The 72,089-nt window shown below is 30.3% G+C and overlaps 3 protein-coding genes and 1 long non-coding RNA gene across 9 annotated transcripts; 2 read left to right on the forward strand and 2 right to left on the reverse strand.

The window, feature by feature from the left end:
- Positions 1 to 5,077: 5,077 nt before the first annotated feature.
- Positions 5,078 to 10,732, reverse strand: LOC111276816 (uncharacterized). 3 transcript variants are annotated; one of them, XR_016343502.1, is made up of 7 exons: positions 10,404 to 10,732; positions 8,284 to 8,478; positions 7,715 to 7,831; positions 7,378 to 7,527; positions 6,975 to 7,099; positions 6,296 to 6,354; positions 5,375 to 5,436 (listed from the first exon to the last, which is right to left on the reverse strand). XR_016343502.1 is itself a non-coding variant. In XM_022862693.2 (6 exons), exons 1-6 carry the CDS (start codon positions 10,578 to 10,580, stop codon positions 5,301 to 5,303), a joined length of 834 nt encoding a protein of 277 aa, XP_022718428.1. In that variant the 5' UTR covers positions 10,581 to 10,719; the 3' UTR covers positions 5,078 to 5,300. The 3 variants fall into 3 exon arrangements, 2 of the variants coding, with proteins under 2 accessions (XP_022718428.1, XP_022718429.1); XM_022862693.2 differs by lacking the exon at positions 6,975 to 7,099 and having other exon boundaries at positions 5,078 to 5,436; positions 10,404 to 10,719; XM_022862694.2 differs by lacking the exons at positions 5,375 to 5,436; positions 6,296 to 6,354 and having other exon boundaries at positions 6,827 to 7,099; positions 10,404 to 10,727.
- A 1,134-nt stretch (positions 10,733 to 11,866) lies between these two features.
- On the reverse strand, positions 11,867 to 14,681 carry LOC149518019 (uncharacterized). Its single transcript, XR_016343503.1, has 3 exons — positions 14,416 to 14,681; positions 12,711 to 12,996; positions 11,867 to 12,033 (listed from the first exon to the last, which is right to left on the reverse strand). It is a non-coding gene; the product is annotated as an uncharacterized LOC149518019 (long non-coding RNA).
- A 22,154-nt stretch (positions 14,682 to 36,835) lies between these two features.
- On the forward strand, positions 36,836 to 45,712 carry LOC111276818 (NAD(P)-binding Rossmann-fold superfamily protein). Of its 2 annotated transcripts, none has more exons than XM_022862701.2 (12): positions 36,836 to 36,936; positions 37,053 to 37,108; positions 37,202 to 37,235; positions 38,577 to 38,675; positions 38,791 to 38,939; positions 40,852 to 40,890; positions 41,103 to 41,195; positions 41,596 to 41,694; positions 43,398 to 43,499; positions 43,875 to 43,958; positions 45,152 to 45,217; positions 45,367 to 45,712. In XM_022862701.2, the coding sequence occupies exons 1-12, from the start codon at positions 36,861 to 36,863 to the stop codon at positions 45,451 to 45,453; spliced, it is 984 nt and encodes a 327-aa protein (XP_022718436.2). In that variant the 5' UTR covers positions 36,836 to 36,860; the 3' UTR covers positions 45,454 to 45,712. The 2 variants fall into 2 exon arrangements, with proteins under 2 accessions (XP_022718436.2, XP_089619737.1); XM_089763611.1 differs by having other exon boundaries at positions 43,878 to 43,958.
- Positions 45,713 to 53,480: 7,768 nt separating this feature from the next.
- NAC070 (NAC domain containing protein 70) lies at positions 53,481 to 56,074 on the forward strand. 3 transcript variants are annotated; one of them, XM_089763613.1, is made up of 4 exons: positions 53,481 to 53,735; positions 54,954 to 55,231; positions 55,310 to 55,550; positions 55,635 to 56,074. In XM_089763613.1, the coding sequence occupies exons 1-4, from the start codon at positions 53,573 to 53,575 to the stop codon at positions 55,976 to 55,978; spliced, it is 1,026 nt and encodes a 341-aa protein (XP_089619739.1). In that variant the 5' UTR covers positions 53,481 to 53,572; the 3' UTR covers positions 55,979 to 56,074. The 3 variants fall into 3 exon arrangements, with proteins under 3 accessions (XP_089619739.1, XP_022719841.2, XP_089619738.1); XM_022864106.2 differs by having other exon boundaries at positions 55,310 to 56,074; XM_089763612.1 differs by having other exon boundaries at positions 54,954 to 55,229; positions 55,314 to 56,074.
- The last annotated feature ends 16,015 nt before the right edge of the window (positions 56,075 to 72,089 follow it).

Raw genomic sequence — 72,089 nt, forward strand, 5'->3', positions numbered from 1 at the left:
GCTAACTTTATAATATGCTTGTATTGGGTTACAAATGCCATAACTAGTTCTTTCCATGACATGATGTGAGTTGGATCACTAGGCATTTCACCTAGCAGTAGATCCTGTAAGACTACCTTGGAATACATGAATCAAAAGCTTGTCATTCAAGAATGAGCAACCATCTTTTTGTAATACATGGTAATATAGGTCACTAGGCATTTGGCTTTATCATACTTCTCAAATTCTGGGACTTTGAACTTAGGTGAAACAATCAGATTTAGCACCAAGTAAAACTTCGATGCATCCATAAAGCTAAAAAAATCTATTCCCTCAATAACTCAAAGTTTATCCTCTATGAAATCTATCTTCTTTTGGGCGTTTAAATTGTCTATTGCTTCAAATGAACTTTTTTTTAATTTTTTAGCTTTGCAAGATTGTTAGAGACTTGGATTCGATTATATTTATCTTCGCTCAAAATAAGAATAGTGTATAATTGGGATTGTCTTATGCAACTAGTGAAAGTATTTTAGGATGAGAATATGTCCCTTAAAGTAAGGCTTGTTGTGATTGTGCTCTTTGGGATTTTTGGACTTAATGTGAACCAAACCTAATAGGGTATGGGAAATCTTTAATTCTTCAAACGTAGGTTTCCTTCACTTTTTCATTCAAATTTTTCAGCATTTTCATTATCTGTGCCAAATCTCCTTTCATTTTATCTTAAGTTTTCTCAACTTTTTCAATTCAACTATTTTTTTCTTGCTCCATTGGTGTTAGATAAATAATAATTAGATTTCTTTGAAACTTTTAATGATCAAGCCCTTGAACCTTTATTACCATAATTAAAAATTAAGATGATTGCTAGCTATAAATTTATGCAAATAGAAATGATTTATATGAATGAATGGATAAATGCATTGAGTGCTATAATAAATAAAGAAAAAATCTTTAATTAAAAATTAAAAATTGTTTTGACAAAAAATCTCCAAAAACCTGATCCTATATTTCAGCTTCAAGACTTAGTGCTGCTATGGATAAGTTCTTTAGCCATTATGACTACGCAATGACCTCTTAACAATCTTAGGCTTTCCTTTATCCTTAAAACTCAATATGCTATTTTAATTAAACCTTGCATCTTATGTTTAAAGGCAAAGTAGTTTTCAGTCGAATGGCTCATATTTTTGAAGTGATAATCACACTTAGCATTAGTATCAAAGCATTTAGGATAAAGAGGTTTTAGTGGCTCTAAAGGAACTAGTGCGATCAAATAATTTTTTAAGAGTTATGAGAATCGTTTAGTATAAGTCATAAGGATTGGATCAATGATGCCTTTCTCTTTCTTTTTACTTAATGATCTTTTAGGTTGAGCAATTGTTAAGCTTACAAGTGTGGGTTTTGGAGTAGAATTGGGTGTATATGCTCGAGGGTTTATTGACAAACGTGATTGCTGGTTAGGCTGATAGCCAGGGTTTTAGAAAGCATTATTCATAACTAGGAAATAGTATGGACTTAAGCCAATCTATAAGGGTCGAATGAAGGTAGGTTTTGTTTGGGATACCAAAAAAGGTTATTGAGGAATGATTGGTTAAGGATAAGGATTTAGATATAAGCTAATTCAGGGAGTTCGCGTGAAGTTAAAAAGCCCTATTTTTCTGCTTCCTTTTTTATTTAGTCTTTTTTTGGGCCATCAGACGCATTAGTATGACTTAGACAGGCATTAATACGAATTAAAAGTGATGAGGACTTTTGAGAACGACCTGTTTCAAGATTTTTCACCAGCTTGGTAAGTTGCATTTTTATTTCTTATAAGCTATGTGAAAATTCTTCTTGGTTGAGTTCCAATGCTTGAATTTGTGCTTCTAATTGATCACCCATATCTTCTAAATTGTTGCCACAAATAAAGCAAAAAATTTTTAAATTATACAATGATATGATGAATGCATTACATGAATGATAATGATCTATGAATAAGTGAGATGAATAAAAATAATTGCAATCCTATTAATGTTAACATGATTCGTGCAAAAAAAAAAAAAAAGAATAGAGTTAGCATCCAATATAAAGAAAATAAAAGAAACAACAAACTATTGCACAATTCACATATAACGAAAGGTATGTGACCTAAATTTAGGTTATTTCTACAAAAAAAAAAAGACATAACTCTACCAATGGATTAAGTCCATTACAGCTCACTATATGAATGTTTTGGATTCGCAATCTAAATGTTCTAAAATTGTTCCTTACCTTATTATCCATGACAAACTAGTAAGACACTTCAATCCTTACTCTTCACAAGCTGCAACAAAAAAGATTCAATTTGAATGAAAATATTTCAATAGCCATTGAAGAGATTATCATCCATGATAGCATAGGTTTTTACTCATTCTTAAAAGCGATAAAGCTCAGGTATAGAGCTCATGTAATGTAAATGAATGTGTATGTGAAGGAACATATACACTTTTCAACCCCAATTTTTCATAAATCAAACAAAAGACAAAAAAACAAAAGAAAAAGTGATGGCAAACAAATAGCAAAATAATTACATTTTAGGACCATTAACCAAAGAATAGGATAAATTTAAAATTTTATGGCAAAACTCTCTATGATATTGCCAACGCAGTTGTCAAGTTGTTATAATGTATAGATTCATAAACTTATTGCTAGACATAAACTTAAAAAATTACCACCAATCTTTTTTGTTTAGATGCGATTGACTACCTAATTGCATCTGTCTTATTTTAAAAAAAATATCTCAAGTTTGACTCAGGTATCTTAAAAAATATATTTTAATCCATGAAATCAAATCTAAGTCCAAGAGTATGACTACATGTGAAAAAAGTTATAACATCCTCACAATGCCTATCAAAAAGATGGTATCAATTTGATTTTGTGTTATTCAAGCCTTAAAATATATTAGTAGTTTACCAAGTAATTTAATTATTAAAAATTGATCTTAAAGTTACTCCAATCATTTTGTAACAATTTAAGATAATTTTTTCGCTATAAGAGTATTCATAGAGACTAGTATCTCATTCTGAAGAGACATCATCATCAGATTCATTAATATATTTTTCAAAAAAATTATATATTTAAAAATAATAAATAAAATCCTCTAATAATTAGGTAAGATTTTATTTTAATGCATATTTCCTAATAGTTTGGTGCGACTTTTTATTTAAAAATCTTTTCGTAAAATTTTAAAAGAATCATTAAATCTTCTAATAATTTGATAAGATTTAATTCAAGATTTAAATCATCTAATCGCTTGATAGGATTAAAAAACTGTTTTTCACAAAAATTCATTAAGTCATTTAATAATTTGATAATACTTAATTCGATATTTAAGTCCTTCAATTATTTAGTATGATTAATTTAAAAACATTTTTAATTTAATTTCTTATCAAATCATTTTTTTAATGTTTATATTGGTATACCTAATAGTTACAAAATTTTCGTAAAATGATGTACGAAATAGAATAGATAAATGAAAAAAAAAGCTAAATGAAAAACAAATGATAAAGAAAAGAAAAATACCAAACTTCGTATCACACAGCTCAACTTGAATCCATATGGGATGGATATCGGACTTCATAAATCCAAAGCTTGGGCCTAAGTAAATTGTGAAATGAACCTCGCCCAAGTCTCAGTCAAATGCCAACCCCTTTTTCTTTTATTGTTTTGTTGGGCTTGCGGTCTCCAGTTTCTTTTTGTCCTCTTTCTAGTCTCTATTCTATATAAACTTAAGCTTATTTGTTTATAAAACATAGTCAGTATTCTCAACGTTTAATCACCATACACGATTCCCTTTCTCTTTTCCTTTATTTATTAAGCAATTTCATTTGTTGTTTCACAAAACCAAAAAATTTTTCACCGTTGAGGTGTCACCAAGCCGTCAACTCTATTAACTCAACCACCTTACTTCTCTATTTTTTTTTTTTTATTATCCCTCTTTTTCTCCTTTTTTGAAAACTCAGAACAGATTGCCAAAGACAAAACCAAAAACACTGTCAACTCTATTAACTCAACCACCTTACTTCTCTTTTTTTTTTTTTTATTATCCCTTTTTTCCCTTTTTTTGAAAACTCAGAATAGATTGTCAAAGACAAAACAAAAAACCAATAACTCTGAAATCATAAAAGCAATCATATACATGTTTTTATCTTCCCTTGGGTTTTGTCCCCAAAAACTAATCCCCAAATTCTCTAAAGATCAAACCACTATAATTTCCATTCCTCTTTTTTTTTCTCCCCCCGTGTTTCTGTGTGATTTCTTATTCTCCTTGCTGGTTGTGATGATTGCAAGTCTTTTTTATAGGACAGATTAGGAGAATTTCAAATAAACACAAATTTAATTTAAAACTGAGATTATCACTTATTATTAAATTCCTATGTTATCAACAAGGTTTTTTAGTTTATTTATCCCTTTTTATTAGCAGATAATATAACTAATCAAAAACTAAATAAATAAAACTAAACATTTAACCTAATTTAAATAAATTAGATAAACAATTAAACAAATAAATTAATTAAAAAGATAAATCAACATGATAAAGTAGAAAATACAAATTAAAAAATATATTAATACAAATAATAAAAAAATAAAATAAAATTTCATAATTAAACTTAAATCTGTTCAGATCTAATTGATTTGAACCCCTGAACTAGATAATATATCTACATCTAATATTATTAATGATAATTTTGTGATGAAAAATTATACATAATATAACTTTAACTAATGTATTTAGTATTAATTTTGTTCTCATTACATCTCACCTCATGTTTCAAACTCCCAGTTTCACCTTTATACATAACTCATCTCACTCGCCCAAACTCTCAATTTCACCTCCATACATACATCTACCTCTGTGGAGGACAGACGATGCATTAATCTAAGATAACCGGTCACGTAAGACAGGTGAGCTTTTACATATAAGAAAAATAAAGGTTTTTTTTTTTTTTTTTCTCAAAAGCACATTATTTAATCACCGTTTATCGATTACAACAGATTTTGGTTAGTTAATCACCATACAACGGAATACAAGTCATTGGCATTTAATGGGAGATATAATTTCCAAAGATCCAACTTTGTCATACAATTAATGTAGAACATGCATATAAAAATTATTTCATTTCAGTGTTCAATGAACCAATAAGAATCCCGCTGGACTTGCAATAAAGAGAGCAAAATGGCTCCCATTATCATAGTTAACTCTACAAGAAAATGGTTAACCAATTGGTATAATTTACAGTCAAAAGCTCATTTTCTCTCTCTCTCTCTCTCTACCTCTAAATAATGTATAGACAAATAAAGACATTGTTTCAGTCCAGGTAAAAGAGAGTCACAATCTTCCGGAGATTCTTGGCTTCTTGGCATGTTTCCATAAGCAACTTACTGTCATGGAAGGCAAAGCAAATGACTTGTTGTACATGTGAAATGATGTCCCTATTGCACAGCCTGCAAATTTGACATTGACAGCATGTCAAATGAATTTTTGTTTAGCAAACTACACAGAAAATCAACAATCCAATAGCAACAAACTATTCATTCTCTAGGCCTACTGCATATATCATAATTGCCGCTCTAAGCCTCTCTTTCTACCCCTTTTCCAGCCAAAGTAGTCTCCCGATGCCTCTTTTCTCTCTCTCTACACCCCTCCATCCCATGGTACCAAACTGGTGTATAATAGCAATCTACGACCAAGAATAATAAGTTAGCACAGGCTAGCATTGCATTCTCCGATTCTTCCATGGTAGCCAATTAGGTTAGACAAATATTTCAGATGTGTTCATATACAGGCTTGACCAAAGTCAAACAGAATAGTGACTAAGCTATCTTGACTAAACCCAAAATGACTAGTGCCTCGCACTAAGCCAGCCTAGTACCTCATAGAATGAAGTTAAATTGGCAAATAATTACGAGTTTCCACTTGCTACCCAATGCTTTATCAAAGCAAACAAGCTCAGCTTAAGTGACAGAACACTAGTTGCCAGAACTGCTAAGTTTCAAAGAGAATTCCAAGATAGAGAATCTCCAACCATAAACCCTACTACTAAGTTTCACAAGCATGCAAATCGAGGAAATAGTAATAACACAATACTTTGTTCTGTAAAGCAACTGCCTTATCATTCGATAATGTAATAATAAGTAGCTCAAAATTCACTGCATTTATGTTAATAGACTTTCCAGTATCAGCTTCCCTTTGAGATCTTATCACAAGCTCATTATTTTTAGCTTGAAACCTAAAACTGACGACTGATTGTACTCTGCCGGTGTGCTGAAATGATAACTGGAAGAAAACAGAGTTATGACAAACCTGCTGGCTTCTATCAGAGGTAGATGATCATTATAAGGCTTCTCTATCACAGTCTTCACCTGAAAATTTGCGAGTAAAACATTAAGTTCACACCAAACAGAAAAATGTAATTTCAATTTCACCTTCCAAATTAATTTGAGATTTTCAGTAAAAGCAAGTTTAAAACATCAAATTTACAATGTTTAATTATCTGACTGCACCAGATGGCATCAAACTCTTCATTACTACCACTGGATCCCTGGACTTGGACCATGGTGGCAACCATCTTCTATAAAGCAATAAAATTCAAGCATAAAAAATTTGAAACTTGTGTTACATTTGAGCAAACACTAAGGATCTCTTAGATTATGCTTTTAAGCAAAACCACAACAATGAGAATGTGAAATAAAAACCGTAAAAAAATCACATTCTTACTGTATAATGCATAATGGAAATATAACACTGAATTTACCTTACTTGTGATAAAGTATATCCATTCATAATGTGTCTTGCAGAAGATTAGGGACCAAAAATGAAATTTTCCAATAAAAATTTCAAATGCCTATGAGCCTTAAGAACTAAATTTTCTCCTCACTATTGCATACAATAATAGTCTATTACATAGTGCTTAATACAAAAGAAATATCATAATTAAACTACTGCAAGCCTTGTACTGGTGTTAAAAGTTTCAACTAGATACTTGACAGGTCATCTTTGGGCACAAGCCACATTCCACGTCGGTAGTGCAACTGGTAAATCCTTGGTATATGACTGTTTCCAAATGATACCAAAAGCAACTCGAGCTAGAACTTCCAGTTGATGGGCCTGTGGTGTTGCATTGATAACAGTTTAACATAAGAAATGAACATGATATTGCCTGAGCAAACCGAGTTTAACAGCAGTCCTTCAGGTTTCCAGAACTGATTATGAATTTTCAATAGAATCTTCTTCTATGGATATTAAAGGCAACATGTTTACTCATTAAAGAAACAAATCTAACAGATGTAAGGAAATTAGCAATGTCAGATGAAGCCATAATAATAACTAATGGCACAGGCAAAAAGATTCCTGAGGATGAGTAAATGATATTACAACCTAATTACCTTTTCTAATAATTCCTGGCTCTCAGGTGGCTGTTTCTTCAAGCTCTGTGGCAATATTACTGTAAGTAACTCAGGTTTCTCTGCTCTTAAAGCACCTCTGATAACAGCTGCATTAGTACCTGATGCACCTGATGTATAAATATGGTTTTTCTGCAAGCAATGTTAGCAACAAGGTCAGAAACAAAACAATTTTTGGTGCAAACATATATAAATATATATATATATATATATTCATGGAGAATAAAGATAGTGAGACTCAGAAGATTTCAGCATGCAACAACAATCCATGGTGCCATATAGAGAAGGATAAATAAAACTTGAAGTCATTACATCTTACAGTTATAACTAATGCATAGCTAAGGATCTCAATAAGCTCTTGGTGCATGAACCCCATATTCCGTGTCCCAAAAAACCCAATAGCTCTAGGCCCTTGCTGCTGAATTGCTAATAACTCCTGCATAAATATATGACCATAGATAGAAGTTAGCAGTCAAAACAAATTCCAAAATACTAAAATCAGCAAATGTTTCAAGCTGCTGCAAAGAAGACCTTGGCTAAGACAAATTAAATACCATTTATGATTAAATGTTAATATGAGATGGCCAAAGGTCATCTTATCATCTAGTTATAATTAAACCAGGCACATTAAGTTAAAGAAAATAGTGGTGTTTCCAAACTTTTATTTTGCAAGCTACCTAAGGTTTTTGCAGAGCTGTATATCATGAAGCAAGGTTCTCGCAAAGAGACACATCTAAAGACATTTGCAAAAATCCATTATAACCAACAAACTACAGGCATGGTAGTGGCATCTATAGTAGGAGCTCAGCTCTTTACTATCATCCCCGTAAATCAAAACATACACAACTTCCAACTTAAATGATACTGTCCTATAGAAAAATTACATACCTGCAAATAATCTACATCAGGAAGAGGTTTCAACTCTGAAACCATAACTGCCCCTGATCCTTCCACAATAGATTGGGCTTGTGTTGGAATCTGTGTCCCAGTATCTTCATCAGAACTAAATAAGCAAATTGCATCCTCCTCTTCATATCTATAGCCATCCATCTCTTTATATCTTCTTGTATGTCCACAAAGCCACTATACCAGTACATAAAAACAGAGTCCCTGACAGTAAATCACTAGTGAAAACCAAGTGCCCACAAAAAGTGGTGATCAGCCAAGACCTCAGATTAATTTTGAGACATGTTGAAAGTCGAATATCCTTCAATCAATATAATAAAATATGAAATAGACACATTTACAAATGGCAGAACATCCAATTTAGAAATACATTCAACAACTTGGAAGGAATATCTGTTCATGCAAACTTAACATTAAAAGTTGTGAAAAAAATGTGATGTGGATTAGATTGGTGTCACCAAGTAATTCTAACATACATAATGGATACAAGAAGATTGATTCAAGAGACCCAAACTTTACAAGGTTAGAGAACCAATCGAATTCATTGGATAAACAATGCAAGCCTCTCATGCCCAAGCGACTTAAATAATCAATTTTAACAAGTAAGAAGCCCCATGGATCATTTGCAGAAACAAAATTGGACATAATTTTACTTTTCAACAAAATGTATTACAAGACCTTAATTAAATATAATATGCAAGATCTGATGCCCTTAATCCTTTTTCAGGCGAAGGAAAAAAAATCCTCACAATTTACACCCAAGATTACACACACTCTTTTACTATTAATACGGAGAACATGCAACTTCAAAGACAATAAACAGACAAGAAAGGAGTGCCAACAAAAAGATTTTACTAGCCTTTAATCAACCACAGCTTTGCTAACAGAAATCATTTTCTCTTATTTTTAACCAAAAAAAAAAAAAAAACAAAGCACCTCCCTGCGATATACCACAAGTGCAAACAACCTTATGTTATTACCTTCCATCAGCAACTAAAACATATGGAGTAGAATTGGAACCACTGTTACAGTGCTTGATAAAGATTTCAAAAGCCATAGAATCAATAGAAAATCATGCCTAATACCTCCCCCTCTTCAACCAAGTTTATAATTTATTGGGGATAAAATTTCTCCTATTCCCAATGGTGACCTGCAATCCCGACCTTGTTCCATTTGAGGATGATGGGACTGCAGATTATCATTTATCACCAGGCGTGTGCATGATTCTGTATCCAATATTAAAAAAAAAAAAATTTCTTCTTTTGACCAACATATTTTAGATATTATAACTTTTAAATGTCCCAAACCTGGCCCAATTCCATTCTTATCATTTACCATCTTAATATCTAAGTAGTGATACATCATATTTAGACATGCATGCAAAGGAGCCTACCATTCAATGAACACCATTTCCAATCTTACAATTTCCTATCCAACAAAAAATACGACTAAGCATACATCAGGAACAGAGATCTAAGCGAAATCAAATTCATTGACATTCGCTAGAGCTAGGTAACATAGATAGGTGTTGCGGTGACTAATAACCTAAGTGTTCAAAACATTTTTCTGACTAACATATTGCCAGATAGGCAATGAATAGGTTCATAATACTTGTCTCACCATTTTCAAAAAATTTACTTCCACGGAATCTTATGAACATATTTGATCCAAACGACGTTTCTTGATTCTTTTCTCTAAACATCAGCCATTACACAAATGACTCCATATACTCATAATTCAGCAAGTTTTAGTAAATTATGAGCCATGTCAATGCCAAAAACACTAAAACATGCAGAAGTAAACACATAACAGAAATTCAAAACTTCTACTCCTCATTTAAAGACATGAATGAACAACTTTATACAACAAAAAAAAAAAAGAATAAATTTTTTATCCCCTTATTCAAGGAAACAAAAAAACTATAGGATAGGCCAAACTCAGAGCTAGGCTACACAATCATGATTGAATAGATAAAAGAAGCTTCAATAGCTAATAATTTTAAGAAAGACCCAAGCAGAAACTGCAAGCCCCCTTCAAAAACAAGTTAATTTTTCCATAAAAACAAAAACAGAAAGAAGAGATTGAAACTTAAATTAGAATACCTTTTGCTTAGAGAAGGAATGTGGGCTTTTTCTGAAAGAACATGAGTGATGAGACTGAGAGGAGAGAGTGAAATTAGGGTTTGGAGAAAAGAGAAAAGAATAATAATAAGGAGGAGAAGGAGTTCTGGTGGGAGTGGTTAAAGGCAATAGCAGCCTCATTGGTAAAGATATGCTCATTTGCTTACTATTATGTTTTCCAACTGATTTTCCCTTTCTTTCTTTCTTTCTGGGTGGCTTTTCTCTTCACTTTGTCGTCTGCCTACCTTTAGCTGTAGAGTTAGTAGTGTAGTATAATCCTTGAAATTTTTTTATCCTTTTTCTTTTTCTCAAAAAAGTTAGTGAAAGTTGGGAAAAAGGGCGTTCGTTAAAAAAACGATGGAGAGATTTTTCTTTCGGAAAATTACAGCTTGTGGGTAGGAATGTAAACAGATTCATGCGTGGTGTAATATGTGTGACTTATATATTTTAAGTACAACTAAATAGAGGCCAGCAAATTTGATTAATTTGATTGTAGAAATCTAAAAATCGACTTAATCAATTTAAGTTATAAAAATATAAATTAATCGATTAATGGGATGAAAACCGAAATTTATCAAACCAACTTCGGGAGAAGAGGATTTAAGGAAAAAGAAAATTCTCTGGTTAAAAGACATAATTCAAAGACCACGAGAAGAAAATGAAGCAGCAAATGGAACAGAAATTTTGACTTCCTAAGACTGCTGTATCACTTTTGAAGCTGACATGCCCATTGTGGCAAAAAGGACAAGTAAATTTTCCAAATGAACATTGTTTAAGGGCGCGCATTTTAGCATTTATCATTATCAACGGTGAATCATTTAAGAACATCAATTTCGTACTTAGTGGGTGACATAGTGAGAGCTTGAGAAATCGACCGAGTCAGTGGCTGTGACTTGAAAATTTTTGAATGAGTGAGTGCTTGACAGCTTGAGTCAGCTTGAATGAGTGACAACGTGAGAGCTTGGGAGATCTCATATCAATGACTTGTTAGCACTATGAAGTGAGGAGAGCTGGAGTGGAGTTTGGTCTAGAGATATGCGGAGAAAAAAAATAGAATGGATGTAAGGATAGTGCAATTAATTGAATTCGAATTGATATAATATCAAGTTCAAACTTAATTTCAAATTCAAAATTTTAAATTTGATTTAAACTCGATCAAATTTTATTTTTTAACTTGAATTTGACTTGAAATAAAAATCGAACGATCTCGCTCGATTATACTCAATTAATATGTAAAAATAAACTCGATTTTTATGCTCGAATTGCACTTGAATTTAATATTTTTTACAACTATTTTTTTTATCAAACCTAATAAATATTATATTTTTAAAATAATAACAATAATAATGGCAACAATAATAATAATAAATTACCTAACAATCAAATCCAAGCAAATAACTATCGCATCAAATGATTCAAATACAACACACAAATAAAAAACATAATGAAACTTAGAAATTAAAGTCCTCATTGAAACAAATTAAATATCCAAGCAAAAAGTCCACACACAAATTACAAGAAATCAACAACAATATATATGCTTGTCATGGTGCCTTCATAACATTATATCTTCTTCAAATGAACATTTGGCCCATATTTTTTTCCAACAAACCTATATAAAAAAATAATTACAAAACAAATAAATTACAATTATCAATAAAAATAATAGTAACTTTAATCTTTAACTATCTTAAAATAAAGGGTTTCAAGAGTAACTTTTATAGAATTAAAGACTAAATATATAGTAAAAGCACCCATATAAAAAAAAAAAAAGATTGTGATATTAGTACAGTGATCAATAACTTTAAATTTTTAACATTAGCATAAATATAGACTTTATCTTCTCAATTGCCTTATAATCAAAACAGAAAAATATTAACAGTGTCTTGTCGATTATCATAACATAAATTTCTGTCATTGGTTAGCCTATGATTCGTAAACTGTAATGCAAAAAGCTCAAGTTAGCTTTAACAAAGTAAAAGACCAAGTTAACTTTAACAAAATAGACTATTACTACGTTTTTTAAGTTAAAAAATCTTTATTATTATATTTTTAATTGGAAGTTAATGAGATAATACATAAATAATTTCCTCCAAATGCTTAAAATTGACTGCTTAGACTGGAAAATATTCAAAATGAAAAGAATCTATAAGTGCGTATATTTGAAAAGAGAACTAGATTTTATGCCATGTCATAGTTCTTAAAGCAAGACAAGATTGAGATTCATAGGCTTTTCAGTTCAGACTTACATCAAATAAAATGTTTTAAACAAAAAGAAGGTGCTTGTACCTGAGTGGAAAAGGTCTCAAATAGTTAACTGCTGACTAAGAGAAAAGAATTTATGTGTGGTCTTTGCATTTTAGCATCCACTAATTTGCCATCCTGTCTCTCAGTGATGTTTACTTTGCCATTAGATTCATGCAAGTCATTCTCAAGATGTTGGGCACGTCAAAGGGCTTTTCCTTCTATTTGGGCTAGTCATGCTTCTGAGATAGGTTGGACTCTGAACAATAATGTGAACTCAGTTCCTAGGTTCAGTTGATTGTTCAGGTGCTCTTCCAGCCATTTTCTTTAACTGCCAAAGAACAGTATTAATCAACATCCATTGCTGTTATAATAGATGAACATAATGCCAAATCTTAAAAGAAAGCATCTCGATGATAATTGTATTTAATCATTCTGTTCTTAGCTCAAGTCATTTACACTGACAATCTAATGGAACCAATCTAATGGCATTTAAGAACCATTTAATAATAGTATCATTTTTACCATCACCAACAAGCACCGGATTGCGAAGGTTGAAGCCAGGACCTTAGCTTATGTGTAAATAAACCAGTTTGTATGCAAAAAAATTCAATAAAGCGCATAGGATATAAATCAGTGCCATCTAAACTTTTGCATTGGCTTATTCTGGTCGATCTGTACATACACACAAGCATCTCTTTATTCTATTGGTATTAGGTTTTATAAATTGAATAATAATATAAAATAAAGAAAGTTCATGGTAAAAGAGAAAATAAAGTGAAAAACATGAAAAGGAATCGAAGAAAGCACATTTCAAGCATATCATTTCTTAACCCATTTCAAGCATCTTATACTAAAAGGAAACAAACAGTAGCATAAAGCTTAAAACCACATCAATTAACCAACGTAGCAGATTTTCAAGCTTAATTCAAGTTGTAATTAAATCAGATATGACTAATTTCCATATGAAAATGACATATTAATTTCCTTCCACTAAAACATGCTGATAATTATTGAATTTCGTTGTGAAAGAGTCAAGTGATTGAGCTCATCCCATTATCACCACTATATCATTACAAATACGACAGTTCTTCTACAAAAAGTGTACCATTAAAAAATACCAAGCATCATTTAAAATGCAGAAACATTGGTATATATATCAGTTGAAATTATCATCTATGTTCTTTGATTTTGTTCAAATGAGATGTCAAAAAGATTTTTTAGAAGTTGAAAATGCGTAGGTTCATCGAAAAGATGAGGGCAGCATTGCTCCTAACAATATATATTTAAAAAAAAAAAAAAAAAAAACACATCTGATGATACGGATCATGCTGATTAACATGGATTATATCATGAAAATGAAAAATTGAGTTGCCAAATCAAATGGAAAAGCAAAGTCAAGTCGTTGATATAAAATTTAAAACTTATCTCAGTGAAAGAGACAGGAATCATATTAGACTGTTAGAAGAGAAAAGAGGTTTGGTTCATCCCCATACAATCAGCCCAAAAAGAGACATTAACGAGAGAAATTAAAATATTAGACGAGAGAATTGCAGGGTTTCTCTTTGCTCAATCCACTTTCTGCTGGAACCAACTACACAGTAAAAATTGGAGCTATGCTAGAAAAAAAAAAACGTTGAACAGCTTTACCTCAATGTAAGAAGCATCTCATAAACTGGCCGATAACAGATAAAGACAAACCCTGGCTCCTTAAAAAAAAAAAAAAAAAACACTCAAAGGAAAAACTTACAGATCCAAGCGTGGTTCACAAACCCAGACAACGCCACTGCCGCAGATATCGGCCAACAGAGAGAGGAAGTCAACCTGGGATTTTTTGGGGTTGGCAGAAAGAGGAAAGTAGGCGCCGTACACCGGAGTCGGGAGTCGGGGCTTTGGAATGAAATTGAGAAACAAAGAACAAACGAAAAATGGAGGGTTTTTTAGATTAATAGCATTAAAAAGGATTTGGTACAAGAGAGAATCCCAATATTTTTTCTCGAAATTTTATTATTGAATATTTGATTTCAATGTTTAATTTTAATATTTGATTCAAGATAATTTAATTATTAAAGAAAGTAATATATTGCCAACACTTTTTAAAATTTGCAAATAAAAAATTTACTTTTCGATGGTATTCCGAAAGAAAAATTTACGTTATTTTTAAATTTAATCTAAATAAAAAATTATGAAATTATTATTATTATTTTAAAAAATATATTTGAAAGTGATTACAAATCAATTATAAATTTTTACTGTTAACAATTTTTTTGTATATTGTAATTAATGACATTTAGCATTAAAAATGTCTTAAATAATTTTGTTTAATTTTTTTATGATTATTTAAAATGTTTTTGATCGAAAAACACCCTAAATAATTTTTTAAAAATATTGAATAAGACTATTTAAAGTTTTTTTTCATGTCAAACGCTTCAAATAATTTTATTTAATTTTTTTAAGATTATTTAAGATATTTTTCAACTAAAAAAAATTAAATAATCTAGTTCAATTTTTTTAAGATTATTTAAGATATTTTTTGTCAAAAAAATACTTTAAATAATCTTTTAAAAATTGAATAGAATTATTTAAAATATTTTCTAGCAAAAAAGGTATTAAATAATCTCCTAAAAAAATTAACAATTTTTTGCCAGAAACGTCTTAAATAATTTCAAAAAAAATAAGTAATCGTTAAAATAAAAGAAATGATTGAACCTACGACCTTATAATTAATAACCATATGCTCTAACCAACCGAGCTATTTCAATTTTTTTTTTTTTATCTTTTAAATCTTATAAGTAATGAAAAAAATTATTTAAAGTATTTTTAATAAAAAACACCTTAAATAATCATTTTAAAAAAACATTAAGGGTTGAACCTACAACATTATGATTAATAAACATATATTCTAATTAACTAAGTTACTTCATTTTTTTATATTTTAATTCTTAAATCTTATAACTAATGTAGGGATTATTTAAAACATTTTTAGTAAAAAATGCCTTAAATAATACGGTCCAAAAAAGTAAAAATTATTATTTAAGGTATTTTTTAACTTTAAAAAATTATAAATTATTTAAGATATTTTTTTACCAAAAATACCTAAAATAATATCCTTCAAAAAATTGAAAAGTATTATTTAAGGTACTTTTGAATCAAAATCGCCTTAAATAATCATTTCATATTTTTCAAATGGCATTTATTTAAGGGACTTTTGGACTAAAAAGGTCTAAAATAATCTATTTTTTTAAAAAATATTTAAGGCGTTTCTTAACTAGAAACGCCTTAAATAATCCCCAATATTTTTTTATTGACCATATTTTATAAATAAAAATAGCAATCAAATAAAAATTTTATCTTCTTTTGCTGTTAAAGATATCATTTGTCATTTGGTATTTATTATTAATAAAAACTAATAAAAAGTTGCTATCATATATGTTAAGAAAATTATGGTAATTATTCAAGAAAATATATGTAAATTTTTTTCAACCAAACGAGTGAATCTGAATACAGAATACCCTAAAAATAGAACAAAACCTTGGGTATTGTACTTTCTTGAGAATCACATTTTCTCTCGAAATCTAAAATTTCGCAAACTAAATGCTCCATAAAGGTAAAATAATATATTATTAACTAAAATAATAAGAATATATTAAAATATAAAAGTTCGATCATGCTACTCGAGTTGGGTATTAGAATGTTCAAACTAAGTTAGTTTGATAAGTCAAGCTATTCGAATTCAAACTTAACTCAATAATAACCGAGTTAATTTTAATTTTATTTGAGTCGAACTCGAGCAGCTCTCCTAGGTGTGAGTGAGGAGTGAGGGAAATGTCGAAATTAATTTTAGGGATAAGGATATGTAAATTAGATTTTCCAATTGGTTCTGATGTTAGAATAAAAATACTAAAAATTGATCATTTAAATTACAACATAAACTAAATTATATATTTAACTCAAACTAATCGACTTGATTTACCTTAAATCTTTAATTTTGATTAAACTTTTTGATTTAACATAAATTATGTTTAGCCCTATAATTATATTAGATATTTATTGTTTGGATAGAAAAAAAGAGTGTCCATATTTTGTTTTTTATATATGAGGTTGTAATCTTGGCAAGGAAAACTAAAAGCATAGTGTTTTGCCAATAGAACACAAAGTTGTATATAAAATGTCCCTGATTGTTTTGGGTTCAAGGTTGGAAAAAAAAAAAAACAAAGCTCTTGATTTGATATATGAAAAAAAATTAAATTTAGATCTATGTAAAATATGCATAATAATTAACACACATATTTTTTATAATAAAATTTGCATAATATTATAATTTGTATCTTTTCTTTTTTTTTTGTTAACTTTTTGTTAGCTTTATAGGTGAGATGGTGATCCAAGAGAGGAGTGAATTGGATTTCTCCAAATTCTTCTCAAACAAATGATTTCAATATAATTAAATGAAAATTAAAACAATAAGCACTTTTGATGAAAATATAATGCTAACAATAACAATTAATGAATCTAAAATCAAATATAAACAATAATAAATTGTAAGGAGATAAGGATAGAGAAATCAAACACAATGATTTATAGAGGTTCGGTTATTCTCCACAAGGCACCTACGTCCTCTCCCTTGGTTGTCCACACCAAGGCTTCAATCCACTAATTAAAAAAAAATTCTTACAAGATACAAGCCTATTTTGTACTAAATCTCTATTTTTTTTCTCTAGGCTTAGATAACAACCTCTATCCTTACAATATCAAGAGGATACCCCATCTCTTGTTCTCTTTCACCCTTGTATATCAAAGATAATTTTGCAAACAATTGAACAACTTCTCTAAGGCTAAGTGTTTCTAAGTTTAAGTATAAGAAAATGATAAATAAACAACAAATATAATTTAGATACAATAAATACAAAGATATGGACTTTGAAGCTCTAAAAACTCTTGATTCTTTGAGAGAATGAAAATATGGCTTATAGGCTCTTGCTCTCTTGATTCATCAATCTTCTTGATGTATTGGAGTGCCCAATTTATAGAAAAATTGAAGAAGTAGCCGTTGGGGAAGCTTGAGAAGTAAAAATAGCCGTTGAATGCATGAAAAAAATAGTCGTCGGTGTGATTCCACCCAGACCTAATCTATCTCTTCCTTGAAGGGTCGATTGGTTCAAGTTTTATGCCATTTCATGTTTAAGAAACACAACCCGATCAATCCCTTCCATGAGGGGATCAATCTTGTCAATGGCTGAGTGGTTGTCTCTTATTTTGCACTTAACTCACTAATTTGATCATATCTTGAGTTACATAAATTCAAATCACAAACTGTTTGAAGATTTAGAAACTAGACTTAAAGGGTTTTGTATCCATATAAAATTCATCATCTAATTCATTAAGTACAAATTATAATAAAATTTCAAAATTACCCCTTATGTAGTTTTTTTTACAACTATAGAGTGTTTAGTAAAAATTCAAAGTCTTTTCTTAGAAAATTTAGATTTAGATTTGTTTGACCCATTAGAAAGTAGACTCAAACAGCTTTCCAACCATATAAAATTCAAATAATAAAACTTTGTGAATTAATATAGAAAAATAAAATAAGTTCAATGTTGAAAAACTTTATTCTTGTAAAACAGCTTTCTTAAGTTAATCTTTTTCTCAAAACCAATATTATCAAAATTGTATTAAGTCCAAAATAAATAAATTTACTTTAAAAACAACAATTGAACTTTCATTTAAACTCAAATAAATAATCTTTAAAGATAGATTTGGTTTAAGAAATATGAAACTAAGAAAGGTTTGTTTAAACTTTGAAAATCATATTATTTATTTAGTGCCAAAATATAAAACTTAAAAATATGTACTAAATAAATCTTTTTCAAAATTTTGATCAAGTTTATTTGTCTTTAATGTTTTGTCATTTCAAAATAAGGATCAATTCAAGGCTAACAATCTCCCCATTTTTGATATGACAAAACTTAAAGATAAATTTGCTTGATGAAAAACTTTTTTTGAAACATTTAAAATTTTGAAAGACATTTTGGAAAACTCTTCCTTAAACAATGCATGGCAAAACTCTCCCTTAGTTTATGCATCTTAATCCAATACAACTCACCAAACATATGTTAGAGCATATGTATCAAATAAGCAAAATCAAACATATGCATGTCAAGCACAAGCAAATTTATCCATATGATATTTCTCCCCCTTTTTGTCATAGCAAAAAGGCATGAGCATATTAATGAGTAAATAAACACAAAAAAGCATCATTAACAAATATATTCATAAAACATTTCTCCTCCCTTTTGTTTATACTCTTTTATACCAAATGTTTAAGCTCCTATATCAATTGTAATAAGAAGAAATATCTCTAAACTCTCTCCTCATTTTTGTCATTTTAAAAGAAAGAGAGATCAATTCAAGGTATGGGACAAAATGCTTGATACCAATAATATCAAGAATATTTTGAATGCATGTAATCAAGTGTAATATGCACAATGAAGTTCACATACATGCATTCAAGCACAAAAGCATAAGTGTATCCAATTTTAGCATTTTAGCACAAGTCATCAAATTTACTACATAAAATTTATGAGCAAAGGATAATGAATGATATGCAATCCACTCATAAACCATGTTATCATAAGATGTGCTTAGAACTTAAAAGATCAATAGAAATTATGCATAAATTCAAGTACATGCATACAAGCTCATACTAATTGTTTAGGATACTAACTGTTAAAAGATATGTTATGATAGAGCATACCAATTGTTATCACAAAACAAATCAAGCAAAATTATATTCTAAGATTTCTCCTCTTTTCCAAATTAAGAAATAATCAATATAAGGCACACACAATTTTGCATGAGAGGTACAAGCTATATCAAGTATAAGCACATAAATAAGCATCTATGAAAGTTAAAAAAAAATATTTAACAATTTTGATATCAATTATTACCAATTGTTAGCAATTTTATTTAACAACTGTCATAGAACAAACATACTTCAAACATATGAAAGATTGATTTAATGCATGCATAAATTATAATAGTAATCTTTCATAAGCTATCCTATCCAAACAAAAGCCAAAAGCTCATATGCATATAATAAATCATAAGTACTAATGAGCTATGAGGTTCAATCATCATGTACTAACAAAGATTATATAAACATGATTTTCCAAACATGATGAACACATATGTTATAGCAAAGAAGTAATGAAAGCATAATCATTCAAATATAATCCAAATTATTTCAATGCATAGCAATGTACTTAACTCAAACATATGCAAGTATTCAATCATATATATTTCAATCAAAATCATACAAGCATATGCAAAATATATAGCAATATACCTAATTAAAAAAATATATATACAAGCATTTAGGCACAATTTGGTACATGCCATCTCAATGTCAATCATAGGCACAATTTGATACATGCCATCTCAATGTCAATCAACGAACATATATGTAAATTTCAAATTTATAATTCATAATCTATGAGTCAAATCAATTTAAAGATCAAGAAATCAGCATATCTAACTCATAGCTATGTTTAAAGATTCATTTTAAATAAATATTCATGCAATGAAAATTATTAATCAAAGCAATCAAGAACTAGGCATGAATATTAATGAAGTGGAGTTAATCAATCCAAGCTTTCAAAAATATTAGAACAATATTTATCAAGTGGCTTGGTGATTAATTTGTGCAATGTGTTCATAAATTCAAACATAATATCTCATTTTTGCACATATCAAAGCAAGCATTTATGAAATCATGCATTAAACATTATAAATCATAGGCACATAGCATAGATTCAATACAATTACCTTTATCCTTATCAAGCTATGTTGTTGTGCTCATTGTAGTTGAGTGAGATTTTGAATCTTCTATTCCATATCATTTGAGCTAGTCTTTTATGTACTTGGGCTTGATTGACATGCTTTGCTTCCTATACTTGAAATTTCAAAAATGTAGGCTCATTCATGCTCATTTCAAGTTCTCCTAGCATAGACTTAAAAAAAAATTCTTGACAAAGAATTTTCATTAGAAGTGTCAAGAAAATCAATTAATAAAAATTATACCAATTGTTAGAAAATAATTCCATATTCTAAGTCATTGTAGGCAAAAAAAAATTTATTCACTAAGCACAAGTTGCTAATTGCAAGGGAGATATATACTTAAGCTAGAGGCCATATATCAATTTAAACATCAAATAGCATAAGAATGGCACTAAAGCAAAAAGTTCTCATATAATGTGCAAAAATTAAACCTTTTAGATTATTCATGAACACATGATAGACATATTCAATATTCATATATATATATATATATTAATAAATCACCAAAGAATATGCCAAAATAAGTTTTAGGCCATGTAAAAACTAAAAACTCAAGGAAAAAATATTTATAAAAAAAAATATTTAAAAAAATTTTAGCATAGAAGCATAAATATGTCTACACAAATTATAGGTCATAATCAACAATGACTTAAGCTAAAAATAAGCATCATAAGAAATTCATTTACTTGAGTCATATTGCAACTATGTCAAGTCAAGAAAAATCACATTTATCATATATACACACACTTGACAAGAACAATAGATGAACCAATAACACATATCATTTACAAGCAAGTAGTTCATCATATTCAAAATCATAAATCAAGAGATATATCAATTAAGCACAAGATCCAAAATATTTCACAAAATTAATAAAATATTTAAGCACAAAAATAAGCATATTTCACAAAAGTATTTCATAAATTAAAAATAGACAATTTAAGCACTTTCAAATCATAAGTATTAAGGTCAAGTTGAACCAATCATCATATAAGCACATATTTTGACCAAAAACATATATGAACAAAGAATCAATATATATTACTTAAGTACATAAAGTTCGTCAATTCATCAACACAAGAGAATAAATAAATCTTGAATTAATAAGGATAATGAATTAAATCATACTTCAAGATTATTTCATAAGAAGTCAAAAGATGGAACAATCAAACATCAATATCTATTATTTAAGTACAAGATGATCATCAATTTCTAAAATCACAAATCAAGAGTTAAAACAATTTAAAATATAGTTTAAAAAAATTTTTCACACTATCCAAGCATTAACAACAAATTGAGTAATTTTAATCAACATGGTCATATAAGCATGTTCAACAATTACAAATCAATATGCATAAAAATAAAAAAAATCATTTTCATGATGCCGAAATCATTCAAACAAATATATTTATGCAAAATACAATAGGATAGTCCATTCAAAGCTTAATATGTCTAGGATTTTGATTTTTGCACTTTAAAACTCATTTTTGCTTGAAATATACCTTAATAAATCTCAAAACTAGTCAAGCTCATTTTTAACCAACTTGAACAATTTCAACAAGTTTCAAAGGACGAAACAAAGTTGTTCAAGTGGTCATTTGGCATTAGAAACAAGGAAATCAAAAAGTTAACTCATAATCCCCATATTCATCAACAAATTATGCTCAAGAAATTTAATACCATAAACAATTTCAACAAGCATCTCAAACATATCTAAGTGCAAAATAAATGCATATTCAATTCAAGCTCACATTTTCTCAATATTATGCAACATATGTCTTGCAATTAATGTCAACTAAATTTTGCATAATCAATCAAGCATTCACAAATTTCATCAAGAATAAGTAACCAAATTCAAATACTCATCAAATAAAATTTTAGAGGTTACCCTTCTCCATTATGTGTCTAGAGTATTCAATCTTCAATCTCACATTGTAGCTCCTTGCTCTAACACACCTACAAGAGACAATTTTATTTGATTTTTGGTATCAAAATTGCTTTGGGTCTTTGAAAGTTAGCCACCAAGTCTCTTGTTCCTTTTGGAACCCATACTTGCCTAATTCTAAATGAAACTTTTTTTCTAATAGGATAAGTATGTATAGTATGACAATGAAAATTACAAAAATTACATTTAATCATTTTACTACTTAAACTCTTATTTAAAAGCTCTTATTTTTCATTCATCAAAACTTCAAATTTCTTTCTCAATTTTAAATTCTCTTTTTGTTGCATTTCATTTCTCTTTTGACAAGCTTCAAATTTTATTTTCAATTTATCATTTTCCTTTTCCAAATTATTCTTTGAATTCATTAAAAATTCATTTTCAACTTTCAATTTGAAATCATTTTCTTATGTTTCAAATGCATATTTTCAAACTTAATTACTAAATCATTGTAAGCATCTTGTAACTCATCAAAAGTATAAGAGTTTGAATCATAAGAGTTAAAGGTTACCTTTGGTTCCTCAATAGCCATGAGACATGATGGACGTTGATTGAAAATTTATCTTTCATATAGCTCATCCAACTTTCTCCATATCTCATTTGAGGTTAAGCATTTTAAGATCAAGTTAAAGTTGTAATCATCTAAAGCTCCATAGAGAATGCACTTGGCCTTTGCATCATTTATTATTTGCTTCATATATTTTGCATCTTTAGAAAGAGCATTAAGCCATTTTTCCATCACATTCCATGCTCCAAAATCTTGAGCCATAATGAATATCCTCAACCTCTTTCTCTATTCACAATATTTAAATTTATTAAACATAAGAGCTTTGAGGACTTTCTCACCATCTTGAAATCAAAATTAAGTCACAGGATCTTTACTCAAGTTAGTTAAACCTACAAAAAGCGACCAAAGCTCTGATACCAATTATTAGCTTTATAGGTGAAACGGTGATCTAAGAGGAGGGTGAGTTGGATTTCTCCAAATTTTTTCCAAACAAATGATTTCAATATATTTGAATGAAAATTAAAACAATAAATACTTTTGATGAAAATATAATGCTAACAATAACAATTAATGAATCTAAAATCAAATATAAATAACAATAAATTGTAAAAAGATAGGCATAGAGAAATCAAACATAATGATTTATAGAGGTTCGATCATTCTCCATAAAGCACCTACGTCCTCACCCTTAGTTGTTCACACCAAGGCTTCAATCCACTAATTGAAGAAAAATTCTTACAAGATACAAGCCTATCTTGTACTAAATCTTTATTTTTTTTTAAAAGCTTAGATAACAACCTCTACTCTTACAATATCAAGAGGATACCTCACCTCTTGTTCTCTTCCACCTTTGTATATCAAAGGTAATTTTGCAAACAATTGAACAACCTCTCTAAGGTTAATTTTAAATACAAGAAAATGATGAATGAACAACAAATATAATTTGGATACAATAAATACAAAGATTTAGACTTTGAAGCTCTAAAAACTCTTGAATCTTTGAGAGAATGAAAATATGGCTTATTGGCTCTTACTCTCTCGATTCATCAATCCTCTTGGTGTGTTGGAGTGCTCAATTTATAGAGAAATTTAAGAAGTAGCTGTTGGGAAAACTTGGGAAGTAAAAATTGCCATCGAATGCATGAAAAAAATAGTCGTTGGTGTGATTCCGTCCAGACCCGATCAATCCCTTCCTTGAAGAGATCGATTGGTTCAAGTTTTATGCCATTTCATGCTTAAAAAATATAACCTGATTGATCCCTTCCATGAGGGGATCGATCTGTCAATGGCTGGGTGGTTGTCTCCTACTTTGCACTCTACTCACTAATTTGATCATATCTTGAGTTATATATATCCAAATCACAAACCGTTTGAAGATTTAGAAACTAGATTTAATTCTATCCATATAAAATTAATCACCTAATTCATTGAGTACAAATTATAGTAAATTTTCAAAATTATCCCTTATGCATTTTTTTAATAACTGCAGAGTGTCTAGTAAAAATTCAAAATCTTTTCTTAAAAAATTTGGATTTTGATTTTGTTTAATCCATTAGAAAGTAGACTCAGAGAGCTTTCCAACCATATAAAATTCAAATATTAAAACTTTGTGAATTAATACAAAAAAATAAAATAAATTTAATGTTAGAAAACTTTGTTATTGTAAAACAGCTTTCTTAAGTTAATCTTTTTCTCAAAACTAATATTATCAAAATTGTATTAAGTCCAAAATAAATAAATTCACTTTAAAAACAACAATTGGACTTTCATTTAAGTTTAAATAAATAATCTTTAAAAATAGATTTGGTTTGAGAAATATGAAATTAAGAAAGGTTTGTTTAAACTTTGAAAATCATATTATTTATTTAGTACCAAAATATAAAACTTAAGAACATGTACTAAATAAATCTTTTTCAAAATTTTAATCAAGTTTATTTGTCTTTAATGTTTTGTCATTTCAAAATAAGGATAAATTCAAGGCTAACACTTTTGATTACACATTTGATTATATTTGGGATTTATATTAATTTTGGTGAATTAAAATAATGACAGAAATGAAAATAGTTATTGTAGCATTGAAATTATTTAATATAACAATGAGATTAAAATTAAAATTTTTTTTCTCTAAGGTAACATTAAAGTTTTTATTTTTTAATAAGAATTATTTTAAATTTATTTTTCTAAATAAGATAGTCATAGCCACATCATTTTCATGTATTTTTATATAAATAAAATACAAAAACAAACTTCCAATACCAATAAAAAATCTCACACTTGGGAAAAAAAAAATACCTAACTCCTTTGTTTATTCTCACCATCCCTCTTTCCTAAGGCTTCAACCTCTCCAATCACTTTTAAGGGTCCATTTAGATGCGTAATGAGATTAGATCCAGTAAGATTAAAGATAACGATGGAGATAAAATTAGTTATTGTACTGGTGAAATTGATTTTTGTAACGGTGGGATTAAAACAAGTAATGAAATATGTGTTTAAATGTAAAAACAGTAGTAACAACGAGATCAATTATAAGGAAAAGAGAAAATGACCATTAAAGACATTAAATTAAAAATTTTATAAAATAAATTTTATAATATATTTAATATTTATAAATTTAACAAATAATTGAAAATTAATAAAAATGTTTTTATATCAAATAATATTTTTTAAAATTAATAATATATTTGCACATATTAAATTTAAGAAAATAATATTTTTTTCATTTAAACATTTAAGGTCTTGCTTTTTGTTTTATATATAATTAATTATGTATCTATTTTTTATTACATAATTATTTTATTTAATAAATAAATTGATTATATATTTATTATTTATATTTTCCCTTATGCAATCATTTTTATTTTAAAATAATAGTTTTTTAAATAATAATTATTGTTTTAAAAAATAATAATATATTCATTCCTGTTAAAATAAAAAATAAGATTTATTTATTTTATTATTTATATAATTATCTATTTTTTTTATCACTAATAATTTATTTGATTATAGAATTAATTATTTATTTACGTATTTATTACTTAATTTATTCATTAATTAATTTATTAAATAGTTATATAAATGATGTGGTATTTGATAATAATATTTAAAATTTTAAGTTGAGATATCATATATTTATATAATATATAAAAATAAAATTATTATATTAATATAAATATAATTTATTTATATATTAATTATATTTACATATAATAAACATGAATTTTTATTTACATTAGGTCAAAATTATGCCAAAACTACATAATTTTAACCTATTTCCATATAAACCAAAACTAAAAACCCTATCATCTTTTTCCCTTTCTTTTTCATCTCTTCCTCACACATAAATCGTTGCTTCTTCTATTTAATCCTTACCAGTTTACTTCATTTTACCTTTTTGTAGCATTAGATTTTCTTTTTCATCAACCTTACTTCAATTTCAACTTTTAACTCCTAAACCTATTACAATTTCAACTCTCAACTCTTCAACTCTCAACTCTGGCACCTATTGCAAAACTAGCAATTGTAGCTTTTCTTTTTCCTTGCTTATAAATCCAAATCCCTTGCTACTCCTATCAATCAAAATCCCTCACTACTTCATTCCTAATTTACCTCTCAAACCATAACTTGATCCATAAAAAACCCCCCCTTATGCTAAAAAATGTGATGTATGATCCTTGCATTTCCACACATCGACCTTATGTATGAACCTTGCATTCCCACCTATCGATCTTACCTCATGTTCAAAATACACTACATAGATAATGAACCTGATTGTTAGGCATAAGAGAAAAAAAGAGAAAGCGAGGACATGATTGGAAGAAAAAAATATGATGGGAAGAAGGGATTTTCACTAGACCTAAAATGTTCACTTGCTAAACTGAGGTATGATGCGCTAAAATTACTTTAGTCGTGTCGAACTATGGTATCGAAACGGATGTTTGATAGCTTTTTAGGTGACAATCGCATCTCATTATGGGTGTGATTACTTTTAAATGAAGCCTAAAACTTTGAACAAAACCTCATTTTTTCAATAAGAGCTTATTTTTAGAGATTTTTTTTTTTTTGGTTAAAGAATTAGTCAGAGTTAAAAGAAGAATCATTTAGTGGCAGCTTTTATTTATGAATCCTTATGCTAAATAAAACATAAAAATTGGTGTTAAAAAACAAGCTCTTTTTTTTTTCTTTTGAAAAAATCAAATTCTTCTAGTCCTCTATTACAGGCATATTCTTGTTTGGATACATTGTTGCATTTAGACCTAGTGTTTTACTTTTTGGGCTCATTACTTTACTTGGTTGTAAGGCTTGCTTGTTATTGAGGCCTTTATTTAAATTTATTTAGTTATTTTTTTAATAAGCTAGTAATGAAAGTCTCAGCTTGTTACTATCAATTGAGCATAAAATGGGAAAAAAAGAATTGTAAAGGCAATATGTTATGTAATGATACAACTTATTCTCTATTTAAATTTTTTTTTCTTTTTCTTCTTACTTTATGATTTTTTTTTGAAAATTACTTCAATTTTTTTAAAAAATTTTGACTTGTACCATTGGTATCAAAGTTCAATCTTGGCCATGGATGAAGGGATAAAGACTCTGTTACAAGAACTAATGGAGCATTTCTAGGTTGGAACAGTTGCGTGGAGATGTTTAGTCCAACCATAAAAGTATTAGTTCTTAACTTAACCAAATATCTGTTAGATTGGATGATATTATTGAAATGGTTAATAAGCATATGGAGGAGGTCTAACAAGTCAAAAAAAATATTTCTATGATAGTCTCTAGTAACCTTTTTCTTCCTTTGAATGCTTTTTCACAAAAACTCATATCTTTCATGCTAATATCGTAAATATTTCATGAATTTAAAATAGATGCTAAACATATTAAACCTTTTATTTTTGGTTTTTTTAAGATTAAAAATGTTCAACCTTTGGTTGAATGGAATAGATTTATGTTTATTGGGGTAGTATACAATGTAAACTTGGCTAAACCTTCTTTACTTAGGATTGTTGATATGAGCTTGAGGATTGAAAAGGCTTAAACAATGCTATTTATGGCTAAAAATAGGTTTGTCGATGTCTTTGATCCCTACAAATTTAGGTTGTAGATAATAGGACTAAGAAGTAATGGTGTTGTGGTAGTGTTTGTCATTAAGACATGCGTTCTTGGTTTGCTCAAAGTAATATATAAAAGAGAGTTGTATTCTAGTGAAGTTTTGGTTGTGGTTATAAGAAATGAGGTTCAACGCCTCAATAATATAATTTTGAGCATATCTATTTTTCTTTGCCTAGTTTAGCTATTTTTGGAAGGCTTATTTATGAGCCACGACATATTTTAAGGGAAACACTTGCCACAGATATTTCTGTTGATTGTGATTTTATGTTGGTTATGCAAGGTTTGGGGGTGGCGGTTACTTTTAGGAAGTGTAACACTACCTATCATATTCCAACTCCTACTAGTCCTTATGAGATGGTATATGACCAGCCACATTTTCAATCTCAACAATTTATGTTGGTTGATATTGGATTACTAATTAAAAATCTAACTATTATCCTAGAAAGAAGGATGAACAAAGATGATTATAGGGAAGAGATTTTGGCTAAATGAGTCAAGCTTAACACAGAAGTTTTATTTGACTTCACAAACCTAACTGAAGTATAGTTTACTCCCTATATAATTGTTGATGGAGTTTCAGAGGACTTTATTAAGAAGAAAAATATGTCATCACTTTTTGCATTTTATTATGGAGATTGTCTTCTTGAAAACTTTATGGTCTTTTTGCGATGCACGTTCTAAATTGATAGATGAAGAGCTCAGGAACATGGTTAATGTAATTTTAACTTGTAAAATAAATAAGAGGGAAAATTGTGAAAATAAGCAAAAGCAGTTCTTGAAGGGATGTTATTACAATTTAAGTATAATTTTAGGGAGCTAATAAAATAGTTAAAGCTATATCTAATAGAGGATCAGATATTCAGGATTGACCATTACTTGGACAAGGATCTTGTTACGAATCCCTTAGAGTTTTGTTTCTCAAATCTTTCTTTTGAACTTTTATGGTCAAGAAATTAACATGCAATAAATATTTTTTAAAAACTTTGGTGTTGAAAGACAAAAAGATTATAATGATAATTATGGAATCACACAAGATAAAATGCAAAATCATTTTTTACAAATTTTAGTAGTTTTTGTAATGAAACTTCCTACCAGCTTAGATGTAAAAGATATTAAGAATAAAAAGGTACAAGTTTTGAGCTCAATGAAACCGCTACAGCTTAAGAATATTATCGTTGGTCTGTATAAGGGCCACAACAGGAAAGAAAAATAGATTTTCAAAAAATTTTACTTGAAAAAAGCTGAGAATGAAAGATTTGAAGTAAATGTTGCCAAAATCAGTTTTAAGCCTAACACAGAGGCATTGGTAGAAAATGAAGGGAAGGGACTTACCATTTTTCAACTTGAGGTAGAACTTCATTGTTTGTGTTTTTGTTGTGTTTTATATTTTTCTACATAAAAAAATTATACCAAAGCTCTCAATGGATTTTTTTTTTTTAAGTTTGTTAAATCAAGAGGTATTGTTTGCATGTATAACAAGGCAACTGTTGGTGATGTCATGAAGAAGCTTGGTTGGTGGGATTTATTTAACCATGGGCTACCTCTTCATGTAGTCATGATTGGAATACTAACTGGAGCTTAATGGTGTATTTATAATGCTTTCAAAGTGTTTTGGGACAACCAACCACTAATAATGTTGTTTCTACTGCTAATATTGATGGTCTTCAAAAGAGTATCATCACTACTTTGCAAGCCAGTTATGTGCTTGTTGATGACATGACAAAGCTAACCCTTACACCATCTATTACTCAATTTAAGGCCACAACTGTATTGTTAAGGCAGATTTCTTGTATTCAAGGTTTTTCACAATACAAAAACTTGTAAGATAATTATCCTTATGCAAATATTAGTTCATGATTAACAAATTAGTCAAGGAATGAATGTGCAGATTAATCTAATATAGAGTTGAAAGTGGTGCCAAACTACTACAAAAGGAAGAGTTTAGTGTTCAAGTAACAAATGGTTGTGTAGCCAAAAAATTGAGAAAAAAGATTACACACTTACTATAGTACTCTGGTGCACAAGTGATAAGCCTTAGAGTTGAACAAAAAAGAAATTTCATTTTTAAGGACAAGGATGTTCTACAGGGAAAGAGTATTATTACAGGCCTATTCTTGTCTAGATTCATTGTTGTGTTTAGACCTAATGTTTTACTTGTTGGGCTTGTTACTTTACTTAGTTGTAAGGTCTATTTCTTATTAAGGCCCTTATTTACGTTTTTTTAGTTATTTTTTCAGTAAGTTGGCAATCGAGAATCTTAGTTTGTTACTATCAATTGAGCACAACATGGGAAAAAAGAGAATTGTAGAGGCAATCTGTTATATAATAGTACAACTTATTCTCTCTTTGAAATTTTCTTTCTTCTCTTCTTTTCCTTCTTACTCTGTGACTCTTCTAAAGATTGCTTCAATTTTTTTTCTTAAATTTTGACTTGCACCATCTTGATTGATCCAATAGCCCTCGATCCACTTCTAATTTTTGACAAAAAAGAGACCTAAAGTATACCTTAAAGCTTGACTGCCAATATCTCCCCTATTCACCTTTTTCACTTAAGTTACTATATATACCCGAAATCCATCGAGCGAATAAATGGAGATAAAACAAAAAGTTTAAGAATTTGTTAATATATAAAAGACATTTGCATACAAAATAAAACAATTCAAGTAAAAAAGCCATCACTTTATCATGCTATTTATAGCACAAGAAATTTAAACCCTTTTACTTTTAATTTAAACTCTAGAATTAAAGTTGTATTACAATTCAAAATTTGTAATAGTGGTTAATAAAGAAGCAAAGTGAAAATAATGTTTAGGATTTATAAGAGATTATGGTTTAGTAAAAAAATCCTTAAAGGCACTGTGCTTTAATTCTAACAAAGTTTATTTTTATTTAAATTATAATTTAAAAAATTTGATGTGACATTAACATTGCATTAAATACCTCTTTTAAAGAAATAGATTTAAAAAAGTATCCTAATATGGAATAAAGACTTTAAAATATCATCCTATTGGAAAAGAACACTTAAAATTAATGATATATTAAATATTTGGATAGTAAAAACAATAATGATAATAAAGTGAAGTATAGTGAAAAAAAATAAATATATTAGATTAAAATTTGCATATAATGAAAATTTTAGATTATTTGACATTTATTAAGTTAATAAAAATAAAATAAATAAAAATGATAGAAATATATCAAAATAATGTTTTAAAAATTATAATAATATATATACACAAATTGAAACTTAAAAGAGTAATATTCAATTATTTATTTTTTATCTATTTATATGATAATTTTATATCAAAATAATAATTATTTATTAAAAAGATATAATACAATTACTCATATAAGAAAATAACGAATGTTTAGATTCCTTATTATTTACGTGACTATATATTTTAATTAATTCATATTAAACAAAAATGTTTATTTTTATTCATTTATTTGATTATAAAATTTATTATATATTTATGCACTCATTCAATTTTTAGTTATTTATTTATTAATTAGTTTATTATATAATTATAAAATTTTATTTATTATATTAAATAAATAAAATTACTTAAAATTTTTTAAGTAAAAATTTGAAATGAAAAAGAAAAGAATGAAAAAGGAAACATTAAGTGATAGGGACATATTGTCATCCTTACACTATATATCTAAAAGAATGAAGGGAAATGAGAGCAAGTGCATATTGGGAGTACTAAAATTCTACACAAGAAAATTTTAGCGACAAACAAATCTTCAAAAGATTTATAAATAGTATCATAATAGTAAAAATTTTGTCTAATTTCAATAGCCTAACAAAAGACAAAGTGAACTAAGAAAGGAGTCAAAAATTAAAAGAGAATTTCAATTAGAATAATAGAAAATTTACCTTTACTTGAGTATGGAGACCTATCAAATCAACAAAAATAGAGAACAAATTATAAGATCAATTTGTTAGGGAACCAAACAAAGTCTAAATATTGAAAACCTTAACCTAATGAAAATAAAAGACAAAAAGGGAGGAAAGGGAGATGCTAAAGGCCTATTATGCTGTAAAGGGAGATACCAATGATGGAGACCATAAAAAATCCAATCAGATTGCATAGGTCAAGTGGCAGGTCGCATGAGGTAAAGGAATGAGGGGCTCGTATAAGGGGAAAATCAAGGGACTCGAATGTTATAATACATCCAACTCTCTGTAAATTCTCTTTGAGATGTTATAATATATCTTTAAATTTACATTCAGTTTTTTTGTTTGCTTGTTAAGATTTCATTAAATGAAGAAATAATTAAAGAGAAATTAAAAAAAACAAAAGGGAACATACAAGGTAAAGACTTACCTTCTCGACAAGCTTATGATCCAAAAGTTTTTAAGAGAGAAAATTGATCAAGAAGCAAAGGTAATGAATGGAAGATTCTAGGTAACTGCCAGTAGGGTCAAAGATGAGATTAGATTAAAAGGGAAAAAAATAAAGAAAAGATGGAAAAATGAAAGGAAAAGGGAAAAATGAAATAAAAAGGGCATAAGATGCAAGAGGATAGTTTAAGAAAAGAAATCCCTTCCTCCTCATCTCTTTCTTGAACTCCTCGTCCATATCAAAAATACCCCTTAAATTATTTTTTTTAGACATTGCTAATCTGTTCCTCTAATAGATAATGGGATTGCTTTTATATATTGTTATAGCTATTAGTTTTTTTTATTAAATATATATTTTGGGCGGGTATGCAAACTGGTTGATAAAAATGATATGGATTTTACTGATCAAATTGAAGCTTTGGAAAACAAGTACCAACAGATTAATTTAATAAATTTTCCCCATTATATCATGATTATTTTTAATCATTGTTATAGTTGCTTTTGTCCTTCATTATGAGTGTCAAATTTCATAATTCTATGTTATGTAAAACTGGGGGTTTGTTAGGAGATGTTTTTATTTTGTGTTATATATTTTTTTTTTCTTTTTTTTTTTGGAAATTAGAAATAAAATTATACTTGGTAGGTTGTTTTTGTTTTAAAAACAAAAAATCGAAAATAAAATTTTGGATATTGTTGGAAGAGAAAAACGATGTTTCCAATATTTTAGAAACATTTCCATCACTGTTATTACATGGGCGAATAACACCCGTGCATGAATAGTATCGATTATAAATGCCAAAAAAAAAATGAAAGATAAGCATCAAAACTACCATTTGTTAAATTCAAACCATTGCCATTTTCATAACCCATGCCCCTAACTACTTCTTCATGAGGTCCTTTGTTTGCTACTATTCTACAACAAAATATTAATTCCCAAATGTGTTTTCAATTTCAATAAAATGAAAATAAAATAAAACAAAAATTTTTAAAATATAAACATAAAACATGTAACTGCCAATAATACCAAGCAACCCTAAGTTTTTTTTTTTGCTAGTTGTCAATTTATTTTGTTGAAAACTAAAATACTAAAAAAGCCTTTAAACTTTATCACTTTACTTAGATAAACCTTCATATTTTTCTTATACTTAAATAAATTCTTATTATTTGATTTATATTCATGTAAACTCTTATTTCAAATAAAAAAATTGATTTATGTTAAGGGTTTATTTAAGTACAAATTAAAACTTAAGGGCTTAATTAGATACAAATTAAAATTTAAAAACTTATGAGTATAAAGTAAAAGTTAATGACTTATTTTAGTATAATAAAATTATAGAAGCTTATCTAAATGAAATAGCAAAGTTCAAGGTTTTTTTTTTTTTTTTTTTTTTTTGGGCCTTTGTTGAAATATAGGCATGAAATTCATTGTTTTAGGCTCCTAGCTTATTAGTTGTAATAATGAAAAACCCACTGATCGATCTGGACTCCTTTGTCTATAAGTCTTTGTTGTTGACTTAATATTCTCACTAAACTTGCAATCCACAATTACTTTTACTGACACACCTTTAATTTTTTTTCTTTGTTCTAAACATCAATCTGTAAAAGATTTATACACCAATTTGACATATATTCAACACCTTACTATTGTTCGATATCCAACAAACTAACAGTTTTTAATCATATATTAAATATCACAAAAAAAGTATGTCAATAATACCTAACTTTTATATATGTAAACCTAAAAGAATACGAAGTTACTTTCTTTTACTATCTTATAATGGTACGAAGATTGTGCAGGCTATGATGGTTCAGCTATATTAACTGGTATAGGTAATATGGATGGTAAAAGCCACATATTTATAGGCCATGAGAAAGGAAGAATATAAAGGAGAACGTTTTTCAAAATTTTGTAATGACAATTCCTAGGGGTATGTTTCAAGGATCTTTTATTTGAACAGCTAAGATTTTGCTTGCATAAGATGCATGTTTATTTGATATTTAAATTTTTCTTAAAGTTTTACTTAATTTATCTTACTTTGTAAAAGATATGAAGATAACAGAGATATGATTATAACCTCTAATATTTGAGAAAGTTTGCTGAAAATAGTTTTAAATTTTACTACATTTTTTTAATAGTTTTATTATTAGATTTTGTATTTCAACTAAGTTTTCATGACACATAATTTATAGTTGCTTCCAAGTTTTTTTTTTTTTTTTTTTTACTTTTCACTTACAAATTATATATAATTTCCAATGTTATTAGGCTTTCTTATAACATTTACTGGTTGTGGAATAGCAATTTTCAAGCAAACCTATCTATAATAAGAAAATCTAAGGTCACTGACAATTAGCCATACTTACCAAAAATTTATTCCTAAAAAAATGTTAAAAAAAAAACCATCTCCACTGACTTTAGTTGACTGAACAATATAAATTTTAGTAAAGTATTTCAAAAAAGAGTAAAATTGTGATCAATGATGGATTCATAACCTTTTCAAGGGTGTCAACTTATAATATATGTAAAAAATTATTAATAAATTTATTAATTTTGCCAATGAAAATGATGTCCAAGGAAAAATTTTGGGTTGGCTACAAGAAATTTTTTTGTCAAATATTTTATTTTTCAATTTCTGGGGGTTGATCATGGACACCTTAAGCTTTAACATATATATCCATTAGTGATTGTGGTTGTAACCTAACAAAAGGACATGAAAGTTGGTTTGATCCACAATAAACAATGTTCTCTACATAAATTATGCATGGGCATATTAATGTTTATGGATTGATAGACATGTGTGTTTTATTATTATTTTTTTTTGGGTTAAAAGGTTAAGAGTGTCATTAAATTATAATTCGATAATCATTTTAGTTTTTAATATTTTATTATAATCAATTAAATTTTTTATTTTTTATTTTGACTTAATTAAACTTTTAAATAGATGAAATCTAGTTATGTGTTAAAATTTAATCAATCAATATTTGAATTATAATCAATTGAACTTTTAAAGGGATCTTAGAAAAAGATGAGAGAGAGAAAAAAGAAAAAATTATTTTATTTTATTTTCATATATATTAATTAGTTATATAATAAATTTTAATATATATTATTAATATCATATAAAATTTTATTTTAACTGACAAGAATTTCATGATGTTAACTTTTTCATTCAAATAAGAGTTTATTAAATACAAATAAAAATTGAAGGGGTTGATTAATTGTAATAATAAAATAAGAGCTCGGATGATTTTTTAATTATAGCTTATAATTTTTTTTAATCCTTTAGCTATTTTTTTAGTTATTGATCTTATTGAAAACCAATTATATTAAGCCCAGAGCTACAGAAACATTGTACAAGTTTTAATTATTATTAGAATCTATAATATGAAGAAACTATTTAGTATTCTAACATATGTTAAGCTTACATTGAAATTAAAAAGTAAGGAAAGCTTTATAGAATGTATTCTTTTATAGTGATAAGGGTTAATGTCATGAATGATTTATAAAGTACAGTGAAACAATATTTAAAATTTAAAAATTTTTAATTAATATTTGAATTATAAAAATATTAAATATTAATTAATGTGATATTTATCTTCAATATAATTAATTTCAAATGATGATATATGATAGATAAATAACCTTCTAACTATTAATTTAATTGATAAATTTATAATTTAGATATTATATTAAAAATTTTTAAAATTTAAATATTATATTAAATATTTTTCTATAATTTAAGAACCAATCATAATATCAACCATAATACTAAGCGTAGATTTTTTTTTGTAGTTTGAATGAATTTAATCCCTTTAGTTTTATAAAGAAAGTAAATTTAAGTATAATTTGATAATTATATTAAAATTTTACAATTAAATTTGACTTTATGCCCTCTTTTTATTGATGATATAATGTATTAATCTAAATTTTTTGACCGCACATATTAGAATGAAAAAAACTTTATTTTTAAAAAATACAAAAAGTTCTTTATAAATTTTTAAAATATTAATTATTATTTAATTAAAATAAAATATGATATTTTAAAATTAATATGTGTCGGATAAACAAAAAATTAATCCACTTCAAAATGTCGATAATTACTAAAATTTTATGTCATTTAAATTAAAGGTAAAATCTTAATATTATTATCAAATGTCCTTAAATTTACTTTTAATAAAAATATATGGATTAAATTCATTAAAATTAAAATTGGAATAAAAGACAAAAACATGATTGATTGAGATACCGAAGGACCTAATTCGGACTTTTAACCACACTGAATCCAAAATTAATAAAAGAAAGTTAAATTTCTTTGAAATAATCGGATGAGTTGGGTCTGCCATGATTGGGACTGGCCGACATTGGCTCTGGCCCGTAGCTAACCTAGGCAATCCGTCATCAACCTATAAATTCGAAGCGTAATCGGATCACATTTACCGGCTAAAAGTTGCACTGGGAAAATGCTGACGTTTTTCTTCATTTCCTTGTTTCTTTTTCTTCTTCTCTCCGTTCTTTTCAAGTTTGCCATTTCTGATGGTAAAATATTCTAAGGAACCCTAACATGTTTTCTATTTACATATTTGGTTGCTTTTTGTGTTAATTCCATCAAATTTTTGCCTTTTTTTTTTTTTTGAAATTTTTATCCACTTCAGGAGATTTTACTTTACTCTCAAAAAGGCATGTAAAGCGTGAAGAGATTGAAGATAAGGTGATTCAATTTTTTTCTGAATTTTTAGTGTTTCTTGTATACCTTTTTTTATTTTGGGTATTTATATGTTTCTTTTTGCTGTTAATTGTACAGGTTGTTTGGATTACTGGAGCCAGCCGTGGGATAGGTAAATTTTCTACTCATATTTATTTAGTTTACATTTTTTTTCTTTTAAAGATTTGTTCATTTCGTAATTTGGGTTTATGAAATTGCTTCATTAAATTTTATGCATTACAATTCGGTTTATGGGGTTGATTATAAATATTTATTTTTCTTTGATAATTATTAATTTTTATATTGGTTTAGGGACTTAGAGCATATATAGTTTACTAGATAAAAGTGCTTGAATTTGATTCTTAATGTTTTATGTTATGCAACTTCATGGTTTATTATCCTCTTTTGTTATTTTAACTTTTTCCAAATATGGGAGAAATATCTTATAACTAACTCTCATTGATATTAAGTAGTAATGGAACTATATGGTTCAAATGAAGTCACCTAATCTGCTGGTCTATAGTAATGGACTAATAGTTCAAGACTTTGAATTGCAATTCAGTGCTGGTCAATTTTTTGTCATGGTGTACTTAACAAAAAGTGACAAAAGAAAAGATCAGCATAGGTGGTTTGAGGTAATGCCAAACCTAAATGCAACATGTTACTGCTGGGTCAGTTGGTGAGTATCTTCAGAACTGTTCAAATAAATACATAAGTTTATCTCTTTGGTCAATGATGCCCCAATAAAGGTAGCAGCTGTGTGAAGGGAGTGTTTCTGGCATCTTGAATTGCCTACCTAAGCTAAAAAAAAGGCTTAATAGATAGATCAATCATAACTTAAATCTTGCACATTAGAAGTGCATTTTGGTGGTGCGAAAATTCATGCTTTTCCTTCAAAATAGAATAGCATGCTAATTAAATGGCTATATAAACATGTGCCTCTTCATTTCAATGTGGGTATTGAGGATGCACACTAGTGCCTAGATGTAAACATGTGGACATTGTCTATAGTTCATGGAAGATAACCTGTTATTGACAGAATGCTCACACACCAAGTTAAAATCAAGAATTATGTCATATTTTGTAGTATAGCTGTGACAAGTGAACTGCTTGCTTTCAAAAACATTTGACAAATCCTACATGCTTTTATCCCCTTGAGGAAATGAAGATGTCTATTTTTTTCATCTTGTTTAATGTTTCAATTTCATGAACACTGTTTTCACCCACATTGTATTACATGACGATGAGGCTTATCTGGAATATTGCAATTATTAACATGCCCTAACATTTTAGAGGTAGACTCTATAGATAGCTTTAGCCTTTGCGGAGTTTTTGAGTCATGTTTCTGCCTTTTTTGGTTGAGCTACCTGTCTTCCGTGATGTGGCATACATTTTTCTTTCAATTGTTTTGCATTTGATTCAAGTTGTCATTTCACATTTATGACACATTTTGTTTTAATAATGGTGGGTTTAGGAGAAATTCTTGCTAAACAATTGGCAAGTTTAGGGGCCAAGCTAATTCTTTCAGCACGAAATGAGGCTGAATTGGAGCGAGTTAGGAAACAACTTGCTGGTACGCCTGAGGCTGGGTCCAAGATTTCATTCTTCTAAGTTCCTTTTATAACATTTTATTTTAATTTTTGCTAAGTTACCACACTCTTTAATATATAAGATCAGTATGCTTGCAGGTAAATATGCACCTGAACAAGTGAAAATTTTGCCCCTTGATTTGACATCTGGAGAAGATTCACTCAAGGAAGTTGTAGAGAAAGCAGAATCCTTGTTTGCTGGTGTTGGTGTTGACTATATGATCCATAATGCAGCTTATGAGCGTCCTGTAAGTGAGCACAACCTAATTTCATTCGTCTTGTAAACTGCTGGACAGAATATATTCATTGAATTAATTGTTTTCTAATGACCACCACAGTTCTTAGAAAAGTGTGAAGTATAGTACTGAAATTAAACAAGGCTCCGTCTGATAGATTCTTTGGCTTTTCTTTTTCTTTTTTTTTTTTTTCTATTTTTCTTTGGTTTTCTATTCATTTTTTTTTTTAATTTTTTGGTTTTTCCTTTCTATTCATTTAAAAAAAAAAAAAAATCCATAATGCAAAAGCATGTAGTAAATGGAGCCTAAGTCAGTAGCTGAGATGTATGCACGAGTTGTTTCTTACATTGCCTTTTTCCCATTCTTATTTTGTTGGAAGGGGGCAATAATTGAAAATTTGACTAATATTATTAGAAAATAATAGAAATTCTTATTGTATTCTGCCTTGTATTTACTTATTTATCAGCATACAACGTTTCTTAAAGCTATTTGCCTTTCAAACCTTTCACTTTAGAGGCTTCTTGATCTTTGAAGCAGTTCATTTTGTTTTCACCTGTTGATAATTTTTACTAATTTTGAAAAATATGTTAATGCCTTTTCTCACACCAGCTCTTGATGTAATAAATACTTTACTTGATAGATTCTTCTGCAGTATCAAAGTGACAAATGCTTACCCTTATTTCTTGGTATCATCTTCTAATCAATGTCTACCTTAAGTTGAACTATCTAGTCTTTGTATAGCAAAATGGGAGAACAATATAAGTAAAGTTCCACATCAGCTGTGCATCAACCATTCTCAAGGGTATCTTCATTCCCATTCTTAACAACTCCTACTCCCTGTGTAGTGTTTACTAACTAGGTGTAACAAATATTGCTGTAACATCTTCCAAAGTTCTTTTGATGGCAACTCCTTAGCGTGTTAAGTGCTCCTCAAAATTTTGTTACTTCTCTTGAGCATGACTAGGGATGGGAACTGGCAGAGCACAACGGTTTTTTCCAACACTGGTTGTTATTTTCAATACTCAATCTCGACCCAAAATATATATGTACAACCCATTTCTGAGTCCTTAAATTTATTTTAGAACAATTTCATGAAAAAAAATCATTTTTAATATAGATTATATCCTTTTACATATAAATGTATTATATTGTTAAGTTATTCTCATAATTAACACTTAAAAAAAACAATTTATTAATATAAACACACACATATAAATAGAAAAGGAAATAAATAAAAAATATATATTAATTTTGTATATACCCTGGGACAGGTTGGCCTAAAACTGCCCCAACCTAAGTTGAACTTTTTTTTTTTTAAAACATAAAATTTGCCCTATTTTTCAAACAAAAAACCTGCTGCTTTCTGATCAGGGAGGGATGAAAACAGTAAGGTATGGGCTTTTTGCAATTCCTAAGCATATCCTATGAACTATTGCGGAAAAACTTCTTCTCCTTACTCCTTAAGCATAAATTGATGTGACACTTAATTTTGTGGTCAGATTGTGCAATCCCTTTGCTTTTGGAGTAAGAATGTAGAGATGCTACATTCCTCTTTCCTGTCAGAAAGTCGACATCTTCAATCTGTAGGGGAAATGTTTCCTCCCGGTATTTAGACACCAATTGCTTGTGGATTCAATTCAACTCTTTAGGGTTATAATGTTCTAGCATTCAATTTCAATGATTGTAGCACTGGGATGGTTTGTGCTTTAATAATGACAAATCACCTTTCTGTTGCTACCATCTCATGTATTTTCAAACTCTTGCAGACTAATCTGTATGGATTGTCATTACATGATATTTTGCTATAATATTTCTAGAGATAGTTCATAGCTGTTTATTTGAAAAGTTGCACCTTGAGCATAGTGTAACTGATTACTGTTTTTTCAATGTTTATTTACTTGTTTATTTATTGTAATGATTGCAGAAAACAACAGCTTTGGATGTAACAGAGGAAAGTCTTAAGGTATTGGGGAGTCCTTGGGCTGTAGAAATTGTTAGACTTAGCTAATTTATTTGAACTCTATCTACTGCCGCCATTCAAGTGGTCATAGCTTTGCTGGGTAAATTCACATGTTCAGTCTAGGTATCATGGAACATTACATGCGGACAATATGTGTGGGTTTCTGCCAGTTGCCTTTACAAAAGTAAACATTTAATTCTTTTTCTTGCTACTAGGCTACATTCAATGTCAATGTATTTGGAACAATATGTCTCACACGGCTACTGACACCTTTTATGCTGAGGAGAGGAAGAGGTCACTTTGTTGTGGTACGTGGAGCTGCATGATTCTTTCATCAATAGCAAATTGCAATTTTTTTATTGTAAGAAAAGGAGTTATGTAGGGTCACTTGTTTCACTCCATAAAAAATATCGGATGAATTAATGATATTTTTGGGGCATGTACCATGACTTTATACTTCTGGGAAAATGAATTGGTTGATTAGATGCTACATGCTGTAAGTTTGATCGCTATTTTTTCACATTAGGTTGTAATATTGACTACATTTTTTCTATCTGCTCACACCAGTTTCTTAGCATCATATATGTTGCTGGGCATGTGCCTTGAGTTTTCAAGGGCTGAAAGTAGAGATTATATTGTTTCCTTTGCTTTTTGTTTTTATCTTTTGTATTGATATTAATATTTGGTTTGATTGCACATTTTGTGCAGATGAGCAGTGCTGCTGGAAAGACACCTGCACCTGGTCAGGCAGTGTACTCTGCTTCTAAATATGCTTTAAATGGATACTTTCATACCTTGCGTTCTGAGGTATATATATAGCGTGTTTCCTGATCAGAAAAGAAAACATCTCATCACCTTTTGATTCTCTTGTTGCAGGATACAAACATGCTTTTAGTATATATTCTGAGTTAGGGAGTAATCCCGACTTAGGTTGGAACCAGGAGTTAAGAGAAAAGACAATAAAAGAACGAAAGTAAAACTCCTTTTAGAAGGCTTAAAATTACTGGGCATTGAGTCTGGTAAATATGGAAAGTAATGTAGCCCTTTTCTGAATAGTGCTTCTGAAATGGATTTCATGGATTTTCTATCTATTGTTGCTTAGGGAAATTATTATTTAGCATAAACAAATTTGTATGTGAAAGGTGAAAGTTATTATGTAATTTGATAGGGTTAAGAGAGTTATTTGGTATATTCATTTCAGTTTCCTCTTATGTGTTTGAGCTATTTATGTAATTGATTTTTCATAAGGTGCCACTTAGATTATTTTCATCCTTTTTGAGGTTTTAATATGGGTTCTATATATTTTTTCAGTTATGTGGTAGACGTATCAGGCAGTATAAGGAGATGATTGCCCATTGAATAGTTTTATATAGTTTTGTCTTAAGTATACAAGAAAAGTTTAAATATCCTAGGATTTGTTAGTCATTGGGGTAATTTTGATGGAGGCTGCTGAATTTGGTGAATTCTACGTGATATACAACTAATTTTGTATTTGAAGAATAAAGGTCTTGTAGTCTGGACCATTTTATCTTTTGCTTCTCTGGGTTACCCGCTGAGTATATTTTTTGCAAACTTTAATCTGCTCTTTGCAGTCTTCTGAATCTGGAGGTTCTTTAATTGGAAATGTGTTCTTTGTTTTGCATCTAACAGAGTAAATTCTAATGGTTCTTATTGAATTGATTGATACTTTTCAAGTCTAGGAGTGGGAAGGAGGGCAGTTTAAAAATGATTGCAGTTGAGAATCCTAGTAACGTGAGCAAGCCCAGAATCTCAGAGGGTTCAACTGTGATGTTACATTGTGTTTATAGTATAATTGCAATAAGAATTTTGCTTATGTAGGAATTTGTTTCAAGATTTGTGGTTATGGCATCATAGTTTGTTGTAAGTGCTTTTTTGGAGAAGTTTTTGGCTTTGAGTGTTCTGACTGCAACTTGGGATTTGAGTTGGCCATTCCTAGTATTCTTTTGAAGGTTCCCTAGTTTATCAGAAGTGAAGTCATTTCAGGTTCCTTGTTTTTAGGAACTTAAAAAGCCTGATGGAGTTTATATTGAAGGTCCAATAGCTCATGTGACCAATTCTTTTCCACTTACCTCCATGAAATGCGGGGAAGGGGCATGTCTATTCCAGAAAAGGATGAAAACGTATTTTAATCTATCCTCATAGGGGTTTTCATGATGTACCTTTTAGCTGAGAAAAGCAAGGGGTCTTTATCATTTTATAGGGTAAAGTTGGTTTAGTATCAATAACAACTTAATGTATCATGATGCTCAAAGGCTTACCGTTTTATTATTTTTACATGATTGTTAGGTTATAAAGTTTGGATGACTCCATTTTCTGAGCCAAAAAAAAAAAAAGTCTGGTTGTATAGTTAGTATGGAAGTCATCAGCTAGAATTAAACATATGCCTTAACTTATGCTTTATTTTCTAATGGCTATCTGTCTGCTGCATGTTTTTTCTTTCTTCTTCTCTCTTATTCTTTTCATTTTGTCTTTTATTTTCTGACATGCAGCTTTGTCAGAAAGGTATCAAGGTTACTGTTGTTTGTCCGGGGCCAATAGAAACATCAAATGGTTCTGGAGCAACAACTTCTGGAGCAAAGGTTTCCTCTGAGGTGTGTTCCCTATGGTTGTAAAATCATGTAGCTAATTGGACAGAAAAATTTTTTACACAGTTTTTTTTTTTTTGGTTATCAAAATGTTCTTCAATTAAGTAACAATCTGAATGGCTGAGAGCCCAATACTGCCAATTTATTGTCAGCACTAACTTTGTATAAAAGCTAGTTTTTTCCCCCTTTTTGGTGTATTGTACCATATAACAAGGAGATGAAGGTTCTTAAATACTTTTTCATACAAACAAGAAATCCTTTTCTATGTATTCATGTCCTTAAATAGTGAATTAGTACTGTGCAGCACCTGCCTAAAACATTTTTAGGATTTAATTGGTGGACATAATTTTTTCTAATAACTTGTTGTCTTTTTCTCGATAGAAGCGTGTGTCAGCAGAAAGGTGTGCGGAACTCACAATAATTGCTGCCTCTCATGGTTTAAAGGAAGTTTGGATATCGTACCAGGTATTAACATAGTAGTTTAATTCCTTGTCACTTGTATATTTCATTATTTTGAATGAGGATCTTTCTTAGTTATGTATCAATCCTTACAACTCAGAAGTATTTTGCATACAGTTTAATCAATTGATGAAGGCCTATGTTATCTCTAGTCTAGATAAACAATCCAGGAGGGTGGGTAGATAAGAATGACTCCAAAATTCTCCAAAATTAATGTTGAATAAGTACTTTGGGAAAACGAAAATGAATATATAAAATTTAAGCACGATTAAACTTGAAATTAAAATTAAATAAAAGAGAAAGGATAAAGACATCAAACACAATATAATTTATAAAGTTTCTATCCTTTCTTAAAGTTCCTACATTCTCTCACTTAGCTTTTTTTTCTAAAGAGTCCAATCCATTAATTTTCTCCTCTACAAATAGGCTTTCAAGTATAACCTTCACAATCCCTTCATGTGTCAAGCTGCCCTTTTCTTTTTCTTTCTCAATTTTTATTGATAAATTCTTTATGGTTTACTATTGCATTTTTTTTTTGTTTGTTTGCTTTTGGAGATTTATTTGCCAATATCCTTTGATTAACTTAATAACTTAGTGTGAACCATTTTTGAAATTCGTTTTTCTCTCATCATGTTTGAACTAAAATTATAATCTTCAATAATCCTTGCAAATTAGGAATTTTATTTCTAGTGCAATATAATCATAATCGATAGATCATTTTTATCATCTTTATTCATATGATAATGGAGAAAATAGTTCTATCTTATTAATAAAAAGATGCTTTTCAAATGAAAATGTTTTAAAATAAAAACTATTGTTCCTAACATTTGATATCAAGATGTTACTCATGTATATATCTAACTGTTGATATTTTTAATTTATTTTGTTTGAATTTTAAACTTAATATAATCCATTATTTTGTGACTTACTGCAAGAGCAAGATACATGGAACATATACTTGCAAATAATGGAGTTTTGGGAAAGTCACTCTTCACTTTTAAGTTTTAAGTGGAACATCTAGTCTTCATACACGAGACTGGTTGTCTACATCATTCTTGTCTAACCTTCTCATTATGCCTGCTCTGATACACATGTTTGCATGTTATGTTGTCTTTCATGTTTAAGTTCATTGATTGTTTTAATCTTGGCCAAATAGTAGATAACAACAAATTTACATGTTCTGGGTTTCTTTTCTTCAGCCTGTACTCGCAGTAATGTATCTGGTGCAGTACATGCCCACAATTGGCTATTGGCTTATGGACAAGGTATCCTCTGTATTTCAGTCTGTTGATCCCTCACACCATTGTCTTTGTATTTTGATGGGTCCAAAAGTTTTCATTTTAAAAGTTTTTTGTATAGACCCCATGACATTAGTAATTACAATTAAACTGTTAGTAATGCAAATAAGTTCCAGGTTGGAGGGCGTCGTGTAGAAGCTGCTGAACAGAAACGCAACACCTACTCGTTGAGCTTACTTTTTGGGGAAAAGAAGACAGCCTGAATATCTTAATCATTTTTCTCATGCTAAGGCTACTTGGGTTATAGGATGTGAAGAACATCCGAGTCTCTGTTGCGGACCTGATCGAGATATGTATTATGTTACCATTCTAACATAATAATACTGCTGGGATTGCATAATCATCTGTCTTTACCTTTGTTGTTCTTTGCCAAGTCAAGAATGCAGTTTACTGGTTTTCTGTTCTTTTTATCCTTTCAAAAGCCTTTTTAAGGGCTGAAGCTAAGGTCCCAAGTTTCGGTAACGTTTGTTTTTGATTGTCTTTTTTGTTTTTGTTTTTTAATTTTCAGTTTTTTTTTTTTTTTTTAACAATCACATAAACATATTTGTAAAATGTTTTTATTTTTGAAAATTTAAAACGAAATTTTTTTTTTAATTGTTGAAAGTAAGAATTTTATATTTTCAGAAACAATGTTTTTGACTGACATACATGTATAAATAAAATAATTTATGGTAAAAATTATATATTAAATTATAACTTAAAATAAAACTAAATTTATTATGAGATGCTAATAAATTTAAACATGCTTAATTAAATATTAAACACTTAACAAATTCAATAAATAGTTATGTTAAAAAAATAAAAAGTTTGAAAAAATATATAAAATACTGAAAAAAATAAATTTTTTGTATGAAATATTTTAAACAAATAGTTACACCATAATATAAAAAGATTGAAATTAATATAAAATAAATAAAAGCATTATTGAAGGTTTTATTATATTACTAATAAATGCCTGTGTTGTCGCAGATGTAAACTTTTTAATAACAAAATAAAAAAGTTTTATATTATGTGTAAAAGTTATAGTTTTTATGAAGATGAATAAAAGGTAAATTGATTGATCAAAATTTTTTTTTCAATTTATTATAAATTATAAATATTTTCAAAGTAATTATAAAAGAAAAATAAAAGAGAAAAAAATGGGAAATAAAATCGAAAATCTGCATAAATCATATTTTTGTTTTTTTTTTTAAACTTTTAATACAATATTTTCGTTTTAACTTTGTTATTGTCAATTTTCATATATATATGTATATATATATATGTATATATATATATATATATATATTATTTTCTCACCTAAAGTCTCATTTTTTTTCCCTCTAGTTACTTTCTCTCCTATCTCATCTCATTTTTCAAGTGCCAAAAGATTTCATAAAAGGAACCACATAGTTTCCTTGAGTAGAGCCTGCTCATATTTTAAGAAAGATGACTATAGTGCTCGAAAAGGGGATTTCTAAATACGTTTTCATTTAATTTTTTAAAAGATTTATTATAAGAGAAATTGTTTAATCTTTTTATATTTTTAAAAATTTTGAACATCCATATTTGGTAAATCAAATAATTTATTGGATATGTATTTTTGATAAGTTGTATAAATTACTAGATATGTATATCCGATAAATTAAATTTTATCAGATATGCATTTAAAAACTTTCGGATTTGCATATGTGAAAACTTTTAAAATTTTTTAAAGAAAGATAATTAAATAATTGCATTGAGAGAAATTAAAAAAAAAATTGGGTGTAGAGAGTAAAAAAAATGGTGCAAATAAAACCACTTGCCAGAAATTACTCATGCAATATTATAGTATAAGCAACATAATTTAAAATTCTAACTTCATTGGAATTAGACTAAGCAATCTAAAATATGACATCGTGACATAATATAAATATGATACGAAAATAAGATACGAACGTAATTCGATTTAAAATTTTAACAATAACTATATATAAACTTAACAAAATTAAAAAAATATATTTTATATTTTCGTGTTAACATAAATTATAATATGTAATTTTTGTATAAAATATAATATGAATATATGAATTTTAATATTTTATACAATATAAATATATGAATCATCAGATCTAATAAAGATCACATTTTGTATTTTACACAAATTTCTAGCACATATAGAAAATTTGAATTTTACCTTACGGTCATTGTAGATTTCAACTAGGATGAATTATCCAAAAATTGTTTAGATAATTTGTACTAAACCTTTAATCATCCAAACGTTTAGCGCCCCCAATGGTATCACACAAACAATTAATGAGAAAACCTTAATAAAAAAGAGGGAGAGACTGTACCGGTTTCTACTTGTGCTTGCTAAGTTGACTCTTGTGCTTTTCTAACTTATCTCAACTCATGAGAGAATAGAATTGCATTAGCATCAACATAAGACGGATGTCATGCCTCTTTAAATAAGGGGAGCAATTTGGCAGCCCTATTCATAATAGGTTATAGTTTTATCTGTTTTAGGCTATTGAATTTATTCAGTTAAATCCTTAAACTTTCAAACTTTATTTCAATCAAGTTCAATTTGATTTTTCCATTTTAATTTCTTACCTAATTATTCTTATAATGTGTTATCTTATGTTCTTAATATGTTGGCAATAAATACAAATATGATAATTCTTATTTTATTAGAATTAGATGAATCAAACCCATTTGCATTCATCATTCATTCTCTAATTAATCAATAGATATTTAAAATCAAGATTGACATCTAACAATATGTCACTGACCATCCAAATGTTAAGAAGAGTCTAGAAGTTCATAATTCATTTATTTCATCACCATATCTCGTAAGAGCTAGAATATGGCTTAATGTCTATTCTATATGCATTCAGCCAAAGCCCTTTGAATGAATTTTGAATATTCTAAAAACTTCATTCCACTCTATCTAAACATTTCATGAGTTACTCTTTCTCAAGAATAATGAGATATTCGTCGATCACTTAGGTTGATGAACCCTATCTTGATCATTCCTCTATCCCCATATGATTTCATGTTATATCTAATACCACCATATTGAGCATCCTTAGTTAGGACTATGTAGGAATGGTAAAAATGTATACCATGTATTATACAAACTAGATAGTGATCTCAAGTCAAAGAATCAGTTATGCAGAAGAATATTGCCATAGCATTCCTATTTCAATCATGTTCAGTGTATTTGTTATTGTAACAAGCACCTACATATTTAGCTCAAGTATATTTATACTTCAACTTATGGAATCAGTTGTTTACTTTACAAGTAAGAGTATAAACATGTATCAATCTCAACAGCTTTTATCAATATCTAATTTTTGATAAAGCATCGACTAAGAAAAATTTAAGAATAATGTTTTTACACAATAAGGATCTCATAATTATAACTCTTTTGTAATTCATTTTGTGAAGCATATTTCATTCTATGGACTTTATTTATGAAGTAATTAAGTAATAGTAATTATATACGAACTTGTGGATAAAGAACATACATTAACAATCTCTCACTTACACTAATGCTAATTGCCCTTAGTATCCAATACCTAACCCTTTCCATGTGACGATCATGGGATAATGGCATATTTAGAAGGATATGGTAGATTATCCTTTGCGAAAACTTGCTATACTTTTAAGCCACTTTCTTGAATATCTTTATAATGAAGTGGTACTACCTTAATATATGTTTGGATTGTCATGGGACCTTAGTTTCTCTTACGTACACAATGGCTCCATTGTTTTTAACAATGTTCAAAACCATACTAAGTTTAGTAATGAACTTTTTGATCCGAAACTCCTTTTCAAAGAATTTGCAATCATCTCTTATTTGGAACTTTTTCCAACTAACAACTCTATAACTTGCATCACCCTTGTTGGATAGATAGCTAGCATTGAAGAAACTTTTACTTAGTGTTTGGCCTCTCCATTCACTAGAAAACATCCAGTCTACTACATGGCATTCATTTATGATAGATCCAGTTGCTTAAGCACATTGTATTCTATCCATGTGATCTCTCTCATCTTATATCATAAGACATATGTCCTTAAAGAGATTTATGTTATGTGACAAAGGTAAGGATTTACTCTTAGATTTCTCTATGATAAATCCCTTTAGCACCTTGACTATGTGTTTTGGATTAGGAGAATTTAGCAACCTTTTATATCTATTATTATAGACCTTTATCCTATTATATGCCTTGCCTTTCTTATATCCATAATGGAAATTTTCTTTGAATAGCTAAATCTTTATAGATTGTAGCATAGGTACTTCATTTCTTATGAGCTGTATGTCATTCATGTAAAGCATAATCAAATTCATTATACTCCCATGAACCTTTTTGTACACACAAGGTTCATTATTATTTTTTATGAAATCAAATTCTTTTGATTGTCTTATAAAAATTATGTTTCGACTCCTTAATGCTTGTTCAAGTTCATAGATGGACTTTTGCAACTTGTATACATTTGGCATTCTATTTGGATGTAAAACTTTTGGGTTATAGCATGTACACATCTTTGCATAATTTCTCCTTAAGGAATGTAGTTTCAACATCTTTTGCCAAATTCCATAGTCATTGTATGCAAAAATAGCAAGCAAATCCCAATGGACTTTAATATAGCTATAAGATAAATGGTGTCTTCAAAGTCATTAATTTGTCCTTTATTTGTAACCTTTAGCTACTAGCATTGCTATGTACATTTGTACACTTTCATCCAAATTGGTCTTTCATTTCAAAACTTGCTTGTACCCTAAAGATATTTTTCCTTTTGGTGGACCACCAAAGCGTATACTTGGCTTATTTAGATGGAGTCTATTTTTGATTTTATTGCCTGAAGCCATTTGCTGGAATTAATATTCAACATTGTTTCCTTATAGGGAGTAGGCTCATCATTACGAGATATACATTTTTATCAACAAGAAGTCTTTAATTCTTTGGAGCTTAACATATCCTACTCAACTTTCGAAGTTCTTGTGTGCTTTAAGCTTTCAATTTTGCATCAATGCCTTAGTCTCTAGCTATTGTTCCATCAAAATGTTTTATTTTGCGTTCTTAAATTTTTCAAGTTCTACTTTATTCCCACTTCCCTTTTTTAGTATGAACTTTTCTTTTAAAAAATATGGTATCCTTTGAGACAAACACTTTTGCTTAACAGGATTGTAGAAATGGTCTCCAACTTTTTGGATATCTACAAACTTACATTTATATAACTTGGCTCCAAATTTGTCATATTTGGTAATTTTATCAAGCAAACATGATTTAAAAATTTCATATGATTCATAGTCAAAATGATCAAGATATCTTTTTTAATGTAATTTTGTGATTCTAGTTTCATTGATATGACCAAGTCTGCAAAACTAAATCTAAGATTGATTTACTTTATCAAACTTTTTTCTTTTTGGGCATTTATAAGCATCAAAATTTTCACTCAAATTAATCATTAGGGATAATTAATTTTCCAAAGAAATTGTTTCAAGGTTGACCGGTTGATTCAATTCCCGGGCATAAGGATGTACTTGGGGACGTTTTAAAATTTGAATGAATCTTAGGACATGAATGTCGATTGGCAACATCTTTATCTATAGGTGGGAGGTTGATTCCTTGAGACAAGGATGAATTGGGACGACTTTTAGATGATTTTGTAGTGGAGAAAAAATAGGATACCCGAGGATTATGTAAGAGTTAGGAGAGAAATTTTTATTAGAGTAACTGGGATTAATATTTATATATTTTTTATTAATTTCCATAATATATGTGCATTTTTTTATAACACATATCTTAACTATATTGAAAATAGATTTCTAATAACACTTACATGGAATTCTATTAGGAATATAATTTTAAATTAATTCATATTAAGAATTAAATAATGCATATGTAAACGTATTAAAAGATTTGGATCCATTGGATACTACCTTCGTTCAAAGGACTCCAATTGGGTTGGACTTGAGGCTAAACACTTATATCCAAGCAAGGCTCGAATAAGATCAAACCCGTGAGCTTGGGCAACTAAGCTCAAGGGATACATACATGCATAATGGTGAATCTTAATATTTAATTTTGAAGAGACCAATTAATGTTATACAAAATTTTATTTTTTTCTTCGTATGTATTCTACTATATATATTATTAATATAAATATATAGAAGAAATATACTAAAAATAACTTATAAAATTATAAATTTTATCAATTCATAATACATCAAATAAATAATTTTACTTTTGAGATAATTTTATTATTATCAATAAATAATTCTACTTAAAATTGTGAATGATTTAAAAAAAACACAAATAAACAAATTGCTAAATAACATATTTTTTTATCAAAACAAGAAAAATAAAATATACCATTAAAAGAATAAAATTAAAACTTATAGATTAGAAGTTAATAATTTTTTAACATTTTAGAAAGTTATTCAAATCTAATTTTTGAGTTGAAAAAAAATTTGCATTACTGCTGAAGAAAAAGATCTAAAATAAAATTAAAAGTCAAGATTATATGGCCTATTGCGGTTGATTAAGAAGAAAAGAAAACTATGTTTGATACTTGATTGTAGATTTGGAGTTTCATGAAAAAAATAGAAAGTCAATTTGACTTTTGTTAAATTGACATGTTTATGAGTATTAGATGATATACACTTCATAATTCTTATAATAGATCTCTTAATTTTAAAGGTTTGTAAGTAATAATTTATTGATATAATAAATAAATAAATGATAATATGATTTTAATCCCCTTAAACTATAATACATAAAGTAGGTAAGCACCCTTGGCCATAAACACTAAAGCAAATCTAAGGTAACAAAATTTTTGGTGTGACTCTTAGAAGTTTAATGGATTTTAACTGTCCAAAAAAAAAATCTTTACAATACCTTTTATTGGTCTTCTGAGTATATGCTATTTGGAATTTAGAGTATTATGTGTTGGTTTAATTGAGTTAGCTTGGCATAATACATTCACAATGAGAATAAATTATTCAATTCCCTTAACAAACACGAGGATTCTTAAAATTTTAGAAAGGCCAAAGGCCCCTTTTAGCTTTTATAACCATCTACTTCTGCCTTCCGGTACCGGAGGTTTTTAAAATTTTAGGGGGGCCAAAGCCTCCTTTGACTTGTATAACCACCCCCCTCTGTACATGCATAGACTGAGGAAGTTGATGACACAATTACGACCATGCATTGAAGTATTCATTGATCCTTATTTTCCATTATTAATCCAGCATGGAACAACTGGTAACCAGGATATTCAACCATATTGAAACATCATCCTGAGAAAGCGTAACAGGGATTAAAATCTATATTAAAAATGATCAAAGAAAGGTAAATTGATAACAAAAGCAGAAAAGGAAGCGTGCAATTGAATCAAGTGAATTAATCAGAAAGCTCTCTCAAGTCGTATCCGCATGTGCAATCTCGAGCTGTGGCGACTGCGTCTCCAACTGTAGTTATTTGGACCAAACCACTTATATTAACAGAACTAATATGAATTCTAACAATTTTAGGTATATAAAATTAAGGCCGTCCAATCCAATGCGAAATTCCCAAGAAGTTTTAGTAGCTGTTTTTCCAATCCTTGCTTTAGGAACAATCAAATAACCCCTATTTTTTTTGCCAATTTTATTTTCTCGGGATCGTTTGTTGCCATTTTATTTTAGTTTTGAATTAATTAACTTGGTAGACTGTAGTCCTTGTCCCAAGTGTTTGTGCAGCGCGTGGATCATTCTGTAATAATTTGCCTCAGTTCGACCGCCATTGATATTTACATGCATTTCTGTATGGTAGACAGTAGTACGTATGCTCACATTTTTCTTTGGCCATGGGAAATTTTATTGAGTTTTGTTAGTACTGAAAGATTTTCTATCCAAAGGTTTAAGAAATTCTAAGAATTAGTATAAGTGAATCTCTTCTATATATATATATATATATGCCTTTTGGAATCTCTATAAATATCAAATAGTTGAATGTAGAGTTACTCGATGGTGAAAGCACGCTCCTTCAAGGCATGTAGAGCAACGAGCCCTTGAGTTTAAACCATATATTAAAAAATACTAATCATAGTCTCATTACTTAGACTTGCTTCTTACGCGAGCTTTAACCCTTCCCGACGGCGTAGTCACCGGCCGTCAACTTTCTCACACAATTCCTTTTACACCCCCCTGTTGACACACCTCTTTTGATATTTATTCCCCTCTTCGTAGAAAATGATTGCTTTCATTTCTCAGCATATACATATATATACACGTTTACAGAGAGTTTCAGGAAAAAAAAAGTTTCTGGACTGCTTCTTGGTTGAATATCGATAATATTTTGCCATTAATAGAGCTGGATGGGTTCGTCCAATGGCGGAGTGCCTCCTGGGTTCCGGTTCCATCCAACGGACGAAGAGCTCCTCCACTACTACTTGAAGAAAAAATTGTCCTTTGAGAAGTTTGACATGGAGGTCATTAGAGAAGTGGACTTGAACAAGATGGAACCTTGGGAGTTGCAAGGTAAATTCATTTTCGTCGCCTAAGTGCCTCGTGAATGCTTGATTCTCAACAAATCAAATTGTGGTAACGGTAGTTTAGATTTCCTGACAAATTGTATTCTTTGATTACCCTACTTACCGATTTCAGTTTTAATGGTTTTCAAACCCTCCTGTAGTAAGAAATTTTACATATTTTTATTCGGTATTTGAGGTTGTCTAAACTTGAATCATGATCATCGAAATTAAAGCTTAATATTCTATCAATAATCCATTTGGCTCGTGGCATGCAAAGATCCTGTAGTAGGAAACTTATTACCATTCTTAATACTTTCGTTATAGGTCACGTTTATTAGCTCAATAAACGAAACAATTATGTTGTCAACTATTGTTTTCTTAATTAGTTCTCTTGGTCTAAAAAATGCAAAAATTGCCGAAAATATTTGGATTTAAAAAGAAAAATCCACGAGGTCGTCTTTGTCGATTTATAGCAGTAATCTGATTTATAATGACATGTAAAACATGAATCCAAGAAGATTTAATCATTGAAAAATTAATATATGGAAGACATTTTCTTCCTTAGAATTTGCTTTTGATTTTTTTTTTATATTTTTGCTTGAATAGTATCTCAAGCAAAACTTCTAGCCTGTCTTTGTTTGTGCTTAAACACAATTGTCAACAGATCACTGGCAATACATAATTTTTCTTCCTATAAAATTGGTGGCTAGATAATATATATATTTTTTAGTTTCCAATTTTCCTTCCCTGCAATTTTGCATTCAAAGTACTGCAATATTGTAGACTGATACTGGTTTGACCAGCTGGAATTCTTGGAAATCATGCCAATTAGATCATCAGATTAATGGCCAAAAACGAAGACTACTCAGATTCACTTTTGAACTCTAAGTCACACTAATGTATTTCGCCTGATAGATGGAAATTTTATATTTTGGATAGATACAAAAACATATTTCTAACACATTCATTTATCGCTGGAAAGTGGAAATAATTGACCTCATTATTGTTCCGTCTTCTGCACGGGGTTGCGACATCGAGGATCGTCTACAATTAATGCAATGATTCTAAATAATTCTTAAGTTGCTAGAACAATTAAGGTAGTTAAAATGAAGCAAAACCAGTGCTGTAAACAAGTGCAGGACTTTAATTGCATAACTAATTAATTCTGATGAATTTGATCGCTGCCGTTGTTTAAGCTTTATTTGCATATATTGTCTATCTGTAGAGAGATGCAAGATTGGATCGACTCCACAAAACGAGTGGTATTTTTTCAGTCACAAGGACAGGAAGTATCCAACAGGGTCAAGGACGAATAGGGCAACTAATGCAGGATTTTGGAAAGCAACAGGGAGGGACAAGTGCATCAGGAACACCTACAAGAAGATCGGTATGAGGAAAACCCTTGTTTTCTACAGAGGAAGAGCTCCCCATGGCCAAAAGACTGATTGGATCATGCATGAATACAGGCTTGAAGATGGCGACGATCCACAAGGAAACCCCAGTGTTAGTACCTCTCCTATCTCTCATATAACAAATGTACTAGTAATGCAATATATCATATGAATTTGCATGCATGTGTAGGAAGATGGATGGGTGGTATGCAGGGTGTTCAAGAAGAAGAATCTCTTCAAGGTTGGTGATGATGGAGGGTCAAGCATTAACTCATCAGATCATCAACAGCTCAATGTCAATACCACTTCAAGCAGCAGCCAACCTCAAGCTCGCTCTTTCATCCACAGAAGCGACCGATACGTAGTGCGTCACCAACACAGCCACAACACTCAACAAAACTTTGAATTAAACAAGGCTGAACTAGCCCTTCACTATCCTCACATGCCAACCCCAACGCCTCAATATTCTCTTTTCCAACCCCAAACTCTACTTCAAACCCACAAGCCTATCTGCTATGAGTACCCCATGGCTCTTACCTCGGACTCTCCCATCATGATTAAACAACTCATGTCAAACCCTAGGGATTGTGAGAGTGGCAGCGAAAGTGTTAGGTACCAAGCTTGTGAGACAGGTCTAGAGGTTGGCACGTGTGAACCAACTCAACAAATGGGCGTTGCTGGAAGAGATGAGGGCATGAATGAATGGAGTATGCTTGACCGGCTGGTCACATCCCATATAGGACACGAAGATTCTTCCAAAGCGGTGAGGTTTGAGGACAGTACAAATGCTACCTCTGTGCACCCAATCAGCCAGCTTTCACTACGAGGAGAGATGGATTTTTGGAGCTATGGGAAATAGTGGTGAATTTTATGGATTGAAATCCCACAATGTGGTCTAGAGCTAAATGGCTCTTGTCATATTTCTTTCGAGGAAAAAGGAACTACTTTCATAGTAATGTAGTAATTTAACGGAATATTTTTTATGGGATTTGGCTTTGGATACCATTAAAGATTTGAAACTTTTCACATATTTATATGTCATTTGGAGACTGAATGATTAATTAATAGGATTTTAAATTTGTAATACCTTTATATTTATCATTTACATTTTTTAAAGTGTTTTATGATTAGTTAAAAGTTTATAAGACTGAAAGAATACTTGCAAAATTTTTTATATCAATAATTTTGAGTACTAATATATTTATATTGTAAAATTGTTTCATTTGCTATTGAAAAATAAATATTATAACGCTCGAGTCTGAAAATCCGATCATCGATATGCAAGAAGTTATCGTCAATAATTTTTATATAATTATAATTAATTATCTAATTGAATCTATATTTTTTTAATAAAATTTTAATTTTAACTAAGATTCAATAAAAAGAATAGATATTGTTTTACAAAACAAAAAAAAAATTAAGATTTAAGAGTACAGTCAAAATGCAAAAAAAAAAAAAAAATGACAATGCGCTCATTTATCAAATTGCACCATTAAATCTTTTGCATAAATAATCATTCATTTTATATTTAAATTGATTATTTTATTTGCCATTTTTTTTTGCCAAAAATTATACCATTCAATCTTTTGCATAAATTGTCATTCATTCTATTTTCGATTGGATTCTATTTTTTTTTCACATAATTCGACTTTCATAAAATGACTACTAAATTTTTTAATATTTGTTTGCCAAAAAATTGATTGACCAATACAAAATAACTTCCTAAGGCAAGATAATTTTCATAATAGAGTTATCTATAAATATGACTACTTCCTAAATTTATAACCTTAGTTCGACTCGAGCTGAACCTAAGAAATAATTCTTAGTCTCAAACTTGACTTAGCACAAAATTTTAATACATTAATGAAAATTATTTTTATAATTTAATTGAAAAAAATAAAAAAATCAATATAGACATTCTATTTTTTGTCTAGGGTTTAATTTAGACAAATTTTGACTAATTTTACTGGCCCAAGATGAGAAAATTTTTAAGTCTAATGAAATTGACATAAAAAGATATAAACCCAATCTAACTAGTAGTGAGATGAGATTTAAGATCAACTAAGTTGGTGCATGAAAAGAAAAATATTATACTTTTCGTTTTAATGTTGTAGAGCCTCGTAAAAGAACTTTTTTCAAAGATGCAAATGATTTATAAAGCCTTGCAATATACTCTTTAAAGACCTCCATGATTTATAAAACTTTTAATTATAATATCTAAAAATCTCTACATATAATTTTTAGATCTCTTAGTACAATCTTTAAAACCTTTACGATTCTTTTTAAAGCTTTTGGATATCTCTTTCAAATTGTTTGAGTAATCTTTCTTAAACCCATTGTTCTTTTCAAATCTTTGAGTATCATTCTCCAATTAAAACCTCCGGGTATCATTCTCCAAAGCTTCCATGTATCATGTTTCAATATCTCCGATAATTTCCAAAACCTCCATGTATCAGTTTTAAATCTCCAGATGCATTTCTGAGACTTCCGAATATCTCTTCAAAACTTTTGAACATCTTTTTCAAAATCTCTAAGAAACTGTTTCAAATCATTTATATATCTTTTGTAGATGACGAAGCTTGCTAATACACAGAACCTGTTGTAGTTGGTGAAGAACTTCTACTTTAGCACCGGTTTGTAGTCTTGCCTTCTAAGCCACTTTTCTTAAGATTTATTTCGTCCTTACCATTTATGGTATGCAAAGGAGCCTCTAGGATGCAATGAAACCTTTTTTGAAATCATTTTTCACTTGTGAAATCAAACCATTAAATACTTTTGATGTGAGAAAAAAAGTACCTTTCTTTGAACAAAGTTTCCTATAATAAACAATGTCAAAGACACTTGCTTTCTAGTTGAGAGTGAACGGGGGAAAATGAGAAAGATTTCGAAAACTTTTTCGATATATTCTAACTGTGCAAATGTGTTCTAACCATTTATATTTAAAGAGATTGTATCTAAGGGTTTTTTTTTTTTTTTTTTTGCTAAGTTAGATTTTTTATTATTTTCTTGAAAGTCAGGTATGTAGCAAGCTTTACTTCCCTTACAGAACAGAACACCAAAATGCGCCAGAATATAGAAAACAAACGACAATCTAACCACGCAAAAAATCATTTACCACGAGGCAATGAACATGTCTACTTGCTCAACCCCTACTTTTGCTAGTGCATTTGCCATGCCATTTGCTTCTCAAAAAATATTTACGAATTTAACATTTACTAGCCCTTTAACCAAAGAATCGATCTCCGAGAAGGTATCCCAAAGTCTCCGTGGACGTGCAGTCTCATCAAGCACCCATCTGGCTGAAATATTTGAATCAGACTCAATAATTAAGTTTGCTTTGTGCTTCCACTCAGTTTGTTTAAAAACCTCCAAAGTCATTTTAATCGCCAGTAGTTCTGCCATGTTTGGATCTTGCATATCGACTGGTCCTGAAAACATGACCACGGCTATTCCTTCATCATTTTGAAGTACCCTACCACACATATCAGGATCGGGTATCCCTTTTGCAAAACCATGAACATTAAACATTAGAGATCTTATCATAAGAGGTAACCATTCAATGAATTCGCTTCTGCCTTTCCCATTAATGGCTGACATGCCAGCACGGGAGTTTGACCACCACACCGATTCTATTCATTGGATAATCATCATCCGTAATAGCCTTGATCCAGTATAGGGCTCTCAATTTTATCAGACAGAAAATATTGTCCGCCGACACACTCTTATGCTTGATGACCAGCTCGTTCCTCGCTAACCATAAAGACCACAAAGCTACTGAAAAGGAAGCGAACCATCACGATTTCAAACTACCAGTGAACAAAGGATCCAAGCAATTTAACATAAAAGATCTCAATGAGTTTGGCTGACACTAGCTCAGATTCCACCATCTTAAGAAATATCCCCAGATTTTATAGACATGCAGAATTAAACAAAACATGATCCATGCTTTCCAGGGCCCTTTTACACCATAGACACAAACTGTCAAGGTGGGACAATGTAAGACCTCTGAGAATAAGAAAAGACTTTGAGGGAAGTCTATTAGTGTCACCAACCATATTAAACACTGAACCTTTGGTGGAATTATAAAAGGCCACAGCTTAATTTAAAAGGTATAGTATCAAGAGAGGAGTGTAATAGATTTGAGGCCTTTTTAACTGAGAATAGACCATGAGGGTCATGTTCCCAAATAACTTTATCAGTTTTGCCGAGATATAGGTGATAGTTTAGTAGCAAGCTACACATACCAGTCAACGACACTAACTCCCACTCAAACATAGTTCTCTTGAACAAACCTAGCCAATCTTGATAAAGAAAAGAATTGTTCGTGGAACCACCTTTGCTAATTTATCCTTAGCAAGAGAGAATTGGTGAGGATATACATCTTTAGGTGGTCTTTTATAGCACCAACGATCAAGCTAAAATAGAATATCGTGTCCATTCCTCACCAACCATCTACAAGAGTCAGTACCGACCAATTTTTTTCTCCCTGCTTAGTTGAAAGCCCAACCACGCCGCACTACACTATTGACATTTTCTCGATATGTAAGTCACAAGGCAGCCACTGTTGGATATTTTCTCCATATTTTGCAACCACCACCCTCCTCGACTATGATTGTTTTTCTTTAGCGTATCTCCAGCACCATTTGGCCAAAAGGGCTTGATTTTTAATTTGTAACTCATTGATCCCAAGACCACCTGACGTTGTTCGTTGGCACACAGTGGACCATTTAACCTTTGCCAGCTTTCTCTCCATGTCGCACCTTCCCTAGGGTTGTAAACGAGTCGAGCCGAATCGAATAGTGAGAAGCTCGAATTCGAGCTCGACTCATAATTCGGGGCTCGATACTCGGTTCGAGCTCGATCGAGTTTTATTTTTCAAGCTCGAGTTCGATTCGTGATCGAATTCGAGCTACTCGAACTCGCTCAATTAAGTTCGATTAATATGTAAAAATAAGCTCGATTCGTATACTCGACAAGAGTTTGATTGTTCATGCTCGAACTCGAACTCGGACTCGAAATATTTTATTAATTAAAATAATAAAAATATATTTAAATATAAAAGTTCGATTAGACTCGCGAGCTACTCGAGTCAAATATAAGAATGCTCGAATTCGGCTCGATCGATAAATCGAACTACTCGAGCTCGAGCTCGACTCGACAATAATCGAATTGAATTCGAGTTTTTTTCGAATCGAACCTGAGTAACTTGCCAATACTAATGTATTATTTACACCCCTGACTTTCCCTACAAGAAATTCCTTTTTATTTGATCGATTTTCCATATGACTTTTTTAGGCGTTTTGAAAACTGACATAAAATATTGGAAGGCAACATAGAATAGAGTTAATAAATGTCACTCTCCTCCTAAAAGATTGAAATTTCCTTTCATAGCGTCAATTTTGCTGGAAAAGTTAAATTATTGGTTCTCACGTAGCTAGTGTTTTTGGGATTGCGCCCATGGGAATACCCAGTTTACCTTTCGCACAACCAAAAGCCCATGCCAACTCCTCAACAACATTCTCCTCAGCTCTAACAGAACACAGAAGATTTTTGAAAATTCAATCTTAAACACGTTGCTAGTTCAAAACATATTACTATCTTCTTGACATTTTCCACTACCTCCCTATCAGTTCTTAAAAACAAGATGGTATCATCGGCAAATTGCAATGAGAACTAGAGAAGGTGGCCAAAGCCCATATTCTCTACTTTCATCAATAGTTGATGTAGAGCTTCTGTCACAATAATGAATCGGAAGGGGATAGTGGATCACCTTGTCGTAACCCTTGTTCCATATGAAACTGATGAGTCATGGATCCATTGACTAAAACTGCCACTTAAGTTGTAGAGATGCACTCCCATATCCATTTTCTCCAAATCCTATCGAAACCCATCATCTCCATAACATGATCCAACAAAGCCCAAGGAATTGTAAGCTTTTTCAAAATCTAATTTCAAAATGACTCCACCACCTCACACCCTTCTCTCTTTTTTTTTTGAGTGAATCGATCACCTCATTTGCTAACAAAACACCATTAAGGAGTTGCCTTCTTGAAATGAAAGTGCTCTATGTGTTGCTTATTAAGTTGCATATCATTGAATTTAATCTCTTAGACAAAATTTTTGCCAAAATTTTGTATAGTGAGTTTATCAAGCTAATGGGCCTATAATCACTAGGTAGCATCGGATTGTCAATGTAGGAATTAAAGCTATAAAGGATGAATTGATACCTTTCTCAAGCCTTCCAGTCCTATAAAACTTCCCCTGAAACGCCATAACATCATCCTTGATAATATGCCAACTCTTTTTAGAGAAGAGGAAGTTGAAACCATCTGGACCCGGGACCTTGCTACTTTCACAATTCCACACGGCTTCTTTCACCTTCTCAATTGTGGAAGGGATATCTAGACCAGCGGCTTCCTATTCTAACAATCTCTCAAAATGCAAAGAAACATTAATCAGCCAATCCCCCCTCATTATTTTAAAGTGGTCCAAAAGGAAGTCATGAATTATCTTTTTTACCTCTCTTGGATCCGAAACCCAACATTTGTTATTTGAAAGACCAGAGATAAAATTCCTCTTTGTCTTCACATTTGCTTTATAATGGAAAAATTTGTATCCCTATCACCTTCCTATAAGTAGAGAACTCTAGATTTCTGCCTCCATAATGACTTTTTTATTCTCATAGCTTCCCACAGATCCTTAGTAGCTCCTTTATTTTCTTCCACTTCATTTGCACATAAACCCCTATCGTTCGTTATCTTGTCCAACTGATCAATCTTGTTTTCCAATGGCACAATACCGGCTTCAATATCACCAAACACTTATATGTTCCAACTTTTCAAAAAAACTTTAGCTTACTCATTTTCTTAATCATTCGAAACCCATCTCTACCTGAAACATTAGAATTACCCCGTTCTCTTGCGATTTCCTCCAAGAAACCTTTCTTCTAAAAGCAACAGTTTAAAATTTGAAAGGTCTAGGACCCCCATTCACCTACTCAGACTGTAATAACAATGGCAAGTGATCAGAGAGTGATCTCTTCAAACCTCGTTGGCATAAATCCCTGAATAGGTTGATCCACTCCATTGGCACCAGGAATCTATCTAGTCTACTCCTTTTGTTACCATACTTAAACAATGTGAACCTTTTTCCATTGAGGGAGATATCAATAAAAGCACTGATATTTACAAAGTTATTAAAATCCTGTATTACCACACCATTACTAACGCAACCCAATCTTTTCGAGGGAGATCTCACTGCGTTGAAATCTCCGGCTACACACCAACAGCCACCAACCTCATTCATTTTCTCCAATATGTCTTCCCACAATCTCTTCATCACCTTGACTCCAAAGGGTGCATAAACATTAAAGATAACACATAAAAAATTATTGTTGACCCAATGCCCCTTTATTAACACCATATTATTGCCGTGCCCCGAGCTCACATTCTTGAAGTAATTTTTGTCCCATACCATTAACAAGCCTCCTGAATTCCTTTTTGTAATAAAGTACACCCATTCAAAATTCCTATATGGCCACAACCCCTGTATAGTAAAATCTGTTATCTATTCTATTTTTTTCTCTTGCACCAACATAGACCTTAGCCCACCTTTTTTACTAGGCTACCCAAGCCCTTAACATTCTTGGACAAATTTTCATCTCAAACAGTTTCGAAACACACTTGATTAACTTCTCAACCTACGACTCGCCTTTTAAACGACTAAATAAACTTTGTACAAAGAAGAATAGTACCTGCAACCCAAATTCAACACTTGTCCATATTCCCCATATCTTTCAAAACTTTAATCACGATCTCATCACGACAGCTTGATTGCATTCCTAACATCTTTCCAATCTTCCGGTTTGATTTGGCATCCTTCGCACATAGAACCCTTCTTTAATTTTGAGAATTCCTATCTGGTAATGATGCATTAGTAATAATACAATTCTTTTGTTTTGGCTTTTGAATCTTCTTATCATTTCTTTTCTTCCTTCCCTTGCTCTCTTTTTTCTCCGACAGCTTTTCGTAAAAGAAGTCTTCAATATCAGAGACACTTGTATCTCTTCTATCTCTTTTCCCTTTTCTTTTTAGGTTTTTGCCCTGTACGAGGGCTCCACCGCCCTGAGTTGAACCAGTATCATTAAGCGTTGGTGGGTTGCCTAAAGCTCCAACAGGCCCAAATTGAGGCCCACCTTTAACACTGCAGCCATATTCAGCAACTCGCATATGTCCATTTCTTTGAATGATACATCCACCTCATTACTGAGCTTATCTAAAGTATTAGCAACCTCATTTTCTAAGAAGTTACCACCCATACCCCCTATTAGTTTATTGAATGACATGGGGACTAATCTGTTGTCGTACGCACTTCCTGGCCATGAACCTGTGCACTCTAGACCATCCTTTTCACATTCATAGTTTCTCTTGTCATTCCCTATTAAGTCTTTATTGAACTCTGCTAAATCCATGCACCTTTTGACGGCGCCATTGGCTTCATTCTTATTTTCAATGCCCATGCATCCAATCAAAGTCTTGACAACCGCAATTAACTCATTTCCATTATCTCTGGATAATGAAAGGTTGCCTTGATTACTATTTCTGGATAACGAAAGGTTGCCTTAATTACTATCGTTCACTTGTTCATTTTCCTTTTGTCCTACATCAACCGAATAGTCATCGGCACCACCACTAAAACTAGAAAGCACTACAGCTCTTTCTTTACTGGTCTTGTAAGAGTCACAGTAGCACGGAAATAAGGAGATCACGTCTTAACCAACTTTAGAGACACTAACTTGATAACTTTTCCCACCACACTCCAGTCTCCTGATTAATAACTTCATTAATCTTGTCAATATGATCTGTCATAATAAACATTGCCCCTCTACTGAAGACATTGTAGCTCAGGGTCTTAGCATCCATGGAAATTAATTCACCCCAAATGTTGGAGATGTTCTTAAATGTCCCATAATTCTAGTAATGAAAGGAACACCATAGAAGGTTAACCATGTAGTTTTGTATCTATATGCCATCTCATCAGACTAATGAGTTATTTTTGTGAGCCACTCCTTTAACCTGGACCATTATAATTCTTCCATTGTTTCCATAGTCTCCTCCTCGTCAGAATATATCATGAACTATTGGCTTGAAATCTTTTTCATTGAGATGTCAAAAACTCCTTGCATTTTGAAGTTTTCCATTAGTAGTGCTTTAACCAGGATATTTCTTCATCATATCCTCTAATAGAGCTGATCACACATCTCTGTTGTGCTAGAATTTCTCATCCACCACCCCCACGCAAGTTTTGTTCTTTAAAATATTGTCATTCTGCATGAATTTTCCTTTCGATAGAGAAGAGGTCGTTTTGTCCAAGTTTTCCTTGCTCAAAAGAGCTTGCAAATAAGATTTATGTCTGCCGTTCGCATATTTGTCCTATTTATTCCTTGTCGATGGTTCCTTTTGTTCCTGAGCATGGTCGGTCTTATCCTGCATTACCCTTCTATCCAATACTCTTTCCTTCCCATGTTCATCATTTAAAACCACTCTTCTCCAAAAACTTGTTATGACATTGAACCTAGCCATGTTAACCCCAATCTTGTAGTCCCTTAACCATAATCCATTCAAATAGTTCACCGCACTCCTTGCATCTGCATATTTCTCAAAACAAACAAAACCAAAACTTTTAGCCTCTTGCATTCCTTTTTGATCCTTTTTGAGGGATGATACACCAACCACCTTGCCATGCTTTTGAAAATTTTGAGACAGCTATCTCTAGTAAGTCTGTGGATTGTTAACAAATATTATAAAAACCACCATTGATACCTTTGATTTTGTTATTTCATCCAACAATTATCTTATTTAATTAAGAATAGACCGTTTTGAACAATTACATATATAATCATTAATCTTTCATTAGTGAAAGATTATTTTATGAATTACTATGTTCAGGGCACCTACACCTCGATCATCAGTGCCCGTACCTAGGTCTGATGGTGTGCCAGCATACCATTCACCAGCGCCTGCACCTGGGCCTGGCTTAATTCTGTCAAACTTAAACACCATGCCTGAGCCTCTGGAGTCTTGATCACAGCCCGTACCATTGTCTCGGTTTAGTTCCCCCATGACTTGCACCTTGAATAGGCCTCAAGGCCTGGTCCCCTTGACTAGCGGACCCTTTTCCTACTAGAATCCTTGGGCTTATCCCAACTTGCAGACCATGACATATGCACATGCATCGACCACCATTGAGACATGTTGGCCCTTGGCCTTGGTACATGCTAGCCCTTTGTGTGAGCAATTCCCTTGAATACCATTAGCACATGTTGGGCCATGCACCACTACTGGACAATATGTGGGTTCAAGTACATATTCATATTTCTACCATACCAATGTTATTTTTATGACTTGTAAATTCATATGAGCGCTCACTAGCACTCGTATCTAAGCTTGGCTTAATTCTGTCAAACATAAACACCATGCCTAAGCCTCTTGAGTCCTGATCATTGCCCATACCACTGTTTCGGGCTAGTTCCCTGTGACTTTGACTTTTAGTAGGCTTCAAGGCCTAGTCCCACTGGCTGTCGGACCCTATTCCACTAGATCCCCTAAGCTTAGATCAGCTTGCTTACTGACCATGACACATGTATATACCTCGACCACTATCGGGACATGTTGGCCCTTGGTCTCAGCATATGCTTTGACCACCATCAGCACATGTTGGCCCTTTGTGCGGGCAGTCCCCTTGAACACCATCGGCACATATTGGGTCACGTACCAAGTGCGAGTATCTTGGGCTCGGACCACGCATCATGCGTACCATGATCAGGCAGCAGGTGGGTTCGGGCACGTTTTCATATTTCTACTATGCCAAAGCCATTTTTATGGCTTGTGAATTCATATGAGCGCTCTTTAGCGCCTGCACTTGAGCTTGGCTCAATTTTGCCGAACATGAACATTGTGCTTGCCTTTTGAGTTCTGATTACTTCCTATACCACTGTTATGGGCTAGTTCCCTATAACCTTGGCCTTTAGTAGGCCTTTAGACTTGGTCCCTTTAGCTGTCAAACTTTATCCCTCTAAAACCCCTGGGCTTAGAAAAGTTTATTTGCTGATCGTGATACATGCACATGTCTTGACCACTATCAAAACACATTGGCCCTTGGTCTCTGCACATGTTTCGACCACGATTGGCACATGTTAGCCCTTTATGCGGGTAGTTTCCTCGAACACCATCAACACGTGTTGGGTCACGCACTAAGCACATGTCTCCTAGGCCCGGGCCGCACACCATGCGCACTACGATCGAACAGTAGGTGAGTTCAGACACATATTTATATTTCCATCATGCCAATGCCATTTTTATGGCTTGTAAATTTTTATGAGTGCTCAACATCCACACTTGAGCCTGGCTCAATTTTGCTGAACATGAACACCATGCTTGCCTCTTGAGTCCTGATCATTACCTATACCACTGTTACAGGCTAGTTCCCTGTGACCTTGGCCTCCAGTAAACCTAAAGGCTTGGTACCTTGGCTGTTAGACCCTATCCAACTAGAACCCGTAAACTTGAACTAGCTTGCTTGCTGATCGTAACATATGTACATGCCTCGACCACCTTTAGAACATGTTGGCCTTATGAAATAGAGTTATTTTTAGTGTTTAAATGAATGAATTTTGTTTTGTTCTTGTTGAAATAATGTTTTTTATGCCACATGTTCTTAATTTACCTTTGTATAGAAAACCTTGAAGGAAAGGTCAAATCTTGGTAAATCTTGATCAATCTTGATAAATTCTTGGTTCATTTAGGAAAATCTTGATAAGTTCTTAGCAAGTTCTTGATAAATCTTGAAATTCATGGTGAATCTTAAAGTGAAAGTGCAAAAAATTGTTCAAGACTAGCTATGACACACTTAGGGTTTAAGAAAGTAATGAATCTTGAATGAAATTCAAACAAGAATCAAGAAAAGGCACGTTCGGTTATGTAAAAGGAAAATTTGAATTTTCAAGGTTTGAGCACAAGTCCATGGTGTTTTATGTAGGTATACATGTATGGGATTATTATAGGATTATATGGTAGCAAGTTAAACCTCATCGGTCAAGAGAGTTGACTTGGATGATTATACGGTATAATGATAACATGGCTTGAAAATTTAAATTCTAATTTGAATAAAGACCAAATTGCACAAATATTTCCCAATTAGAGAGGGAATTCTTACTATTAAGGTTTTTCTTATTCCTATTTAAGTAAGATTGAAAGAGTTTAAAATCTGCATGAAATCTTTCTAAAAAAAGGCGGCACAAGGAGATTAAAAGCATAAATTCAATTATTCCTTTTAAGAGCTTAAGTAGAAGAACAATTCTCTAAGAAAGTGGAAATTGACTTCATCAAAGAAAGAAAGCTATAATCGCATTAAGCAAAAAGTAGTTTGAAAAGCTTTAACTTCTAAAATTCAAAAAGTTAGTTGTGCCATCCATAGAAAGTTTAAAAAAAGTTAAATGGCAAAAATTTTTGGAGTTTTAAGTGTTGGGTTGCCATCTCGGTTCCATGGATCACAAATATCATATTATACATTGTATGTAACAAGTAACACAAGCAAAAAAAACATACAAGAACTAAAGGCAACCATAAGATCATACTTGTGTTTTATGCATATAATTTTAAAACTTTGTAAGACAGATCTATATAAATTCATATCTAAACTCAAAATATCATAATCAAGAGTTAAAACAACCTTTGGTTATGTCTAAAAATCAAGAAGTAGTTAAGACTCCACTCACTTAAGCATTTGGCCTCCAACTATAATTCACACAACAACAATTGTTGAAACCTTTACAATAGAGATTCCAAACCCAAGTTAGAAGGTGTTTTCAACAAAAATCAATCCTATCTTGGCTATATGCCTTAAGGTTACAAGATGGAATAGAAAGAAGATAGTTTTCTTGGACAATAAGGAAGTCACTACTTCTCTAAAGTAAACACTAGTTTAGTCAAACCCACCACGGCTATAGGACTTGTGTTTTTGCAATTTTCAATTGCAATAGACTCTTCTAAAATGCCTTGGGGTGTATGGCTATGGTTGGAAAAGATCTATTTATAATTTCTCTTTAATTTTCACTTTTGCACTTAAGGATGTAACTTTTATAGCCTTTGTAATTTAGTCCTTTTAGGGGTTATTTCCTCTATTTCAGTTTTTTTCGACTAAGTCCAACTTAATTGATTAATCCTATATTAATTCAACAATGTCACCTTTTGTGTGTGACCCATTAAGCTTTCAATATGTTGGTAATGAATATAATATCAAATTATTCAAGAATGATCAACATATATTCATAGATTATGAATGGCATTTAGCAATGCATAATGACCACCTAAATATTAGAGAGTCAATGATGTCTCAACTTAAGCTTTCAATGTTTAGTTTATCAATGTAATTTGGTCATTCCACCATTTATCCCGAAAAGATATAAGTATAATAATAGTGTCTACTAATAAGACCTCTCATATTAGTTTTTACAACTTTTAGTCTACATGTATGAATTTAGAAACAAATGAGATACATCCTTCATATCACTTAGGGTGATGGATCTTTATTGACAACTCATCCATCTTTATATACTTTAAACCATAAGCAAAAGCCACCCTTTTAGGGCATTAAGTGCTTTGACCCTTCGAGGTGAAAGGAAAGTATGATGAGATGGTTTATGGTATGAATCCAATAAGCTTTTTAGATTTAGTTCCTCACCTTACTAATCAAAAATTTAGTAGAGATGCAAAAAAAATGGCTAAGGTTATCAAATGATTGCATAAACAAGTGAAAGATAGGATTTTGCAGCAAAATGAGAAACATAAAAAGGTAGCAAACAAACAAATAAACATGTGGAGTTCAAAGAAGGTAATATGGTGTGGATTAACTTACGAAAAAAGAGATTTCCTCTAGGGAAGTTTAATAAATTACAACCTAAGATAGATGGTCCATTTAGAATTCTTCAACATATTGGAGAGAATACCTACAAGATAAAGCTTTCCGACACTTCTGGAGTATCTTTCACTTTTAATGTTACTAGTTTGTCACTTTACCATGGCAAGAAAACTAATTCAAACTTGAGGATAATTTTTTTCCAATAAGAGGAGATTGACCTCGAAGTGTCTAGACATCTTACAAATTAGGCTGAGACTAAGTAAAACTTAACCAAAAATAAGATAAGCCTATCTTGGTCCAAATCCACTAAATATAGGTAGAAATAAGGTGGGCTGGAATAAGGAGATTATTTCACACTAGCTGAAAAAAATAGCATGAAGATGGATGAAATTGTGATCAAATTCATTATCATGTAATTCGAATGAGTAAATGGGCAGATAATTGCTTTCTCATTATAGATTATTATGTTCATATACAAATCCTATGATTTTAGGCACGATTCTAGCAATTCAATCTATAAAGTTCCTATGCTTGGAGGGATGCTCCTAGCCTATTTATTTTCTATTATTCTTTGGTAGAAGGAGAATAAAGTTTTTTTTTATCCTAAAGCAATCTTTTAGATTATTCTTCAAGTTTTGTATCCCTTAGGTAGGTTTCCTAGAGTGGTGAACTTTTATTGTTCTATATCCTTGATTAGAATTCTTAAGGTGGTATTTTTATATCCTTTAGTGTCTAGTCTTGGTGGTGAACTTCTATCCCTTTTAATCCAATAATCATATTCTGTCATTATTTAAATTCTTGTGAGTTGTCTTCGTTGTAAGTTTTTCTGTTTGTTATTAATCTTCAACATCTCAACTATCAATTCCTGACATCACTGGGAAGAAAGATTGATCAAGACTACATCACATGAAGATTAAGGGCTAAGATCATCACATTCAGCCAAAGCATTCTAAGAGTGAATAGTTTGATTTTTGTATGCAACCTTGAAGATTAAGATAGAGCTTTATCTCTTAGTTTTTGAACTAAACTTAATCACTTGTAAAGCCTACCCTTTTGGCTGAACCTATGCCTATAAATAGACAAGGCCATTCACTTGTTTCATCATCCCATCTCATCCAACTTTTTTTCTTTTTGTAGTTTCTTTAGTTTTTAGTTTTTTATTTCTTTTTGGTAAAGTATTGGCTTAGGTGACAAATTTGTCAATTACCAAGCTTTTATTCTTTTTCAATCAAGAAGCATTTTTATTCAAAGATCTCTTTTCTTGTTTGTTTGTTTCTTGTTTCTTTAAATTTCAGCACAAGCATTCCATTTAAATTTCTAGATCCAAGTTCTTTGTTTTCTTTACAAGTTTGGCCTACATTTTCTTACATGTTATTTAATTTCTTGCATGCAATCTTCATTCACTTTAAAGGCACTTTGACAATCTTGATTTCTTATTTTACAATCATTACTTATTATTTTAATTAGTCTCTAGTTTTAGTCTTATACTTTTTAAGTGACAATTGGAGAGATTAAGATCCTTACCATACATCACCTTTATAGTGTGTTTGGATTTATGAAAGAGGAAGGAAAGTAAAGTAAAGTAAAGGAATGTAAAAGAAACAAGACCCCCTTCCCTTTTTTGGATAAATTTTTAATTTAAAGAAAGGGAAAAAAGTAGAAATCAAATAACCTTTGGTTTCCCTTGTAAACCCAATTTTTTTAATACCCAATTTGGAGGAAAAGCTAGGGAAAGGAAAGTTGAAAAATATTTTTTTTATAAAAGACTATTATGTCCATCTTTTTATTAATACTAAAAACCTAATAAAAAAACCTAAGTAGATCACAATCATCTTGTAATTTTTTCAAAGCCATCTCTTTTTTTAAGTAAATTTCACATATCTCTTCCAATATAAAAATTTTTTATAATTTTTTGGTGATTTGATTTTGATGAATGGTTAAATATGAATAGATATATTTTTTAGGTTTATGAAATGACTTACTAGCTCAAAATCCATCAATTCATGTTTGTAAAATATCTTCCTGTTTCACTTGATTAAAAACCATTGATATAGCAGCAATTGTAAGGCCAGAGAATATAGCAAACATATCATGGTCCAAGAGTGTTCTAAAATCACAAGCAATGAAAGGTTATAATTAGAAAAAATTATTATAATGAATTATTTCCTTTCTTTTTCACTATTTATCCAAACAATGATTGTTAGAATTTTTTTATTTTTTTTATTTTATTAATTTTAATTATCCAAACAAGGGTTACATATATCCTTTCCTTTCCTTTAAAAAACTTTCTTTTACGTTCTTTTCCTTTCCTTTCCTTTCTTTTATTAATAGTTATCCAAACATAGCGTTAATCTTTAGTTGATCCATGTCTACTTAAACCCTGCAACCCTACAAATTCATTTGTTTAGATATATGATGTCAACCTTTCACCTTTGGTACTTATAAACTACCTAACATTACATTCTATAATCCTTGAGGAGATGATACTTGGAATACTCTACTTCATTACTTGATTTGTGTGCTTGCAGGCTATATACAAAAAGCAGCAATTAGATATGTGAAAAAAATGTCAAACAGTTCCTTCGACAATTATGCATAACTTTAGACTTAAGCTTTGTCTTTTCATAAGAGGGAGCAAGTACCTATACTCTCGTAAGGTGATGACCTTTGTATAGGCTAGCAAAAACTCTTACTCAAATTTAACCCTTTCTATTCGAGACTATAATAATGGGTAAGGATTAGGATGTCTTACAAGTTTATAATAGATAATGATGTGAGAAATAATTTGAGAACCTTTAGATTGTCAAGGCCTTTAAATGCAATATATAATTAACCCTAAGAATTCCAACCAAGTTAGAGTCTTGCCTTCCCATTGTATAAAAAACCCTAAAATAGGAAACATAAAGGGACATCCCTTACCTTTTACTTAAAAATTGTATATATATACTAACACATTTTTTTTCAATCGCATATTCATGCATCATTATAATTAAAATTTTAGATTGTGTTGCATCATTCTCATTCATACATATTCACTCATAATATAATGCCTT

Source organism: Durio zibethinus, chromosome 7 (genome assembly GCF_047325235.1).
Source record: "Durio zibethinus cultivar Kanyao isolate XHJ-2024 chromosome 7, ASM4732523v1, whole genome shotgun sequence".
Lineage (NCBI taxonomy): Eukaryota > Viridiplantae > Streptophyta > Magnoliopsida > Malvales > Malvaceae > Durio > Durio zibethinus.

Bases quoted from the DNA above. Each gene is read 5' to 3' on its own strand.
- LOC111276816 (XM_022862693.2), bottom strand. From the start codon at position 10,580: ATGAGCATATCTTTACCAATGAGGCTGCTATTGCCTTTAACCACTCCC. The intron at 7,528-7,714 runs GTAAGATGTAAT...CATTGCTTGCAG, and splicing joins GCTATGCATTAGTTATAACT to AAAAACCATATTTATACATC. The intron at 6,355-7,377 runs GTAATTAGGTTG...GCAAATTTTCAG, and splicing joins GCCAGGAATTATTAGAAAAG to GTGAAGACTGTGATAGAGAA.
- NAC070 (XM_022864106.2), top strand. From the start codon at position 53,573: ATGGGTTCGTCCAATGGCGGAGTGCCTCCTGGGTTCCGGTTCCATCCA. The intron at 53,736-54,953 runs GTAAATTCATTT...GTCTATCTGTAG, and splicing joins GGAACCTTGGGAGTTGCAAG to AGAGATGCAAGATTGGATCG. The intron at 55,232-55,309 runs GTTAGTACCTCT...ATGCATGTGTAG, and splicing joins ATCCACAAGGAAACCCCAGT to GAAGATGGATGGGTGGTATG.
- LOC111276818 (XM_022862701.2), top strand. From the start codon at position 36,861: ATGCTGACGTTTTTCTTCATTTCCTTGTTTCTTTTTCTTCTTCTCTCC. The intron at 37,236-38,576 runs GTAAATTTTCTA...TGGTGGGTTTAG, and splicing joins TGGAGCCAGCCGTGGGATAG to GAGAAATTCTTGCTAAACAA. The intron at 41,695-43,397 runs GTATATATATAG...TCTGACATGCAG, and splicing joins TTCATACCTTGCGTTCTGAG to CTTTGTCAGAAAGGTATCAA.